We start from the raw sequence: 72089 nt of genomic DNA, 5'->3' as shown, positions 1-72089 counted from the left end.
AAAAATCGACTAAAATATCTAGCCAGTTGCGTCTGAGTTTAGCGAACCGACTATATCTACAGTTTTTTTGATTAAATGCATATTTTTCGTGGTATTCTCAAAAAACCCTCTAAAAAAGTCGATTTTTTCGTCGACAAACTGTTATTTTCAAGCGCGAATAACTCGAAAAATATTAGTTTTACGAAGAAATGTATATAACATTTTTTTCTTAGAATCACTTTTCCGTCGAATTACATGGTTAAAATGTAATTAAAAATTCCCACCCCCGAGATGGGGTGGCAACCACCCCCAAGATTTTAGCGTATGATAGCGGCATGATCCTGGCTTGGACTGTTCCCTACCTTCTGTGAAAATTTCAAGTAAATCCATGCTGGACGAAAAAAATGCGAGCCAAAATGCTTCATTTCCTCAATCGACTATTGGGGTCGACCGACCGGCTCTGTCCCGTCATATAGCTGACCGACTATAATAACTTGTATCTATATTTAATTTAGAATGTGGGTACTGATTTTCAGCCTTAGTAAATGGATTTAATTACCTTCGTAGGAAAGCAACTTTGATACCCTCTCAATAACCCCTGTTCTACGTTTCGCTTGACCGACCGCAGTATGTTTCTCTACACACTCACAGTAATCAACTGTAAAAATCTAGCTTTAGTAAATTCAAAGAGATTTTTCAACGCTGCCTCTCCGTCTATAAGTCTATACGATGCTGTATCTTACAAGTTTGGTTGTATTTTCCTATTCTAATTTCATGCCCTAAATAGATATAGCTAAAAACCTGATGTACATCATGCCCACCTACTCTCGTAACATCACTTGGAACTAAATTGGTCATGTATGTTGTTTTTTGAAAGCTTATATTCAGGCCTATATGTCCTATTGTCTGTTTTAGTTTTTCCATCAATTTCTGAGCTTCATTAAAACTCTCGGCTATAATGACAATGTCATCTACAAAGCGCAAGTGGCTCAGATATTCAACATCAATTTATCCCCATGTAGCCCAATCCAGTTATTTAAATGCATATTCCAGAGCTGCAGTAAATAGTTGGGACGATACGGCGTCGCCCTGTCTAATTCCTCGCTCAATTCTATACTTATTCGTAAAGTCATTGACTTTAACAGGATCTGTTGCGTTATTGTGTATATGTTTTATCAAACTTGTATCTATAGTCTATTCGGCTTTGTTCCAATGCTCTTAATACCGCCGGTAATTACACGGTATCAAATGCTTTTTTGCAGTGACAAACATGGAAGTGTTGCGAAGGATGCAGAAAGAAAAAGAACTTGCGCTTACTATTAAAAAGCGCAAACTGCAATACTTGGGACATATAATGAGGGGACAAAAGTACCAGCTACTACAATTAATTATTCAGGGAAAAATAATAGGTAAAAGATCCATTGGCAGAAGAAAACATTCATGGTTAAAGAATTTAAGAGATTGGTACAAGTGCAGCAGCTGCCAATTATTTAGATCTACGGTATCAAAAATACGCATAGCCTTGATGATAGCCAAACTTCGGAACGAGGACGGCACCTGAAGAAGAAGAAATGCTTTTTTGAAGTCGATGAAAATCAACATGGGTGGTTTATTATATTCAACACATTTTTCAATTGGTATTTTAAGTGCTTGTAGGTGGTAATTTATTCCATAACCTTTCCTATACCATTTGTAGAGGTGTGACAACTGACATCAGACTTATCGGTCTATAATTCTCTAGGTCTGATATATCAGCTTTTTTGTGACCCCCTCTGTGGCTCAGTGGTAAGAGCGCCAACCTTTGTATCGAAAGGTCCGAATGGTCGTGAGTTCGAATCTCACCAGAGTCAGAAATTTTTCGTCGTTCAGACGTTCGGATACAATTAGCGTCTCTTGCAAAGACAATGTTGCAAACATTCACCGTACCTACCATGCCAATGGCCATTCATTGTCGAGGCATTAGCTAAAAAAAAAGAAAAGCTTTTTTGTGTACTAGGATAGTAACTGCATTGTTCCATTTTGTAGGGGCTGGTTTAGGCTGCTGTTAACCGCTGCTAAAGGCCGTATGCATTATTGTATAAAGCATACATTCATACGCAACTTACTGCGTGACAGTGTAGGCTACGTAGGGCGTTTATTGGTGAATCCGTGTACAGTAGTTGGATGCTGCGTTCGGAGTACGATTTAAAGGCTTTGCAGCGCTACTCTGTGGATCCTTAAAGAGGCTGAAACAGGCGATTTTGTAGCCCCAACGATTTTGTAATGAACGCGGCAAGTGGCTGGCCACTGTCGCTCGTGTGGAATGGCACGTTTAATTTACATAAGAATTTACGGCTGATCATCGGAACCTACTTTGTGGCGCCACATAGTAGCGCTGCAGAGTTTTTCGCCTGTTTTTGCGCTAACAGGCCTAACAGGTAACTATTAGTTATATTGTATTAAGCATACAGATGCGACCTACGGCGAGACTCTGTACACAACCTACTGCATTTATTGGAGACCGCAGCCTTAGCTAAAGAAATGAAGAAGAGTAAAAATGCAAAGTAAGTTATCAATCGAGGTAGCACACAAAACGACAACAGGTGGAATACTTTCTTTGGTTACACCTCCATTTCTTTCTTTGCAATTCGGGAATGCCCAAAGTATGATATACCTGGAGAAATCGGAGAGAAGAGAATATGGGACTACTGATGAGAGGGAAAAGACCTCCGAAACCGGTATAGACTCTTCCTGCACTATCTGATTTAACCAGAGTATTATGCAGCTGCTGTATTTTCGTGTTGCAAAGAAATTGAAAATGTTTATACATTTACATTCATTTACTCTTTTGTAGAAGCATTAAGGAATCTTTCTTGTTGGAACTTTTACCACGCTGAGCAGATGAGTTGTGAATTATTTAAAATTCTCTCATCTTAATTTCCTCGGCATCCTGTATGATTTATAAATTTTGAAAATCTCAGGAGGTGTAACCAAAGAAAGTATTCCACCTGTCGTCAATCTGGTGGTATGGGAACGATATTTATTGTCGTTTTCTGTGCTACTTCGATTGATAATTTACTTTGTTTTTCGGCAGATGGCTCTGGTTCATCCGTGACATTTCTTTCTTTGAAATTCGGGAAGGCCCAAAGTATGATAGCTGGAGAAATCGGAGAGAAGAGGATATGGGACTACTGATGAGGGGGAAAAGACCTCCGAAACCGGTATAGACTCTTCCTGCACTCTCCGATTTAACCAGAGTATTATGCAGCTGCTGCATTTTCGTGTTGCAAAGAAATTGAAAATGTTTTAAGAGTAAATGCTTTACAGAACTTAATAGACACAGAAATCAAGATCTACTCAATCAAACGATACCTCAATGATATTTTTAATGTTACTGTAAAAGCTTGCATCGGTCGGATTTTGCACGTAAATTATCCCTTAAAACATCGTATCCGTTAGCTCCCGAACCCTTCCCGACTTGACGTGCATGTTTCTTACTTGTCCCGATCTGTCTGTTTAGAAGGGAACCCGTCGGTTAACAATACGCATTCAAACTGGGGTTTAAAAATAATACGGTGGTCAAAGCGTCACGGTGTCGTCTGCGCCGCATTAGGCACGAACCAACAAAGAAAAGGACAATGGCAACCCCTAATAGGGCTTTTTTGGCGAACGGGGCCAACAAATGAAGGGTGGATGGTTGGAGCGGAGGGCTAAAGCGACTTTAATTGTTAAATGTGTACACATTTTTAGTTGCGACACGTGACGATGTTTGAAAACGACAAAGGTCTGATCCTGAAGTGGGAGTTATCTCGACGTAAAGCCCCGATGTTGGTTTTCTCAGGATTATGTTTTTCAATATCAAAACAAAACACAATCGGCGGCGTCGGTGTAACGTAACGACGCTAACGGGAAATATTTATTTTGATTGCGTTTGCCCCTTGCGTCGAGTCGGTTGCGTCAATACGCGTGATCGACGAATTCTAATATAGAGTGACAGCTCCTGATGTCTGTAAAGGATATGAGCAATTACAATAGGAGTCTGCAAACAACAGGTCACTATATTGTTAACCCTTAAATTAAATGCAAAAAGCATAAAGAACTAATACTGATTAGCTTTAGATATATTATATACATACGTGAAGATTTCTCAAAGCCAGTCATTTTTGAAAGAAAACTACTCATCTAATATATAAAAAAAGCAGGACAAAAAGAATACTTGGCATGTGGATAAAACGAAGAGAATGATATTTGCTTGCCCAACTTGCCGATTTCAATGACATAAAATAACACACTGTAAAAACGTGCCAAATGGAAAAAGAAATTGGAATAACACAGTAGAAAACAAAGATATAACTAAATCCTCAGTCGGAGGTCTCTCCTAGAAAGCTCGAGTAGATACAGAAGAGAAACTAACAAATATAACAAATACTTCAAAAATTTTTTCATAAAATACCCATAAAATTTTTACAACTTTTAGGTGAAAACATAAAAAATGTACCCTGCAACATAAGGATTTTAAAATTTAAATAAAAATCATGAAATCAGAGATCATGATGGCCTGATAGAACTGAAAACATTGTGATGTTAACTAAATCTTTGGGATAATTAAAATAATTATACCGGGTGTTTGGTAAAGAATGGGCCATAGCTTAATCTTAGATTCCTGAGCTTAAAATAGGTCGATTTAGGCTAACTTACCTTAGTACGGAAATTGATAATACTCTGAGTACGGATTTTTACTTAAAAAAGGTATACTACATTCATCTCGCTAAACTCAACTGTTTTTGAGACAAACGCATTTAAATCATATGTATTTAAATAAATCTACGATACAACATAATTTTTTGCATAATATAATTCTGCCCTCCTAAGTCAAAAGGGCGTATCTCAAATTTTTCTTATTTTCTGTTCTTTTCACTTTAGTGTTGCTATGTACTAACCGAAACATAGTAATAAGCAAAAAAGCCGTATCTCAATTTGAAACAGGCTAAAAACGCTAAGAAAAAAAGGCACATCTCAATAAATTGTTCAGATCGTAAGCCAAAAAGTCATATCTCAAGTTTCGTAGCAAAAAAGGCCTTTCTGTGAGTTAAGGCACTTTGTTTTAGAAACAAATAACCTGAAATGACAACTTTCCTTAGCGAATATGACCTATCTCTGAGATATGCCTAATTCACTGTAATCTACATGTAGAGTATCTGTGTACAATCAAACATTTTAGTCCAGAAAGCCACTGCGCATCCGCTAGGAAAAATATTCTAATTCGGATTTTTTGCACAATCTTACTCAAAAAGGACTCCTTTTAACAAATTGGCATGTTGCCAGGACCAACAGTTGGTCAAACATTTTTTAAACGTTGTTTTTGTTTTTTTCCTAAAATTATTTTTTTTGCATGGAACAAATTTTTTTAGGTTTTTTGGATCATTCCAAACAGAAAAGGTCTTTAGTGACTGTTCTCTAAAGTTGATAGTTTTTGACATATAAGCGATTAAAAATTGAAAAATTGCGAAATTGGCCATTTTTAACCCTCAAAAACTATGTGAAAAACTGAAAATTTGAAATATTCTTTAAACATCGATTGATGAAATCCCGAAGAGGTTTTTGCAATACAATATTCAAAACTCCTTTGTTTTTTAATTTATAATCAAGCGTGCGCAACACTATTTTCCACCGTTGCATGTGTATGCAGTATGGTGCAAATGAAAGGAATAAATTCGTTATTTCGTAAACCGACGACTTTAAGGTGAAACAGTAGCGATCAACAGGTAGCGAAAACGCGTTCCAAGATTGCGGCTGTAATTTTGAATATTGTTTCGAGATATCTGTCACACGTATTCGTAATATAATAAAGAATGGCGGTACAGAGCCCAATTTGAAAAATATATTAATATGTGGAAATTACTCTGTGATTAAATACAATATTAAAAAAACGTACCTGTACCGTCATTAAGAAGAACAAAAAAATACACTTTCTTCAAATAAACTTTTTTATCCGATGCCTAGATTTTGTGTCATATTGGAACTACTAAAATTTTTTATTTCATTAGTAGTTCGAAAATGACACAAAATCTAGGCATCGGATAAAAAAGTTTATTTGAAGAAAGTGTATTTTTTTGTTCTTCTTAATGGCGGTACAGGCTCGTTTTTTTAATATTGTATTTAATTACAGAGTAATTTCCATATATTAATATATTTTTCAAATTGGGCTCTGTACCGCCATTCTTTATTATATTACGATTACGTGTGCCAAATATCTCGAAAAAATATTCAAGATTACAGCCGCAATCTTGGAACGCGTTTTTGCTACCTGTTGATCGCTACTGTTTCCCCTTAAAGAAAAATCCCGAAACAGGTCGATTTTTATTTTTAACTTATGATATTGTGACATATATGGTATACTAGTGACGTCATCCATCTGGGCGAGATGACGTAATCGATGATCTTTTTAAATAAAAATAGGGGTCGTGTGCTAGCTCATTTGAAAGGTTCTTCAATTCGCTATTCAGTAAGATAAACATTTACATAATTATTTATACAGGGTGTCCAATAATTTAATTTTTTTGTCAATTTGCCAAATGATTTAATTTAATAAAAAATTTTTGGACACCCTGTATAAATAATTATGTATATGTTTATATTACTGAATAGAGAATTGAAGAACCTTTCAAATGAGCCAGCACACGACCCGTATTCTCATTTAAAAAAATCATCGATTACGTCATCACGCCCAGATGGATGACGTCACTAGTATACAATATATGCCACAATATCATAACTTAAAAATAAAAATCGACCTGTGTCGGGATTTTTCCTTAAAGTCGCCGGTTTACGAAATAACGAATTTATTCCTTTCATTTGCACCATACTGCATACACATGCAACGTTGGAAAATAGTGTCGCGCACGCTTGAATAGCAATTAAAAAACAAAGGAGTTTTGAATATTGTATTGCAAAAAACTCTTCGGGATTTCATCAATCGATGTTAAAAGAATATATACCTACCTTGGCAACATTTAAATTTTCAGTTTTTCACATAGTTTTTGAGGGTTAAAAATGGCCGATTTCGCAATTTTTCAATTTTTAATCGCTTATATGTCAAAAACTATCAACTTTAGAGAAAAGTCACTAAGACCTTTCCTGTTTGGAATGACCCAAAAAACCTAAAAAAAACTTTTTTCCATGCAAAAAAAATAATTTTAGGAAAAAAAAAAAACGTTTAAAAAATTTTTGACCAACTTTTGGTCCTGGCAACATGCAAATTTGTTAAAAGGGTTCCATTTTGAGTAAGATTGTGCAAAAAATCCGAATTAGAATATTTTTCCTAGCGGATGCGCAGTGGCTTTCTGGACTATTTGTGCCAGTAGGAAAAAAAGCAAAAACATTGCAAACCTTTTGCTGCTGTGTGACGCGATGGCCTGTTTGGTCGGACCAAAGACGAGTTAATCAGTACTTTTAACCGATTTATTTTGTTTAAAAGGGATGTGGAAAACATAACAGTATGGTTAGATAACTGTTCATCTCAAAAAAAAAACTGGTCTCTATTTTCTGCTTTGTTGTACAGCTGGTTCCAAAAAAAAAACTGATACGACTCTTAAAGCGTATTTTGTAGAAAATTGAGCAGTGTATTTTCTTCTTCTTCTTCTTTTTGTTTTTGGTCTCGCTGCAAGGCAATTACCACCAGCACGATTTATAGGCGATCTTGATGTAGTCTGGCTCTAAGCCATATCAAAATCTCTGACTATGTTCTTGTAAAAAGCTTTTGATGAGGTGTGATATAATGAATATGAGTTTAATTATATTTAATTTATTATATTTTGAAGGATAAACTTATTATTTACATACTGTCACTGCCAAATCTTAAAATTTGTCAGATAACTTCAACCTCAAAAAATGGCTGTTTGTTTGTTTATTTTATTTTGTCTGTCATAATAAATATAATGTCAGACCAATCATACACTGCTCAAAATGATCAAATCTTACTAAGAGTCGTATCAGTTTTTTTAGGAACCAGCTGTACCTAATAAATAATTCAGATGAAACAAACACTTCACAAGTAACTTTAAGAGATTTTGAACCAGACCATACATTCGTTTACGTACAGGCAGATTCGTTTAATCACAGAGTGGAGCTGTCCATGACACGCATGGGGAACAGATTATATGACTTTACAGCTTTTGTGACTGCAGTCAAAAATGCATCAAAAACTTTCTTGTTTGAGATGACTTCTCATCTCAATACAAACTCAACAAAATTGTACCACGACCGTACTTGCATGAAATGGTAGAATTAGTTTTTTCAAGAGGTAAACAGTTAATTAAATACAAAAATGACTTTGATGAAAAGGAGTACAAGGAAATCAATTTTCTGAACTCAAAAATCACAAAAAATCACATTTCCCTAAACCGAAGTCTCAAGTAACTTATAAGGGAATATCTACTGAAAAGAAGAACAACATAATCAAAAACCTAGGAGGAATCATAGGAAACCCACGGATGAAGTTTTGGTAAAATCTTCCAGTGTCTGATTAGAACTGTTAATTTGTGGAAAAGTTTTTTTTTGCTTTAACTGGGTGTGTAAAACATTAAAAAGGGCTGTTTAATAAATTTTTCAATTTTATAAAAAAAGTTTTGCTATTTAATTAAATCTTTGTTGAATTCAGTCTGTTGTTGGTTTCTGTACTTTATTAAGTTAATTATTTTGGTAAATGTATTTAAGTTTTAAGTGTTCAGAAAACTCCCTTAAAACTAATTAATAGTGTTAGCACTAAAAAGGTATCACACTGACTGATTTGTTTTCGATAGAAATGCCCTTTTCGATTAGTGAAATTTATGACTTATACTAAGCAAAAAAGCCTTATCTCATTGTTTGGTTATATATAGTAACAAATTTTAAGAAATTCAGTAATGTAAAATAGAATTGTATTATAAAACACACTTTAAGGCAGTTAAAATTGAAAAATATTGAAAAAGTGTGAGTGCTGATGAAAATATAACAAAAGTGTGAATTGTGAAAATTTAGGTTTTTTGAGATACCTTTTCGGTTAAGGAGGGCAGAATTGTAGTTAGATCCGAAAAATAAACTTGAAAAATGTCATTGCTTCGCAAATTCCATTTGAAGAAATTTTCGATACATTTTTGTAAATTTTTATGGTTTTTGGTCATTTTTTTTCATTTTCTGAGTCATTTTTTGAGTGTAACTACAATGATATTATGCAAAAAATTATGTTGCCTCGCAGATTTAAAATGCGTTTATCTCAAAAACGGTTGAGTTTAGCGAGATGAATGTAGTATACTTTTTTCAAGTAAAAATGTTAAGAGAATAAAAATTTTGATTCAAAAAGTGTATAGATTGGGTAATAAAAAAATGAACTTATTAAATGAGCGCTGAAAGGCGTATGTGGCGCCCTCTGGGTAATACATAATTTTTGGTGACGAATTTAGATTTTTCGTCCCAAAAAACCCCATCTTACCAAATTTTGTGTTATTATACTATGCCTGTTAGGAAATATTCTTCTTCTTCTTTTTCCTTCTTGTATGTAGGTTTTAAAGCCTGTTTCTTCTTCAATATTAGCCTCCTAAATTATTTAAGTTATCGCACCATCTTTATCTTGGTCTGCCAATACTTCTTCGTCCATTTGGTGACTTATCTCGTGCTATTCGCACGATCCTATCCTTTGCCATTCTACTGTGTTCGTTCCACTCCTGTTTTCGTTTTGTCACCCATCCATTTGTGTCTTCTACATTGCATGATCTTCTTACGTTCTCGCTTCTCTCCCTATCCAACAGACTTTTCTCTGATATTCGTCGGAGTATTGTCATCTCTGTTGTTTCTAGTAGTCGTCTCGTTTTAAATGTGTCAGACCTTGTCTTGCCAGGAAATATTTAAGAATAAATAAAATAAAAGTTTAACTTTGACTACTATCAACTTTCGTACTAAGGTAAGTTAGCTTAAATCGACCTATTTTAACCTCACGAATTTAAGGTTACACTATGACCTATTCTTTACCAAACACCCTGTATACACTAGTTGAAACAAAGGTATTTTACTTTCTCATACTTTACTCGTAACTTTTCAAATGCTACCTATTGAAGAAGTCTTGTGATTCATGTGTTTGGTTAACTCTAAAACTTCTAATTTCATATATTATATGTCTTCACCAGTTCGACTGTCTTCGACTGCTGAACATAGGCCTCCCTCAGTTCTTTCTAGTGTTCTCTACACTGGACCGCTTGTAGTCAGTTTCTTCCTACGCTTCCCCTAACCTATATTTTTCCTTGAATTATGAGTCTCAAGATGTTATATCTTTCCCATCTCATCACATGTCCGAGATATTGCAATTTCCTTTCTTTTATTGTGTTTTCAATTTTCCTGTCTCTGCCTATTCTCCTTAACACTTCTACATTAGTGACTCTATCTACCCATTAAATCCTTAATACTCTTCTAAATGTCCACATTTCAAACACGTTAATTAGATAAGTTAAAATCACTTCTCTCTTTATATTTATTGGGCTAGATTTAAGCAGTATCGCTGGTACCTTAAGTACACAGAGAACCTGAGATTGATAAAAAATTTCATACACGTGAAGTCTAATTACCAGTCTCCCTACACTTTTTGATTTCAGTTTTTCTTCTTTTTTATATTTTTTGTCTTCTTCTTTGTAGTTCTTAGTCTTCTATATCTTCATTAAAAAATTATTTTTTAGATTGGCTTAATTTTTCATTTTTCTCTTGGATAATATTTCTTTTGAGTCTGTTGTAATATCTATTTTTCATTTCCTACCTTATAAATAAACGAAAATAGTTACTATTCTCTAATATCCGTGGCAAAAAATATCTGAAAAAGATGACGATCCTCCATTAAACAGAAGGAACGTAAGAAAAAAAAACATATTAGACAATTAAAAAAAATTTAAAACATTTGATAAATCTTTTAATGAATGTTATAATATAAGTGAAGTACTTTGCTCAGTCATCATCTAATTCCACACCACCAAAGCACAAGTGTTGCTTTATCCAGATCCATGCTTTAGAAATCGGACTTGCTGTCATATTTTCATGGTGCCTCGCAAAATATTCTGACGTTTCTTCATCGTTAGCCACATTTTCTACTGATAATGCACAATATTCAGTATCAAGTAATTCTTGTTCGCAGCTGGTCGCAGATGAGCAGTATAGATCATTTCTGTATAGAACAATGACATCTATGCATGTTGGTGCTGTTGGGGTTTTGCTAGTGGTTGCGGTTGCGGTTGGTATGGCACTTACCTCAAGGGTAACCTAAAATACAAAAAAGAATTGTAAGTTTATGGGACAAAAATAAAATCAAATGTACAAAACTATTTTTATGTAAGTACTTCAATAAAAACGCATGTTGAAACGCATGTTGGGCTGCGACAGGGAGATGCACTGGCGTGTAGTAGCTCTGGAAAAGGCGGTCAGAGATTCCCGAATAGACAACAGTGGAAATATTTTTAATCAATCATCCCAAATTTTGGCGTATGTGGACCTAGTTGCCCACACAACACGCAAGCTAGAAGAAATGTATACCACCTTCTCAAATTACTCAAAAAATATGGGCCTGCAAGTAAATGAGGAGAAAATGAACAAAAGATCTTTATAAGTCGCAGTGCTGAGAGGCTCCATAGCCTTAACGACCTCACATAATCTAAATGAGGAGAAAACTAAGATCATGAAATCAACACCCAACAATAGAGCCAGAAATATCGGTCACCAATTCACGGTTGATCACTCTACCTGTGAAGTGGTGAAAAATTCACATGATTAGGCTTCCTGATCACCAAGGAGAGCGTCATGACGGAAGAAATCAAGCGAAGGATAATCCTAGCAAACAAATGCTATTTTGGACTGAGTAGACAAATAAGAAGCAGAAACTTAAGCCAAAAAACAAAAATAACCATATACAAAACCCTTGTACAACCAGTGTTTTATGGATCGCATACATGGACCATCTCCAAGGCAGATGAAAACCTTCTACTTATATTTGAACAAAGGATCCTGAAAGGAATATTCGGTGGCATATGTGAAAATGGTGTTTGAAGGAGGAGGTACAACTACGAGGTATACCACAGATATAAACAATATTTGGTGGTAAAGGCGTAGTATCTCTTATAAAAAAAAGGAAGACTGTGATGAGTAGGACATCTAGCAAGATCACAGCAGAACAACCCTCCTAAAAGAATCCTTATATCACAACCTGTGGGAACTAAAAACAGGGGTAGGCTAAAACTCTGATCGAAGAATAATAGAACAATAGGCGCAGCAAACTGATAACAGTTGGCAATGGGTAGAACTGACTGGCGCAATAGACTTGGGAAGGTCGAGCTTCTTTTATAGGGCTGGAGCAGCATTGATGATGATTATTTCAATAAAACAAACCAAATATCATTAAAATATAAAACACTCTACATGTCGATATATAGATGGCGATACTAATAAGATTACACGATTTAGAAACCTCTAAAGGTTATCTTCCAACTTAGTTTGTCAAACACGCTCTAAAGAGGGCAAAATGTCTTTCCAGAGCACCAAAAAAAAAAGAAGTTTCCTTGGCAAGAGCCATTTACCAGAGAAAGCAGAAAAATCATAGCATTTGATTACTTTGTTTTTCTCCTCTCTGGAAAACGTCTACTATACACCTGTTATATATCTCTCATTTATAGGGCAGTCAATGAGAGGAAGAACAGGTTATTACCTCCGAATTCTATCCTACTGCATGGATTTTAATGAAATTTTAGGAATAGCCTGAAAATATCTCCTTATTCAAAGTCTACCCTATGCTGATGTGTGCTTTTGTCTTCGGGGCGGTTCCCACCCCTTCTCGGAGGTGGAAAATTTTTTGGTTAAACAACTACGGAGGTTGCTAGAGAACCTAATTCTAAGCAAAAACTGTTCTATAATTTTTTTTCGCAAACTTAATACTTTTTGAGTTATCCGTGGTTGAAAATTGGCCATTTTCATTGAAATATAACACCTTTTCAAACGGTTTTTTGCGAATACCTTAAAAACAATGCATTTAACTAAAAAAATTATATTAAATATTTTTGTAGCTCATAAAAAACAAAAAGATTCGTTCCTTCTTTAATCTTCTAGTTATAACACAAAAAGAGATATGGTAGGTAAACAGAGTTTGTTTTTTTGGTGCATGCTCAAATCATTGTATTCAACTTGAAATAACTGAGAAACGGTAGATTTTAGTTGTATAATGCTACCAATACCTTTTATTGTGCTTGAAAAGTCCTTTCAAACAAGTAATATTAAATGTCGATTACATTCAAAGCGAGATATGCTGCAAAAAATTGATGACTAACGAATTTTAAGAAAAAAATTGAGAAGTATATTTAACCCCTCATCCATAAGAATTAAAATGCATCGTTTTCCTTCTACAATACATTTTACTACAGTGTTTTTTTATGTTCAAAAAGTTGAGCGGGTTTAAAATGAATGGTTTTTCAAAAAAATAAGATCAAATTATAGAGCGCATATTTAAATTTTCTTAAAAATCTTCTTTTTCTCCATGTAACTTGAAAATGATAAGAGATACTGTTATAAAAAATAAAATAAAAATGTTTATCTAGACGAAACCTACATTTTTGTATGGAATCTTTGTTTAGGCATCTCTTATCATTTTCGAGTTACATGGAGAAATAGGAAGATTTTTAAGAAAATTTAAAAATGCGCTAAATAATTTGATTCTATTTTTTTCAAAAACCATTCATTTTAAACCCGCCCAATTTTTTGAACATAAAAAGAACACTATAGTAAAATTTTTTGTAGAAGGAAAACGATGCATTTACATTCTTGTTAAATATACTTCTCATATTTTTCTTAAAATACGTTAGTCATCAAATTTTTTACAGTTTATCTCGCATAGTTTAAATTTAATTGACATTTAATATTGCGTATTTTAAAGGTCTTTTCGAGCACAACAAAAGTTATTGATAGCATTATACACCTAAAATCGACCGTTTCTCTGTTATTTCAAGTTAAATACACTGATTTAAGCATGCACCAAGAAAACAAGTTTTTTTCACTAACCATATCTCTCTTTGTGTTATAACTAGAAGATTCATAAAGAAAAGAATCTCTTTGTTATTTTATAAGCTACAAAAATATTTTATATGGTTTTTTTAGTTTAGTTTAGTTAAAAAACCGTTTGAAAAGGTGTTATGTTTCAATGAAAATGGCCAATTTTCAACCAGAAATAACTCAAAAAGTATTGAGTTTCCGAAAAAAAAAATTATAGAACAGTTTTTGCAGTATTAAGTTCTCTAACAACTTCTGTAGTTATTTAAGCAAACAATTTTCCACCCCCGAGCAGTGGCGGCTTTTGGGAGTAGGCAGGATTGGCCGGGCCTACCCAATAATTTTAAGAGGTTTAAAATAGAAAAAGACATATTCAAAAATTATGTTAAAGCATGTAAGTAAATAAGTTTTAAATGTACTAAATCACTCAATACATTAGCGTCCGTTAAGGCAACTTTGTTATTACCAAATTCACAGAAAGCATCAAATCGTATTCAGGCATTTTAAATATCATTAATAGGCCCGCACGGAGCTGGCCGACTCCGCTCACATAAGATCTCCGTACAAAAAGCGTTCGAAGTGAAGCACTTGCCGGACAACGATTTTTATATTCTCGTGCTATGCCTGGCGTATAGGCCCGATTCAAACTGGCCTTCGCCCTCTTCGCCGTGCCTCGTTGCTACTTGTAACAATTATTATCGAATTGTAACTGACAAATTTGCACAAAGCAAAGAGAGAAGAATAAACTTATTCTATAAATAATAAAATATGTAAACTATTTGTATATTTTAGTTCATAATTTGATTTAGTTTTAAAAATATAATTGAATGTAAATCGGTTACAGTTACCTTCTAAGTATTTTTAGAGTGTGGGAAATAGAGGTTGAACCTCGCAAAATGGACACAAGTCCGGTTTTATTTTTTTTTTCTGGTATATCAAGGGGTGCTTATTATAAGATTAACTATTTCTTAAAAAATATCGCCCCGGAACCCCCTTTTTCATCCCTTTGAACGGGGTAATTTGTGGTTTTTGCGAAACGTAGCCCTTCCTGTACGTTTTGCATAAAAATTACTTAATAGTAAAATGAAGAGGACTATATTTCCTACCATTTATTTCCCGACAGCATATGTCTATCACCCACCGTTTAGCGGGGGTGGAGCCCCAAAGTTGACAAATTTTTAAAAAAGATATTTTAAAAAAAATATTTTTCCCTAACTATAATGAAAATTAAAAAGAAACCCTAGGGAAATTAATCACAAGTAAGTGGCTGATTTTTTGGTATAGGTTTCATTTAAGGGGATTTGCCCATTTTTTAATTACGGGGTGTTACATTTTAAAAAACCCCTTTTTATACCATCTGAACCGCCTATGCTATGTAGAGTAAAAAAACTTTCAGCGATTGTCCATGTACTAGTGTTATTTACAAATTTTTATAATGCACCCCCATTTTTTTTTTCGGAAGCACCTCCAAAAAAAAAGGAGAATTAATAAAGAAAGTGATTTTCCTGGAATCCCTCGCACACCATTAAAATGCTTCATATCATTTTGTGCATCTTTTTATTACCCATGCATGGACAACAAAAGCGATTTCTTAATGCAACCCCTGTAGCCAAAAAAAAATAAATAAAGGGGGATTGAAAATTTTTTTTTTTGCTTTTTGACGCATGTGGACATATGCTCCATCAATATGGTTTTTCATAAATATATATATGATTATTGCAGGGTTTCTTCTTAATTATTTTCATTACAGTTAAGGAAAAATATTTTTTTAAAACATCTTTTTTAAAACTTTGTCAACGTTGGGGCGCCATCCCCGCTAAACGGTGGGTGGTAAGACATATGCTGTCGGGAAATAAATGGCTTGGCCTACCCAAAATTTTATTCCACCAGCCGCCACTGCCCCCGAGAAGGGGTGGGAACCGCCCCCAAGACAAAAGCACACATCGGAATGGGGTAGACTTTGTTTCTTGGGCTATTCCCTACTTACTGTGAAAATATCACGTAAACCGATATAGTAGGATGGAATTCGGAGCCACATACCCTCATTGACTGCCCTATTATTCATGATACCCATTCTAGAATTTGGAAAACATAAAGCAGCTTTTTATTCATGGAAGGATAAGAAGTCATTGCGAAAGAAACCTAGTTTGTATTTAGGAATTCACTAAGTACACGTGAGGCACTTTTTGGCTTAAATGAACTTATTCAAAAATGCCGCGGCCAACTTAAAGACATTTATGTGGCCTTCATAGATTACGAAAAGGCTTCCGATAGGGTAGAGCATGGAAAGCTTTTGAACATAGTAAGAATCAAAGGCGTTGATGGCAGATACCTATCTATTATAAAAAACTTGTATTGGAAACCGAATGCAGTCGTACAAGTCGATGGGAAATTAACCGTCGAATGTTCCATTTAAACAGGCATCAGACAGGAATGTATCCTATCTACGCTGTTATTTAATATCTACTCGGATATGATTTTCAAATTGGTTTTGCAAGATAAAGTCTTTGGAGTAAAAATTAATCGTGAACTGACCAGTAATCTTTGATATGCTGACGACACTGTTATTGTATGCAACAGTCTCCAGGGCCTTCAAGAGTTATTGGATTGCAGAAACACGACATGAAGAGAAATGGGTCTAAACATTAATGCTTTCAAGAAAAAATGTATGATGTTTATTTGCAAACATCTCGACAATGCTTCCCTAAAAATAGATCAACATAACATTGAGATAGTTACTCACTTTAAATATCTAGGATGCTACATTATTGACCAACTAGATTCAGGTAAGGAGTTCAGATGCAGAATTGAAGCAGCTTGCACAACGTTTCTAAAAATGGAATCATTCTTTTGTATCCACAGCTTAAACCAAAAATTATGCCAAAAAATGATCAAATGCTACATTTGGTTGGTGGTTAGTGTTGTTCTGGTTACATAGCAGGATTCTCCTAATACCCTGTGGACAATGATGCAGACTAACGAAGTTGTAATAAATAGAGCAAATGCCGTTCCTGAGATATTGAAAACTATTAAAATTCTATAGATAGGGCATGCTCATTTCGAGATACTATACCTAGGGCGAGTTCGAATTCTGTACCTAGGGCATGTTCAAAATCGAAAGCTGCAGAGGAACTGAAAGGAAAATGTCATGGTTCAAGAACATTTTTGCGATTGGAGAGAAATTCGCAGTAAGTATAGAAACAACTAATTCGATTAGCTGTAGAATGTGGACAACATCCAATCTAATCGCCAAGGTTATAGGGACCTAATATGGCACTAAATAAAACACGAAAAAAACTGTACCTATACAAGATATATAAAGGTACGTATCCATACGTGGGTGCTCCGTGCTCGGTGTAGCAACGCCACATAGTGGATACGTTGGTGCTCGACGCTCGGCGCTCACCCTCTTCGATTCAACCGGTTTGCGGTTAGAGTAGCGCATGCCGTACCCATTGGAGCAGCTACACCGAGCACGGAGCACCTACGTATGGATACGTAACTTTACAATCGTGGTTTAAGTACCATACAAAGAAAGGATTGGAATATAACTCAAAAACATATTAAAATAATAGTTAATTACTAATAGAAAATATTAACTTCGTTTAACCTTCCCTCTCCACAATGAGGGTGATCATTATTGGTGACTTCCATACTTTCTTCTCTTATGTTTGCTCTTGCTGGTTTTGGAGACAAATGTATACTAGTGTCTGAGGAAATGATTTCAATTACCTCTTCAACCATGTTTCTCTAATACAGCCATTATTCTTGATGACTAAGTGAACATGAAGATGGGGATGTATTTTTGATACGATAATTTTGTTCATATTATAAAATTTACATTTTCTGTTTGAAAGATTGAATAATGACTTATCATATTTCCGTCAGTTTTTGACAATTTGTCAATGTAATACATATTTTAAGCTATTACCCAATGAGATCTTGCTTGCTTGGTTATTGGCCTTGCTTTATGCAATTTGGCCAGCTCTATCCAGAGTGCGTCCAGGGAGAGTGTAGCCAAGCCCGGAAACCAGAGCAAAATATGGCCGCCCTCAGTGATCACTGGTTGCCCTAGTCGCACACAAAAATACAAATTTTACATAACTGTCAGTTGTAAAAAGAAGATTGAGGTTATATAGAAACATTGCAAAAACTGAAAAAATCCAAAATTATATTTTGATTAAATTAATGTTATGTTCTTTTATTAGAACTGCTTGTTTTGAGAAAGTCTGAAGTGCCTATAGATAGTGCAATATTGATTCGGAGAAAAAAGACGTTAATTCATAACAGAAACTAAATGAATCTGAACCAAATCATTGTAAACAAAATTCTGGTCTCATTATGGATGGGCTGCAGTGGAGCTTGCAATAATTGGTTTCACACTGATTGTGTAAAAATATCATTTGCTTCTTAAAAAGCTAAAACGGTATTGTGATAATTCTATAGAAAAGGTGAGAGTATGAGTTTGTCATTTAGGTTCGGATGTGTGGAAGATCACTGGGAATAAGATAAGAAGCTGGTCAAAATAGTAAAGCAGAATACATAGCGTGGAAGGAGTTAGTATGGTTATTGTTAATGAAAAGTATAAGCATTTATCGGTTATTCTGCAGGTGGATTCTCCCAGGCATAAACTGTTGCTAGAAAAGGGGGGAAGATCAGATGAGGATGCTGGAGCTAAACTGGTCTGTTACTTACAAGATTAGTTTTTGTGATAATTTGCAAAATGTGTTTAGGTGCCTCTTTTAATACTAGTGACATAACCAGTGTTTAAACATGGATTAAAAAATAGTGTGTGTACTTTTATGTATGTAAGTTATACTTACAATAGACGCCCTCTTAACCGACCGACCCTACACCTTTTTGGATGATACTATTTTTAGATTAGAGGTCATACAAGTTTCATAATTTGTCTTGTGAGTGATATTGTTAATTACATATGTATATACACATCGACATTCGTTTCACTTTATATTTTGACTTAATTTGTTTGAAAATGAATCCTGGCCCATGGGAAAAGTTATAGCGGACGGACTATATGTACATACTACTTTTTTGTTTATAGATCATAAAATATATATATTTTTTATAGAGTTACATATGTAATGTCTTTCTGAGGGTGGTTTTAAAGATTTTCGGTTTAACCAACTTTTTGATTATCCGACCTATGAGCAGCTCCCGTCATGGTCGGTTAAGAGAGTGTCTACTGTATATATGATTTCAACTATTTCAAGGAAATAAATAGATTCAAAACAAACAGTTTATTTGTAATTTATTTAAATATTAAATTAAATTTTAATACCTACTACTTTCCAAAAAATTTCATTAAAAGAATAGCACAAATTAAAAAATTATAAAACATATATTTACTAAAAACACCAATATATTTTGTTCACACTTTATTTCCACCGATACGTAACTTGAAAGATTTAGCAACTAACTTTATATTGTCTGTGTACACAATAGTGCATACTGTTAGTTTTATAAAAAACTCGACAACATTTTTCCCAATCGCACCTAATAATTTCAAAAATAGAATCAAGCTAGAAACATAAAGCATAAACGAACTTATAGGTGTTTAATTCAAAATGACAAAAAACATATAAATGTTTTTTGGACAGAAAAGTAATAAACCACTTGTGCGTTTAGATTTGTCAATTTTAATCAAAAGCTAAGTAATGACTGCTAGGTCTGGATGAATTTTTAAGTCTGTATTACTCATTATTCATCACGAATAGCTGGTAATGTATCCACTGGAAATGTATCAGAAATTTCAACACCTCTTCTTGGTTAATGTGGAAGAGACAGATAAAATTAATGGAACATTGCTGGAATAAAGCTTATGTTAAGCGATAGTCCACATTCTCCACTTACTGCGGTCACTTTATTAAGTAAGCAGTATCTGTAGGTTTTCATGTGATTCGGCTAAAAGAACTGTATCATCAGCGTATCTCAGGTTATTTATGATCATGCCATTAATTCTAATGCCTATGTTTATTTCATCCATTGTCTTACTTAATATGTCTTCCGAGTACCTATATATTAAATAATATTGGTGAAAGTATACACCCTTGTCGAACACCTTTTTTTTTCATTTCTATTTCTTCTGATGTTATGTCTTCTATTCTCACTACCGCTTTTTGGCCATAGTATAAGTATATAGCGAGCCTATAAGGGTCCGTTTTTCCTTTAGAAGTATGGAAACCTAAAAACTGTTAATTGTAATAAAATGAATTATTCTATACCTATACAATATTGTGACAATCAATTGATATCGGCCCTGGACAGATAACGAAGTACAGGCATATTTGTGCTCTTCACAATTTGTTAGTTCTTGAGTGGTGAATCAATATCTATGAAAGATTTTTTAATTTTTGCATACTGGTAAACAAAAGTATGTTACAGCTCCTACTGTAAGTAAAACTGTAAACAATTTAAAATGATTGATTTAACATGTAGTGTTACCATTCTTAACCTGTCCAAATCAACCGGAAACAAAAAGCTGACAAGTTTCTTTGCTAGTAACATGTGAGCGACTTTACTAATTTGATTTTTAGGCATTAATATTTATTTTGAATTGACTTTATTTATTTTTAAATAAGAACACTTATATTAATTTAAATACACAGACTTACTTCATATTATTTATTTACCACACTAACTTACAAGAACAATAAACACTTAATAGTATTTAATTTATTAGGAAATACTACACATTATCCAATCTAATTTATATTGTACTTTACAAAATTTATCTAATCAAAAATACCTCCAAATCGTACGCTCTAATACAGTATCTCGTCGTGGCTTTATTAGACTTCTCACTCATTCACAATCGTTGCCTTAAATACTATTTACAGTTTTTCTAGAACAAAAAGAATGATAGCGTCATTTACCTGTTAAAAGAGTCTCCCTTTGATTCTAGAATGAAAATAATATTTACATAAAATAAAGTAACGTTTACATGTATCCAGAAACTGGTGCCAGTCTCACTGGAATGCCAGTGGCATGAAAAATAGACCACCTTTCTATTCAAGACAGCGCTGGCAGACAGCTCTGGACTGGCGCAAAAAAGTGTTTACACTTGAACAAAACCCTATACAAGATGACTCTGCCACATCCTTGGTAAAGGAAGAAATTGGAATAATCACAAGAAACTTCTTTGATGGACAACGGATCATCCAAGTAACGAATCAAGACTGCTAAATACCCCTCCTGGATTTGAAAGGTGACTGAAGAAACCATGGCCAACAGACTTAATAAATTAACTAGTTATGTGAACTAATATAAAATATATTATACAGGAGAGTTGCCACAGGGCAGCTTCTCCCTCATGTGTTCAACATTCACACCATTTACTTATAGTTTCATGATCAGATGGTAAATTAAATTGTGTATTAAATAAAAAAAAATGTCAAAATATTTTTTATACCTAAAGGTGGAGCAGAATCTATTTCCTGAATTTCAGTTATACAATTTTGATCGCTTATGGAAGATGTTTGTTGTCCTTTATATACTTTCTTATTTTGTACACCAATCCTTTTTCTCGGCGATTCCAAATCCAATTCTTGTTCTGCATTACTTCCAATCATTGCAGGAAGTATTTGTATTGTACGATGACCTGATACTAAAGATATAGGAAAAGTTAAACAATGAGGAATGCACATAACTTTCACCTTGTTGCCATATTCTAAATTTGAAAAAATATATAGAGAATAGTCAGATTTTTTTGATATGCCATTCCTATTACAGCAAGCATTTCATTGGCTAGAATTAGTGACGAGTATAATATATGATGTCATGGTAACTGACGTCTGTCATAATATTGGAGGTTACATTTATAATGTCAAATTATTGTTTTCAATTTATATTTTATTTATTTAGTTTATATTTTAACAACAGTTTATTTTTTAAATAACTTTACTTTCCCTTCCGTATCCTTGATTGGTCGTTTAGGTTCGTAATGGTTTTCTTGTATGGTAGGTTTAGTTAGGCATTAATTTTAAGAAATGTTGCTGGCTAAATGGGCACAGCTTCCAAAGGCCACAAAAGAAGAAGAAAAAATAAACAAACAAAAATCTTACATAACCTTCTATCTAAGCCTTCTATACTATAGGAAAACATGACTGACACTGGGTGCGTTCGGATGACCACAGCGGCTGGACAGCTGAGCCAGCAGTAGCTGTCAGACATCACCGCTGGAAGTCAGCCGCTGAGAGATTTACTAAGCTTTCCCTATCACAGCTGGATACAACCACTCAGCCGATTTCTGCTGACAGTCAGCCGCTATGGTCGTCCAAACGCACCCACTTATACGCTCTGAGCTTCCCTGGTGTCGCTCCTAGCGGATTACTAATTCAACTTTCACCAGTAATTTTTAAATTTATTATTTAATTTTATCCTTAATATTTACAACGCAAAAAAGTAATTAAATTGTAATCGATTTTTAAAAATTTTGCTAACTGTTTTAACGTTCTCTTAATGAAATATTAATTTCTTACTTCAGATACATTCACAATTATCGTGTAGATGGCGCTTAGATGATTTATATCTAATTATAATTAGATATTACACAATATTAAAAAAACTTAATTCAGTATTTAAACCGTAAGTATACTTAAGATAAAAATATATACCACAGCTTTGACCAACTAATATTTTTTCTAATTAATGTTTTTAATTTCAATTTTAAATTATTCACTTTGACATTTATGTCAAATTTCCAGTAAAGGTTTACAGACTTGTCACTACTGGCTCTCGCGATTTTTTAATTATCCCCTCTACCTACGAGCTCAACGTATATTACAGATACAGTTGGAAAAATGAAAGAATACCCATGTACGATCACATCAATCACTTAATTTATGTTTGTTGTCTTTTTCTATAAATAATAAACGTTTGTTATAGAAAAAGATAGGAAACACAAAATAAGTGATTGATGTGATCGTTCATGGGTATTCTTTATTTTTCCCACTGTAGTTATCTTTGTTTCACACTCTTAAAGACAAAGAGAAACAGTGTCACCTGTAGTTGCTGTGGTAAATACATACCGTCGAAAAAATTAAAGAATACCCATGAACGATCACATCAATCACATATTATTCAGATTATTAATAATCTATCTCTCTCATTTATTATTTATGAAAAAAAAACAGCAAATACAAAATATGTGATTGATGTGATCGTTCATGGGTATTCTTTCATTTTTCCGACTGTAGATGTTTTTATTTGGCAACAGCGCTTGTTTCCAAACTTAACGGTAGTGAAAAACTAATAAATGAGGAAAAATTTGTTGAATTTGCTTGACGTCAAGTTTGTACGAGTACCAGTGAGTTATATTTCATTAAATATAATATGAAGTGCATGCCTAATTGTTTAACTTTTAGTTTATCATACTTTAACAATGAATTGGGGGCTCTCTGATCCAATATAAGTACTGTTATTATTTCCACTAAAAATGGTTACAGGAACAATTTTTGAAATTTTTTGATTTGATTGATATGACACATTTTTAAAATTCTGATCAGTCTGACGTAGAGGACATTTTGTTTGAATAATAGGTTTGTTCTAGCAAACAGTCAAACTAGTCAGCAAACAGTTGGTCAGTGAGAGAACATAATACAGTTACGAGTGCCCTCTACTCACGCTGGTCCACTATTCGCTAATGGTTTCAGACCGTTTGAAACTCATGCTAGAACAAACCGATTGTCTGTAAGAAACAAATCACAATAACTGAATAAAACAGATTTTCCCACCTACCTCTATCCAAAGTATACATTTCCTGGCCTCATTGTAGGGAGCATAGTCATATTTTTTTCTCCCTAGGGAAACAAAGTACTTTTAATCCCTAGGGAGTAAAAGTAAAAGTGATGTTGATGTCATACTATGTCATAGCATAGATGAAATAACTTATTGACACCCTATACTATTACTCTATTTTCTATTAGGTAAGTATCCATACATTTTAAATTTTATTTATAGATGTTGCAAAATGGTAAAAACAGTAAATTGTTATTTTGATTTAAAAATTTTTCATTAATAATTTGATAGTTATACTGTACCTACTTGTTAGTTTTAGTTCTCTAATAAATTTTGTTAGTTCTATTGTTGATTGAATACACAAATTCCTGTATTCAATTATTATTCAATCAACAGTTATATAAATATTTTAAAAATGAAAAAATTACTTATTTGAGGGAGGTGGAAAAATGTATAACATGGGAGAAGTGCCTTTTCCTCCCTTGAATGATTACTGTAGTAAACTAGTAAACTTTATTCTTGGGAGGAAAAGGTGCACTTCGCTCTCTTGTTATACAAATATCTATAGGTGTTAAATTGGTGAATAAACAAAAAACCAATATAAATAATTAAATACTTTCGCTTTCTTCTCTAAATATTGTTGGTACAGCATTGCATTTTAATTTTCTGCTGCCATCTTGTCTAACTTTTTTCCACATGTCAGAAGTAGTGTTCCTAAACATTCAAAAATTGAATACAATATTTTTTAATGATATAAATATTATAAAGAGAATGCATCAAATGCAAATACTCAATTAATTTTACTTGAAGAACTTACTTCACAAACAACAGCATATTTGTTTGGATCTTGTTTTAACCCTATATTTTTAATCCACACTTTCCGTCGTTCAGATTCTTTTGGGAAAGAATTCATTTTCACATTATTTTTCCCTAATCGACTTCGCAACCTTTTACCTTAGAGGAAGGCATTTTTCAACCTGAATAATAGTAATAGTAATTTAATATTTCTCGATCTATCTAGTTAAGTGAGGTTAAACCAGAGTAAACGAAAAATAAACAACTGATCATCTGTTTACCCCTTCCAAATTAATCCGGAAATCTGAGCAAAAGATGGCGGAGCCAATCAGCTTTTAGCGTATACGATGGCAACACTCTTCCAAGACGCACACTGGCTCTATCAGGTTTCTATTTCTAAATCATGCTTATTACCAATAGGGCTTTTTATTCACAGTCATTTGTTTCAAGCTTCTGTCATATGTCGTATAATCCGTGTATATTAATATTATACACATATTATACAACATATGACAAAAGCTCAAAACAAATGACAATCGATGAAAAGCCCAGCAACGCCTAAAATGACGATATACCGACCAAGAAAATCAACTTTCTGGTGAATAACCAATTTTGGTTGTTCTTTATGTTTTCGAGGTCGCTGAATTCGAATATAAAGTTTATTTTTATCTGAAATTGCGAAAAATCAATTTAAAATTAATAAAATATTAATTCAAACATTTTGTTCTTTGTACTCTATGTTTTAACATAAATTTGATTAAAAAGCTAAGTTTCAAATTTTGTCACTCAACTTTTAGAAAGATTAAAGCAGGTCGTATGGTCCTCAAAAATGTGAGAGTTATATACTATAAAAATTTCAGAAAAAAAATATTAAAATGGAATAGAGTTGTAGCGAGTTAAAAGAAGAAAAAGGTTATTTAATTTTGATTTATTTGTGTGGTAAAATTATGATTTTGACAATGTTCCTCCACATAAAATCCAAAATAAACCTTATTTTCGTTTTCAGCACCATCAGAAACATAAAGTATGACCAAAATTAGCCATTCAAAACACCGTGGTCAGTATCTCGAGAGTCCAAGACAATGGTACGGAAAATCCACTACATCATTATTCACAGCTGTTAATCAGCTGTCAATAAAGTCACGATAACGAATATGGTAGCAAGTATGTTAGTGTTGCACAAGTTTGACTTGAATGTTTGAACTTGACTTGAGTTTGACTTAATTTCAAGTCAAACTCAAGTCAATCCTTCTGACAAATATTTCAAGTCAAGTCATACTGGTCAATCGTACAGGTTTGAAAATTCAAACTGTTTGTCAAACTAGTTTGAAAGAGTTTGAATAATAATTTATTTAGTAGATATACTTTTTTGTCGAGATAAACATGTTAGTTGCCAATTAAGATAAGAAAATTAATAATACAATGAGTGCCACATAAAAGTCAAAATTTTCAATTTGTTTTAATTTAAAACTTTTAAATGTAGATATTTATTTTTTTCGAATCCTGAGAAAACTAATAAGTATTTTTGAAAAATTTAAACGCAGAATGAAAGATTGCGTTATTACCGAGGGCCGAAAGTCTCTTAGAATAAATAAATAAAAAGTTTGTTTTGAATGAAATATTTGCAATTAATAACAACACTAAATTTTCCTTTCTATGTTCATCCCTGTAACTTATTAAAATAAACATTACAGAACTTTTCAGGGATCTTCGTCCCTCAGACATAATGTAATCTTTCATGCTGCGTTTATTTTTTTTTAATTCCTATTAGTTTTCTCAGGATTTCAAAAAAAATTAACACATTTAAAACACATTGAACATTTTGATAAGCGACATGTTACGCTTATGCCCTTAAGGGTTACAATAAAATAAGACTATTTGGTTTTTCAATGAACAGCTCAAAATAAACTTATTTGGAATTTTTAAGACTTTCTTGTATTAAAAAAGGCATTTATTTATCTTAGGGTCAGTTCGAAAAAACATGTGGTACCAAGCTGCTAGTTCACTCGAAAATATGTAGCACAATACAAACAAAAGTTAGTATTGCTGTATATTCGTTGGTATTTCTTTAAAATTCAAAACTAACCATAGGGTTATTAGACCTGGATCCCGCGTACCAATAAAAGTTGATTAAGAGCAAGCTGAAAATTTGTTAATAGCTTAACGGTGTCTAGTCGGACAAACTTTGATGTACGGGAACACTGGAACAGGGGAAGTTTTAATTGTGGAACAATTTAAAAATTTGGAACGTCAGATTACGAAAACGTCCCATGTATTTTGTCGGCCAGAACATCCAATTGATTTGTTACCCTTTTATTAAACTCTCATGCAAAAATCAGACTGCTATTACTAACCAACATGATTCCTGTCATTTGACATGTTCTTCGTGTTCCACTCATTAAAATGCCCAGTTGCTGATAAACACCAGTCTTATTTTTGCATGAGAGTATAATGAAATGGTAACAAATCAATTGGAAGTTCTGTCCGACAAAATACATGGAACGTTTACGTAGTCTGACGTTCCAAATTTTTAACCTTTTCCATAATTGAAACTTCTTCTGTTCCAGTGTTCCCATACATCAAAGTTTGTCTGACTAGACACCGTTAAGCTATTAACGAATTTTCAGCTTCCTATTAATCAACTTTTTTTTGGTACGCGGGCTATATGGTTTTATATCTACAATTTAAATTTTTTTCGGATACAGGCTACAAATATTGGGTTTAAATAAAAAAAAAATTAATGTATAAATATGCATTAAGCTTTATTAATAATTATCCCAACTGGCGCGTTCATTGGGTTTTATTTGTCTGTCTCCGGTTTAAATATCGTATCAGCCAATACATTTCTATGTTTATTGAAATTTTTCAATTTTTGGACCTTGTTGGGAGGGGGGGGGGGATTTCCTCTACCCTCCCCCCACCCCCCGTTGATCCGCCAGTGAACAAATAAAGGCGTAGGCGGTTTCATTTAAAATTGAAAATAAACACGTTGCGTAATATTCAAACTTTTCAAACTGTTTGAAGATGTTTGAATTCAAGTCAAACCTAAAGATATCGAAATCAAGTCAAGTCAAACTTTTTTATACAAAAAGTTTGATTTTCAAGTCAAGTCAAGTTTGTTGAGTAAAATCAAACTAGACTCATAGATATCAGTCATAGAACTAAAAGAAGAAGGTAATGTTAAAGCAATATTTTGTTTGTAGATAAGAAACAGTTAATGTGATATATGGATAGATTGATAATTCGGACATACATACATCGTAAACCAAATAAAACACATACATGGAAATATCAAACAAAATTATATTGAAACACGCAGCAATGCACAGTATGTATAGCCGTATTTAATCCAATCCCATTTCAATTATAAAAAACGAAATAACAAATGACACACACAGCCATTAAGAGATGAAAATGAGCACCTCTATTCCACTAATAACCAACATTTAACACCATAAAGACCACTTATCCATACAAGTTGGCGTAAACTTGTCATATGGCAAACTATTAGTTATTACCGTCTAATGGAGAGTAACCAAGTAAGTAGGTGAGGGACGGACTCAGCCAAAGATGCTGGGCATATATTACGAAGAACATACAAAAAAGTAATTTATTTTTCAAAACACTGTTTTCTTGTAATATTAATTTCTCTTAAAAAAATCAAGGTAGCTTTTATTATAATATCCAATATATCGATTGCTTAAGTGCAAAACGTCTAGAGTTGCACAAGTTTGACTTGAATGTTTGAACTTGACTTGAGTTTGACTTAATTTCAAGTCAAACTCAAGTCAATCCTTCTGACAAATATTTCAAGTCAAGTCAAACTGGTCAATCGTACAGGTTTGAAAATTCAAACTGTTTGTCAAACTAGTTTGAAAGAGTTTGAAAAATAATTTATTTAGTAGATATACTTTTTCGCTGAGATTGACATGTTAGTTGCCAATTAAGATAAGAAAATTAATAATACAATGAGTGCCACATAAAAGTAACTTAATACGGGAAGCGATTATAATCAAAATAGGGTCGTAAATTTAAATTTCTTGAAAATGATTCCTGAATGCTTAAACTGCTTGCTGGCAAGTTTCGTTTTATCCACATAACTTTTTTATAACTGAGTGTTACTAGATTAAAACAAAGAATTCGTTGGATAGTTTTTTATCATACAAAGTGTAATTTAATCTACTTTGGGAGCGTTCAGGTTCAAGTATTACGTAACGCAAGTTGGGGGGGGGGGAGTCATGTAAAACGTTACGGCGCGTTACACGGGGAGGGGGTAGGATGGTTCGAACAGCGCATTACGTAATAGTGATGTAACAAATGTAGTTTTTTGAACATTCGCGAATACGAATGCGAATGCGAATATCTAATAACGACATTCGCGAATGCGGATGCGAATGCGAATGCTCAGTTTTTTTTAATTTGTTTTTATTTTTGAAATGTTTTCAAAATTTGTAATGAGAGGTTAATTGATATTTAGTGTAAATCAATCTGAATCTTAAGCTTTATTACATTATGCCAAATAATAAAACAACGTGAAGGCTGATAATCTGATTATACGAGGTTAAGTTACCTTTCTTTAATAAAAAAGATGAGAAAGAGAATGGATTTTGATTTTATTAATCTAACTTTATTTTCAAATTATTATTTCTCTTCTCTGATATTCATATTCGCAAAACATTCGCACAAATTTTGCGAATGCGAATGCGAATATGCAAAAAGATGCGGATATTCCCGAATGCGAATACGAATACGAATATTCGTTACATCACTATTACGTAACATTGTTTTTTTAACTTAAATAAAAAAAAACTACCGAATCACAATCTTCCACCCTTTCACCTTTCGTTTATATTTTACATAGAACCCCTGGATTGTATTATATTGCCCCTCACCTCCGCTCATGTGACAATACGACAAAAAGTATTCAAGTGAAAAAATCTTAAAATTTGTATTTAGCAGTCAAGCACAGTAACATGTGTCTCAATGGACAGCTCAAAATAAAATGATTTGGAATTTTTATGACTTTCTTTTATTAAAAAGGCATTTAAGGGCCAGTTAGAAAAACATCTGGTTACATACCAATCTGCTAGTTCACTCGAAAATACAATACAAACGTATTGCTGTATATTTGTTGGTATTTCTTTAAAATTCAAAACTAACCATTGGGTTATTAGACCTGGATCCTGCGTACCAAAAAAAGTTGATTAATAGCAAGCCGAAAATTTGTTAATAGCTTAACGGTGCCTAGTCGGACAAACTTAGATGTACGGGAACACTGGAACGGTAGAAGTTTTAATTGTGGAACAGTTTAATAATTTGGAACGTCAGATTACGAAAACGTCCCATGTATTTTGTCGGACATAACATCCAATTGATTTGTTACCCTTTCATTAAACTCTCATGCAAAAATAAGACTGCTATTACTAACCAACATGATTCCTGTCATGTCATTTGACATGTTCTTCATGTTCCACTCATTAAAATGCCCAGTTGGTGATAAACACCAGTCTGATTTTTGCATGAGAGTTTAATGAAAGGGTAACAAATCAATTGGATGTTAATCAATCGGAAGTTCTATCCGACAAAATACATGGAACGTTTACGTAGTCTGACGTTCCAAATTTTTAACCTGTTCCACAATTAAAACTTCCCCTGTTCCGGTGTTCCCATACATGAAAGTTTCTCTGACTAGACACCGTTAATCTATTAACAAATTTTCAGCTTGCTATTAATCAACTTTTTTTTGGTACGCGGGATCCAGGTCTATATGGTTTTACCTACATTTATCTACAATTTAAATTTCTTTCGGAGACAGGCTACAAATGTTGGGTTTAAATTTTTAAAAAATTAATGTATAAATATGCATTAATAGTATGGTATAACTTATAACTAGACCCAAACCCAGACATCCAAAGTGAAAGTTATCCTCCAACACCAAATTGTTCTATATGGTCCACATAATGGTAAGAAAAAAGTCACACACACCATTTTCAGCGTCGGGTTTGGGGGGTGAGGGGGAAGAAATCGGTAAATTCGGCGATTTTTACGTTATTCGTCAATATTTCTAAAACTATGCGGTTTCTAAAGGATTCTACATAAAATTTAAAACAAAAAGGTCCTATCCATATTTGTTATAAAATCAACGGTTCCGGAGTTACGGAGGGTGAAAAGTGGAAGTTTTCGATACTTTTTATATTTCTTGGGAAATTTATAATATTATTACTGATGAAAAAAATTTTCTTTAACAGGATTGTGTTTTGTAAATAAAATTTGCTATTTCAGTGGCATGTTAGTGATAAGCCCTCGAAGAAACGTCAACCTCACCACCCACAATCATCATCAATTGCCCAAAAAATATAAAAAATATCGAAAACCTCCACTTTTCACTCTCCGTAACTCTGGAAGCGTTGATTATATAACAATTATATATAGGACCTTTTTTGTTTTAAATTTTATGTAGAATTGTATAGAACATTGTTTACGCTAAAGTATAGTTTTAGAAATATTGACGAAAAACGTAAAAAAATACTAATTTACCGATTTCTCCCCAATCTCCCCTCCAACCCGGACGCTCAAAATGGTGTAACTTTTTACTGCACAATATGTGGACCATATAGAACAATTTGGTGTTGGAGGAAGACTCTTTCTTTGGATGTTTGGGTTAGGGCCTTTTTTTTGACCAGTTATATACCACACTATACCACACTATAGAAGGATTATTTATACTATAGAAGTTCATTTTAGAAGGATTATGCAATGGGCCTCTTTTATTTCAAATTGAATGTAGAACATTTTTTTATAAAAGGTTGTTCATGCTAAATCGCATAGTTTTAAAAATATTGACGAAAAACGTAAAAAACTACGAATGTACCGATTTCTCCCCTCTCTTCCCTTCAAACCCGACGCTCAAAATGTTGTGACTTTTTTCTGAACATTATGTGGACCATATAGAACAATTTGGTGTTAGATGATAACTTTCACTTTGGACGTCTGGTTTATGCCATTCTTTGGATCAATTGTATCATACTATAAAACGCTATAAGCTTTCTTAATAATTATTATCCTAACTGGCGCGCTTATTGGGTTTTATTTGCCTGTCTGCGGTTTAAATATCATATCAGCCAATACATTTCTGTTTATTGAAATTTGTCAAAAAATTTTTTTTGGACCTTGTTGGGATTGGGGGATTTCCCCTACCCCTCCCCACCCATTACTCCCCCCCCGTTGATCCGCCACTGAACAAATAAACACGTTGCGTAATATTCAAACTTTTCAAACTGTTTGAAGATGTTTGAATGCAAGTCAAACCTAAAGATATCGAAATCAAGTCAAGTCAAACTTTTTTATACAAAAAGTTTGATTTTCAAGTCAAGTCAAGTTTGTTGAGTAAAATCAAACTAGTTTGACTTGATGCATCTCTAAAAACGTCGTATCCCCAATAAGCACAATTGTTCAGGGCAAACAAAAAACTTTCTGGTTTTATGAGAACTTTATATGAAATTGATTTTGATGATTTTATGTTTCAGTTCAATCATTTTCTAACATTTTTCACAAACATGTATAATTTTGACTTTTTTTTAAACGTAGTGGGTTACGACATTTGGTACTCAAATTGATTGTGGTATACGACCTTATAAATATTACTTTCTAAGTACTTATCAACTTATCATTTATTATAAAATATACGAAAACAGAGATTATAATCCTACCTACTACTAATTAACATTATTTTCATATTAAAAAATATAAATTAATTATCTTCCTTTTTGCTGCAGAAAGGAAGGTGGTCGTAAAACTTTTTTACCTCCAATGGTAAAACTTTTGTCAGTTCTTGAAGATGATCATATTTTTGCTTAGTTATGGGAATCCTACGTTTATATAATTGTTGTTTGATGAAGGGTGCAGTTGAACAATTATTTGGCCTTTACGGAAGTGGTATATAATTTTCTTGTTCGTAGTCTGTTTTATAATAGATAATGCCATCTGGGCCATACCGCAGACATTTAAGATGATTAACAGTAGGATCACCGGTTTTTCGGCCAGGTCTAATCTATTGATATCTGAAAGTATCTCTAATATCAAAGTTGATAAAGAACTTGTAGCAGTTATGCTACGGACCATTTAAAATTAATTACGATTTTCGATTCACTCAATTAAATTTCATTAAAATACCCCTCTGGAAAATTCTTTGGAGACGCCTATTTAATCGCCTAGGTGCCTATTTTCGCAGCGAAGCAAGAGGAAAGCACCGCGCATGTTTCTATCGGATCGATACGAATCGATTTCCGATAACATTGAAGATCAGTTGGTCAGGAAACGGCTCGAAGGGCGGATGGCGCGCCGCTAGTGAGGTGATTCTCACTTTTAAGTGACGGGATTGAGACAAATTTTCGATGGAAATCAAATAATTAGAAGGAAATTAAGCGTCAGCTAATCCCATCTACAAAACTAGATAACCAAAGTTAAACATCTCTTTGGACTTCTTCGCATAACAGAAGTGGATATTCCGGCCTGCCTGCCTTGTTTCAGTAAGTACATAATACATTTATCTCTCATTCCTTCGTTGTGAAATCCAATGCATCATGGTAGTTAGATCTTTCGTTAAAGTAATTTACCACATAAATTCTATATTATAGCTCATATTATCCTTAAATATTTGCCAAGAACATTGAAGATCAAGTTTTTTTCTGGTGTCCAAACCTAAATTTTAATATCTTTTATACCTGATCGTTAGGCTTTTTACTTAAGTTTTTTTTATCTGTGATTTATAAAAAGTTTTAACCAGTATCTATACAGCCTTCTGTCACGCCCATCCAATGCGCACGTCCCTGTCATGTCTGAATTGAAGTAAACTTCAGAAATTTTGACATGACATATGAATACCTAACCTACCTAATATTTGATGTTTTTGTTTGGGCCTGTTCAATATGTACTGCTACTGTTATTGAAATACATCATAACTAATTAAATAAACTTTATTTTAGATCCTGTCACTTAGTTATTTAGTCACACAACGTGACTCTATCACGTTAATTATGTACTAGTTAGATTGCTAGCCACTCTGTGATGGTTTATCCCTAGAGTGGGCTGTTTTTGTTGGATAATACACCATACCTGATTTTACTACAACCAGCATCTTCACCCAGGACCTTGCAGTAGGACTTACTCACCACAGCAGCCAACCAGCGTTAGCGTGCCAAAAGAATTCATCTCTATGGACTTGCAACCCTACTTTTAACCGGCTGTTGTGTAAAAGCTAAGTTTATTTACTTTTTCGTTATTTACTTTTGGGTAAGATATATTTGCTACACTGTAAACTTTTCGTATGCATACGATTAGGAAGAGTACATATATTTGCGTGATAGATAGGGTTTTAGGTCGTTGTTTTTTTTTTCTTTTTGATTCAGTATAAGTAGGAGTTAGTTAAAATAAATAAAATCAGGTCTTGTTTAATAATCATAAATAATTGTATCTTAAAATTTAATAGGGAATCGGGTTGTAAAATTTTGTCGCGGATTTTAAATAGGGAATACGTCTCGTAGGTTTTTTTTTGTAAAATATATAAAGAGTCACTGACCAACTCATTTATATAGACCTTTTTGCTATTCCAACGGACTTTTGATTTGGATTTTGATTTTAATACTTTTGCTTGGCCAGTGATAGTGGATAATTGCTTGTTGAGTGGCCTTTGCGGTCCTATTTTATCTTTTCCCCATCCACTATCACTGTTATTACGTTGCGTTATATGTAAAGTGTTAACATTTAATATTTATTATTAATATATTTGTATGTATTAAGGTTGGTGTTTTATTTCAGTCTGTATTACCAGTATATAACATAGCAAGACAAGATCAGTATTTAGTATTTTTGTATTTCAGGTAGTTGTAACCAGTGTCATAGAGTTCATGTTGTTCGTTACTTCAAAATCTCGAACCTGTCCAACTTCTTGGTTCTGAGAGCCGAGTTGTTCGTTCGAGTTGGCGCCCTTTTTTCTTCTTCTTTCTTTGTTGTAACTCGATATTATTTTATCTCTAGCATTCTTATCTATTTTCCTTCTATTTTTGTATTAACAGTCTCATTTTCTTCCTAGTTACTATCATTTCAGTACCAAACTTTCTTCTCATATCTCCAAAGCCAATATTCGGTGTATTGAAGCTAGCCCGAATACTCACTTGAGATTTAGTGTCTCTCTGCCCTTCTAAATTTTTTCCTGAGCTAAGCCCTTCTTCTTTTTGTCTTAAATCTCTTCTCATTTTTTCCCACTATTTCATCAGTTCTTTTCTCTTTAAAAATCTCTATACCCAGAGTATAGAGGTTTCAAACTCATGGGTTAGATAGTGAACTAAAAAAGGGGAAGGATTTTCTCTAGCTTCTCTTACGAAAATGGGGTATTCGCTTGGAAGATGAATTTCTCGTCCTTTTAACTTATTTTCTATCAAACCGTGAGCGGAATCAACTTCCATTTGGGTGTGACCTTTTTCCAATAATTTTTGGAAAAATGGTCACACCATGTTCCACTGCAAAATTAAGAAGTGCGTTTGCCAGTTCAACATTTTTATTTTGGTAGCCACATCCGTCGGAATAAATTATCACCTGTTTTTTCTCGACAAGGCAAAATCCCTTTAAGTGCTTTATTATGCAGGTAGTGAATGTCGATGATACAAGTTCGCCTTCTGCTTCGTTCCAGCAGTAATTTAGACAATTATGACCGTTTAAATTATAAATAGAAAAATTGTAGACTTGCAATTTGCTTTTGAAATAAAGTTTGCTGGCATACAACATTGGACACAGGCTTAACTGCCTGCACCATCCATCGTGAACACATAACATTCTTTTCGTGATGCAGCTTCCTTATCCTTTCCCTTCTCACTTCTGGCAAGTTCTTTTCTTTTCATGTGATGTCTGTACTCTTCTTCAGATATTTGCTCTACTTTGTAAGAACAACAAATATCGCACTGATCCCAGTGGCGGCTCGTATAACTTTAGGAAGTGTAGCGATTACGCTATTAATTAAATAAATTCAACTAGAATTCCATTCAATTCAAAGCCCCTAAATAAACCCTTGTGTGACGCTAGTGGTCAGCGTAGAAATATATACAGTCGTCTACAGCGCAGGCTTGCCCACTGTCGAAAGGAAATCGAATTTCCGATGAAGATCAATGATTTAGTCAGGTACGCTCGCTCAATAGTAAACATGCAAACGTAAAATCTTCAGAGGGACGAATTTCTGGAATAAATGAAATAAATGAATACCATCGGATAAATTACATACAACCAACTATTTCAAAAAACAAAGTTTCAATAAATGTTCGGAGTAAACAAAGTGACAAAGCAAGTAAATATCCAATAATTTGTATATGAAGAAATGAGCAATGCTGTTATGGCGTAAGCAATGAAGTTTGCATGTTAGTTCCAGGTAAGCCTATAGATCATTTATTTTGGATAAAACGGCTCTCTGATATTGTCTTTATGTTATTTTGTGAAGAAACACAGTCAAAATCTTAGTGATATGTTTTCATATCATTTGACCTTCTTTGACCATGTTTTTTTATCTTTATGTCTTCATTTTGTTTTGTGAAGAAGCACGGTAAAAATCTTAGTGATATGCTTTCATATCATTTGACCTTCGTTGACCATGTTTTTGCAATAGAATAATATAGGAGTTTTTGTCTGTTTTTATAATTAACATAAAAGTAATTAGTACCTTCGAGAATATTCGAACCAACACGCAGCTGCAACAAATTGACAGCGTCTGTCACAAGCTGACAGGATGCCTGGGCGATGTTTATTTGTTTGGTAAAAAAAAAAAAGATACAGGGTTGATCCGATGTTAAAATGTGTACTGTTGCAATTTGATTGAGACTTTGATGTTTTATTGAATGTTATCTTGTTTTGTAGAGTTCGTCCCTATATCCAGAACCAGTTTTTTTTGTAAACACAGAAACATACCAATATCTACTACCATTACCTCTACTTGATACAGGAGCTCTTCCACACAGGGACAGCTTTACATTGGACTTTATAGGAGCCACGAGGACCTCACCCATCCTGTTGGACTTGATTTGGATCAGTGATTGTAAAAGCTAAGCTAATTTTTATCTATATTATTTGCATTTCATAGTACTATTTACCTTTTGTTTACATTTACTTTTGTGAACTTCTTGTGTGCACACAATCAAGCAACTTAAGTATAGAGTTTTGAATAAATGGGGGGGGGGGGGTTGGTTTTTGTTTTTATTAATAATAGTAGGGTATAAAAATACATGTGTTAAAATAAACTAGATAATGGTATAAATAATAAGTAATTCAATCAGTTTTAAAATTAAATAAGGGAAGGGGTAATAATAATAATTAAATATAATATATTATAGAGAGGTTTTAAATACTATTTGAGTGAGCATCATTTGATTTGCGTAGAGTATATTACCTGACTCGTTGTTTTGTTGAAAATGTTAGAATTCTCCCAGTGTCTGTGTTAAGTGTCATACTTACACATAGCCTGGTATTTGAGTGCTCTGGACACTTGTCAGTCCAATTAGTTTCTTTAATATATTACTAACCTTAAGTTAAGACTTTAGCTATTCACACGGACTTTGACTGTTTACTAATATATAACTTTTCCTTGGCCAGTAGTAGTGGTTCTTTTAATTATAGTGGCTGTTAGGTCCTCTCTCACTGTTATACCACCCACTACTACTGTTATTTATATGTTATGTAGATGTATAATATAAGATATTTATACATAATGTTCAATCATTAATTGTTGATAAATATATTGATTGTTACTATTTTGATTTTTATTTCAGTTTCTACTATACAGTATATATGTTATAGCAATACAAGTTAAATATTGATTTGTTTTTGTATTCAGGTCAGTGTATCAAGTGTTATTTCTTCCCTGTCGTTTGTTACTTAAAAAAAAAAAAATCTCAACCGTTTGGTTGAGTTGGCGCCCATTTCCTTCTCTCTTTATCGTCCCTCTTATCTCAATCGATCTCCAGCATTCTTATCTAGTTGCCTTCAATTTTTGTATTACCCTGTCTCATTTTTTTTTCCTCGTCTTCATGATTTCCTTATCTCATCTCTCTATTTGTATATCTCAAAGCCAATATTCAGTGTATTGAAGCTAGCCCGAACACTCACTTGAGATATAGTGTCTCTTTGCCTATTTGATTTGCTCGTCTGAGCTAAGCCATTCTTCATTTGTCTCTTAAATCTCTGCTCTTCCAGATTTTCCCCTATTTTGTCAGTTCTTCCTCTTCCAAACCTCAATACCCAGAGTTTTGGGTTACAGAAGGTAGTGCCAGAATCCGGGCAGCTGCCTAAATTTTTTGTGGCGGTTTTACGATATGGTCAAAAAGGATATAAAATATAAATAGAGTATCACGATAAGCTGAATTTAATTGGGTTTTTATATTTAACTTACCAAGCATTGAAAAGCTAAAAACGTTATTCATGTGCACTTTAGATTTTTCATGGGATTTCAATTTCTCCCATATATGTACAAGATCATCGGTGCCTTTGTTTGACCAAGTCTCGTCACCTCCAAACAAAACGCATACAAAACAGAAAAGTTTATTAGTTTGTTCGCAACCACACAACCAGCTATTTTTATCATAAATAATTTTATTAAACTTACGACAGCGAAGTTTTTGTCCATTTCCACTTTGTTTTTCAATTTTTAAATCGGGTAAAGGCCAACCGAGTTCTTTAATTTGTAGTTTTTTTTTCTAAGGAAAAACCACCAAAAGAGTTTTTTAATATACTAATTTGATTCATTGTCAATAAATAAATTAAACGTAGAAAATAATCAAAATATTATTTTTATACCTACGACACCCACGATCACAACGCACTAACTAATAATTACAAATTAAAAAATATAGTAGAGTATAAACACAAATATACAATACAGTAGTAGACAATAAACACAATAGCGTCAAGCGAACGCGTAAAGAAACTAGAAATATGTAGATCTAAAACATTGTATCTTAAGATCCACTAACTTCCTTTTCGAGATTTCGAGCCTGGCACGGAGACTCCAATTTAAACGTATGTGTAAAGTGCAATACCGCTCTCTCTCTGTCACTTACACAGGATGCTCATACAATCTTTCTCTTTTCTCACGAGCCACTATGCCGTTCGGCACTGGGATTTTTATGATTTTCATCCTTTATCCGGTCAGCTGTGGGTGGCCAGAGTCGGTAGATTTGCATTGCGCTACACAGTTGCCAGATTTGATATAATTTATAAAAATAAAGAGAAATATTCACAAAAAAAATAAACAGGCATTAAAATGTTTTTAAGATAAAAAATATGTTTCTGCATAGTTAGCAAGGTAGTGCCATGGCTCTATGGCACTACCTCACGGGCCGCCACTGACTGATCCTTTTTTGGTTGATGAATAGAAATATTCATATCACTTAATGTTGCCATGAAGGCACAGATAGACAGTGCTGAACTTAGTTGTTCCTCACAGTGTTATTTGTATAAATCGTAAACTTCCGTTTTATTTTTGAAAGATTCCTGCAAGTATAATTTTTTTGTATCTGCTCTACAGTAATGTGATGGTAATTTGGGATTGAGTTTATAAATTCTATCATCAAGTTTTTTCGTTCGTTGTTCTTTTGCTGTTCATTGGTTTGCATTTTTTTATTTCTTTACATTTTGGCATTCCATGGATAGTTTCATTTATCACCCAATCTCTAACTGATCTTTCTTTTATTCCTAGAGTACTTAGAAATATTTTCTTGCAGACTTTCAATTATACATTCCCCACTTGAAGATGATAATAAAATGTTTCTAGTCTTCTAGAGTCAGTCTGAACATAGCATCTTTTTTCCTCTTCATAATTTACAAGCGACCTTACATAACTTTTTTTTCTCCCAGTTCAATTTTTAAAACTTGTCAAATATTTCCCTCCTTACTTCTTCATCTATTTTATTACAAAACCTCGCGAGGGACTTGCACTCACATACAACTTCTAATTTCCTAGCAGTTCTATTCATTTCATTTCCTTGCTCATCTTTCATAGTAGATTTATATTCTTTCCCCTCCATTCTTAGTTTCTCATTCATTTCTCTCTTACATATCGATGTGTTTCTTTCTCTTTTAATACATCTCTTTGTTACAAAATTTTCATCCTCGCTATTATGTGCATCTGTATTGCTATTGTCTGTTTCATCTAGTTCATAATCGATCGGGATTTCATTATCAATTTCCTCTTTATCATCACATTCAAACATCTCTGTTGCATTACTTCCATTCCCATTCATTCCTTCCATTACTTCCATTCCCACTAGTGGGTCGCGGGCGGATTTCAGGTGGGTCGCGGCGTGGCTCTTACAGTAGCTGTGTGGCGTACAGTAAGTTCCTTATTTGTCATCATGGGTGAGGGATGAGTCGCGAATATGAAAAAGCATCAGAAGGTGGGTCACCAGACACAAAAGGTTAGGAACCACTGATATAGACAACTGATATTTAAAGGCAAAATAGAGGGCCGTAGAAGTGTAGAAAGAAAACAAATTTCTTGGTTAAAAAATATTCGTGAATGGACCCAGATATCAAATGCAGGACTATTATTCCGTGTTATAAATAAAATATAAAATAAAACATAAAAGCTACAGTTCTGATAAAATAAATGCCAATATTTAAGAAAAATCTAAAATTTTTAAAGTAGTGTTCAATTTATTCGTCTGCTATTTTTACAACAGACCAGGCCCAGTTGTTGCTGTTATGATATAAAAAAGTAGTGAAGTCCTTCTCTGTAAAAATGTAGAAAAGAAACAGGCTGCGCGTCTCCTCAGTGGCGGACATTTGGGCGAATTTGCGGCAGTTGTGGGGGAGTGGTAACAGTATGATGGATGGGCACTAGTTAGGGGTGACTAGTAGATGCGACCCGAGTTACGAGACCCGAACTTTACCCTATTTATACTTGGGGTCGGTTAAACGCTTCCCCTGGAGGACACTTTGCATTGTGAATGCGCTGTCATCGATACAATTGCCTCAAAAGGAGTCAATTCGGTACGTTAGCTATTGTAAATATAATTTGTACGACTACGGAGGCTAATTAGTTTATTGGGCTTCATGCTGAGGATGCTCGACGCGCATATATTAAAAATTAGTTAAAATGTTACCAGCACCCTTCACCAGAATCCCCATAAATAAAATTAGATGGACCACGATTTTTACACAACTAAACCAATTCAATCAATACAGTGGAACCTCGATAAGTCGGCCCCCGATAACCAGGAAGTCCGGCTAACCCGGACCGATTTTCATCAGACAAACATTTCAACAATAAAAATGTATGTATTATGTTAAAACATTTTATCTGTAGCCGCTTCTGGAATGTCTTAAAAAAATCGAGTTTCATTGATAAAACTTGGCTTTGACCATAATATGTAAAAATGACTCATGGCACACGGCGGCAGAACGTTCATTATCCATTATAGGGCTATCGCAAACAACATCTTTTATTCCTTTATTTATTTTCAACTGTCTTTTAAAAAATTATTTTTAGAACAATGGTCTATACTGTCTATACTACAACTATAATAGGTAAGGTAGATGTGTAATATGCATATATAATTCATGTTGTTTTAATTATAACGGACTTTATCTATAAGTATACCGTATTTTATTAATTTTTACAATGCTCTCCGGCTAACCCGGATTTTCGATAACCCGGATCGGCCGCGGTCCCGATTAATCCGAGTTATCGAGGTTCCACTGTACTATTATAAAACTATATTTAAAAAATAGCTATTTGTATAACATGGGAGGAAAGTGCTACTTTTCCTCCCGAGAATGAAGTTTAATCATTCAAGGGAGGAAAAGGCACTTTACTCCCATGTTATACATATGGTTTTTCCACCTTCCTCAAATAACAAGTCATTTTTTAATTTTTACTTAATTTATTTATGTAACTAACCAACAAAATTTATTAGAACTAAAACTAACAAGTAGGTACAATATAACTGTCAACTGTCAAATATAAGTCAAATTATTAATGTAAACATTGTGAAATCAAAATAACAATTTACTGTTTTTTACCATTCTGCAAAATACAGGGTGTTTTATCAATAAACGTTAAATGTATAGATACTTACGTAATAGAAAATAGATTTGTACAGCCTGTATTGTGCATCAATTCCATTTTTATAAATTAATCTAATACCGAAATACCGGTATTTTTATTATAAATACCGGTATCGAATACCGGAAAATATCGTCCGGGATCCCGGTATTCGGGATCCCGGAATCTCGGTATTGTAAGCCCTATGTACAGGGCGTCAATAAGTTATATTTCATGAATGAAATACAATGACATCACTTTTACTTTTCCTCCCTAGGGAGGAAAAGTACAACTTTGCTCCCTACAATCAGGTCCGGAAAAGTATACTTTCGGTAGAGGTAGGTGGAAAATATATTTACCTATCCTACTTTGCTGGAATCCCTTCAGAATTAAATCTGGATCCCGCGTACCAAAAAAAAAGTTTGTTAATAGCCAGCTGAAAATTTGTTAATAGTTTAATGGTGTCTAGTCGGACAAACTTTCATGTACGGGAACACTGGAAAAAGAGAAGTTTTAATTGTGGAACAGGTTACAGGTTTTGAACGTCAGACTACGAAAACGTCCCGTGTATTTTGTCGGGCAGAACTTTCAATTGATTTGTTACCCTTTTATTAAACTCCCGTGGAAAAATCAGACTGCTATTTACCACCAATATAATTTCTGTTATGTGACATGTCCTACGTGTCGGATTTATTAAAACGCCCAATACAATATATTTGTCGAACAAACATTTTTTCATATATTATAAAATGTTTGCTATTGAATAAACTTAAAAACAACCTGTAGTCCAGGAACCGAAGCACTTCACCTCGCAATTTTTACAGAATGGATCGATTTGCTTGAAAATTTGAGAATAAGTAGTGAATAGTTCAAGGATCAAAATCTATATGATGCCGAAAGGCGCTTTTACCATAGGGTCGGTTGCCACCCCATCTTAGGGGTGGACATTTTTTATTATATTTTGACTGCAAAAGTTGATAAAAACATTCATTCTATGCAAAAAATGTTCTATACATTTTTTTGATAAAATTAATACTTTTTGATTTATTCGCTATCGAAAGTGTTAGTTTTATATAGAAAAAATCAATGTTTTTCGATATATACTCATTTACCATTCACTCAATTTTTGCCGTAGAAAAAATTTTTTCAAACCAAGTTCTTGGGAATTAAATAACCTACAATGTCATATTAAAACATTTTGTCGTATATCTGATGCTAATCTTTCTATTTTGAAGAAAATGCCATTTTTTACCAAATTACAAAAAGTCGTTATTCGCTTTAAACTCTAGTTTTTTAAAAACTAATCATTCTAAGCCAGTCAAACTTTTAAAATCTATTAATAATACATAAATAAAGAAGAATTAATAAGGCCAATGACTAAAAGCAAAACTTATATTATTATGCTTCCAATTGGATTTCTTTTTTTTTTTTTGAAAAAAAATATATTGATATTTTAACCGTAACCTTTTTAATTTTTATCTTAGAAAGTTTGTTAAAAAATAATTTGGTAGGTTTTTACAAGATCTGTAAGACTATTAATACCAAGTCCTTTTAAAATCCTCAGTCGCAAAAAGTGGTGACTTTGAAAGGGTTGGTAAAGGTGATTTTTGCATGTTATTACAAGTTTTAATTGTCAATAGCTCACTCAATTTTTAACGTAGAGAAAATGTTTGCAAACCAAGTTCTTGGGAATTAAATAAGCTACAATTTTATGTTTAAATATTTTTTTGTATTTCTGATGATAATCTTTCTATTCTGAAGAAAATGGAATTATTTACCAAACTTCAAAAATTCGATATTTGTTTTGACTCCATTTTTTTAAAAACTAATCATTCTAAACCAGTTAAACTTCTAGAACCTATTAATAATACATAAGTAAAGAAGAGTAAATAAGGTCAATGACTAATTTTAATCAGGGTGGTGATTAGGGGTTTGCTTTCAATCACTTTTTCGCTGAAAAATATAGGGTCTGATATTCTTTTCATTATAAGCCACCTAATTTTTGAGCTAAAGACTTTTTTTTATTTCTGAAGATAGATATTTTTAAATACTTCAAATTAGTTTAAACAAGTGATTCTCGAAAAATGCATAGTTTTCCCGTCTTTTGACTTTGAAACTACAATATTTAGCATTTGCCGAAGAAGACCTAACATATAATAAAGTATAGCTCGATTACTATTGGTCTTAAAGAAAATTTAAAAACACGGTTTTGTTGATTTTTTTAAAAGGTACATTTTTTTAAGCAAAGTTGTTTTGATAAAACAAAAACTTTTTGAGTTATTTGCAGAAAACTGATTAAAAACATTAATTTTTTAATATAAAACTAACACTTTCGATAGCGAATAAATAGAAAACTATTAATTTTATCAAAAAAATGTATAGAACATTTTTTGCTTAGAATGAATGTTTTTACCAACTTTTGCGGTCAAAATGTAATAAAAAATTTTCACCCCGGACATGGGGTGGCAACCACCCCCATGGTAAAAGAGCCTTTTGGCATCATATAGATTTGATCCTTGGACTATGCACTACTTATTCTCAAATTTTAATGCAAATCGATCCATTCTGTAAAAATTGCGAGGTTTTGCCCTATTTTAAGCTTCATTACTTGGACTACTGCTAGTTTTCACAATCATAAACTTGTTAGGATGGCATGTTCCACAATTAAAATTACGTTCCACAATTAAAACTGTTCCAGTGTTCCCATACATCAAATTTTGTCCGACTAGACACCGTTAAGCTATTAACTTTTTAGCTTGCTATTAATCAGTTTTTTGGGTACGCGGGATCCCTTTCTATATATACGTATATTTTTCTCCCATCACAAAATGGTAGTACCATATGTCTTAAAAACGGTAAAATAATAAGGATAAAATGAAACATTAAGAATCGCAAAATGCTCATAAATCCATAAAAAAACTAGACAAAATCTTTTTAAAAGTGTAAAATATATAAAGCGGATTTCGTTTTCCGCAAAAACCTGTCTTGATTTATTTGAAAGCATGATCGTATTGGGTCGTGACCATAAGTACATATTGTGTGTAAATTCCCTTATCCTTCGAATCAGTCGAACAAAAAAAATCTACTTTTTTGCCGCCTTTTTTATGTTATAATATGTCCGTACACAAGCCGTACTTTTATTTCTTCTTCCATTTCTTGCTATGAACTTATAAGGAATCGTTGACGATGTGTGCTGGAATTTCATCGCGAGATATAGGTATCTACAAATCGAATCATCTATTTATCTTAGTTAGTATCGTAAGAATCATAAGACTCTTCTTGGAGATAGGAGAGTATAGCAGAATGGTTATTGCTACAGAAGGAACTGTAGACTTAACTGTAAAGGTTTTCCATTATAGGCTCCCACATTTGTAGTTTTCAAATGTGGGAGCAAATATAAATATAAGTCAAACAATGAACAAGAAAGAAAAAGTAATTGTATTTATAAAATAGCTTCTAAATTCGAAAAAGTTTATTTAGGTGAAACAGTATACAGTGGAACCCCGATAAGTCGGCCCCCGATAACCCGGAACTCCGGCTAACCCGGACCGATTTTTATCAGACAAACATTTCAACAATAAAAATGTATTGCTGTTACAAAATCTCGTAAACCTAATTCATTCATTTTGTGACGTCAATATACGAACGAAACGATTGATGAATCCGACATTACTGAAAATATCAGGGCAATCAGGGTGCAGATGGGACCCTGTCGCGCAATTCGCAGCAAATAAAATAGTCGTATGTTTTTGGCTTCATTTTATTTCGTTTATACATACGCATTTTCAAGGTTCACGAGGTTTTGTACCAACTCTATGTAATATAATATTTGAGAGATAATGGAACCGGATTGAACTACATATAACATAGTAAAAATGACTCATGGTACACCACATTCATTGTCGAAAACAACATGCACCTGTATTATCCTTTATTTTTTTGAAACTGTCTGTGTTAGCATTGTTTAGAAAAGACTATTAAAATTCTTTTTTTAACAATGGTCTTAGTCATCACTTTTATTAAATAACATAACATCAGAGACGGTATTATGTGTAGTAAAGTCGTATTATTGTTCGCTTCCGTTTTGTAATCGTTCGTAAATTTATTCAGATTTTGTGTTTGTGTGTCTTTTGTCTATAAGGGCAACAAAACGTAAAAATGTTGTAGTGACAATGGAAAAGAAACTAGAAGCATTAAGTAGAATTGATAAAGGTGAATCTTGCAGCATTATATTATGGTGTCGGTACATCTACAGTATCGGATTGGAAGAAAAATAGAACTAAAATCGAAGAATTTTTTTTTTTCAAAATGATAACAAAAGACAGTTTAATCGGTGCAAAGCTAATAAAGCTAAGAATGAGACTTTTGACGACGCTTTGTATGTGTGGTTTTGTGTGGAATGCGAACGTGGTTTACCAGTGTCTGTGTGACAATTATAACGGAGTTTATCTGTAAGTATACCATATTTTATTAATTTTTACCATTTTCTCCGGCTAACCCGGATTTTCGATAACCCGGATCGGCCGCGGTCCCAATTAATCCGAGTTAACGGGGTTCCACTGTATTTCTAACATGATCACTAGACGAGGCAACGAAGCATTAAACCTAGGAATTTTGTGCAGTAAGATGAATCGTCATGCAACTTTTTGCATTCGATTCGTGAGAGTGTCAGGCAATTTTGTGAACTAAATTGATCCCCGGCAAAAAAATTTGTGCATGAGAAAAATCATCTTTAAAGTGCATCTCGAAGAGATATTGACGGAAATGAGTTCAATTTTTATACTTGGGGGTTTTGGAGGTCACTGAACACGAATTTCATAACGGCGATGGTCTCCGAGGTACCTGGTGCTCAGGGTGGAACTCGTCGCCTGGGACGACCGAATAATTCGAGGGACGATCGAATAATTCGCGAAATGAAGATTGGATCGAAAAATTGAAAAATACGTGTTCGATATTTTTCAAAAATCTATCGAATGACACTAAACACGACCACCCCACTCCACCCCCTGGAGATGGGGTGGGGGTAACTTTAAAATCTTAAATAGAAACCCCATTTGTTATTGCAGATTTGGATTGCTTACGTAAAAGTAAGCAACTCTTATTCGAGACTTTTTTAGAATTGTGGATAGATGGCGCTATAATTGGAAAAATCGGTTTTTCGTGATACCGTAGGTAAGTTATTATAGAAACGGTCTAATATCTCGAGAAATACACTTCCAAATAAAAAACCAAAAAATACTTCTTTTATATTTTTAAGAACCTATCAAATAACATAAAACACGACCCTCCACTCCACCCCTTGGAGGTGGGGTGGGGTGTAACTTTAAAATATTAAATAGAAGCCCACATTTTATTACAGATTTGGATTTCTTACGTAAAAATAAGTAACTTTTATTCTAGACATTTTTTCGAATTATGGATAGATGGCGCAATAATCGGAAAAACACTATTTATTAGCGCCATCTATTAACAATTCTGAAAAATGTTTCGAAAAAGATTACTTATTTTTTCATGAGGAATCCAAATCTGCAATAAAACATGGGGATGCCCAGTTATGATTTTAAAGTTAACCCCCACCCCACCTGCAGGGGGTGGGGTGGAGTCAAGAGTCGTGTTTGATGTTATTCGATAGGTTCTTGAAAAATATTAAATAAGTATTTTTCGACCGTTTATTTGGAAGTGTATTTCTTGAGATATTAGAACGATTCTATTGTATAGTTTACCTATGGTATCACGATAAATCGTTTTTTTTTTCGATTATAGCGCCATCTATCCACAATTTGAAAAAATTTCTTGAATAACAGTTGCTTATTTTTATGTAAGCAATCCAAATCTGTAATAAAAAATGGGCGTTTCCGTTTAAGATTTTTAATTTACCTCTACCCCACCTCCAGGTAATGGAGTGGGGGTCGTCTTTTGTGTCATTCGTTAGATTTTTGAAAAATATTAAACGCGTATTTTTCAGTTTTTCGATCAAATCTTCATTTCGCCGAATTATTCGATCGTCCCGCGAAGTATTCGATCGTCTCAGGCGACGAGCTCTACCTTGGGCACCAGGTACCTCAGAGACCATCGCCGTCATGAAATTTGTGTTCACTGACCTCCAAAACCCCCACATATAAAAATTGAACTCATTTCCGTCAATATTTCCTGAGTTCTAAATTTTTCATTTTCCATCTCTTCGAGATGCACTTTGAAAATGCATTTTCTCATGCACAAAATTTTTTGCCGGAGATTAATTTAGTTCACAAAATTGCCTGACACAAATTGTTGCATGAAGTTGCAAATTGCCTGAAGTTGCATGACGATTCATCTTACTGCACAAAATTCCTAGGTTTTTGGCTTTTTAGTGCTTCGTTGCTTCCTCTACACATACATTTTTAGAATGCAGCAGAATATCCATATCTCTAAGATTACCAGGCATCATAACAAGCTAATTGTCCGCGTCCAGGCTTCCGTGCCATATGTATATTAGGCTACTCCGTAAATAGAATTTTATCATGCAGTATCGTAAAGTTAGGTTAAGGTCTTGGTTGGTGATTTCGCTCTATTCTACATTTCACTTTTTATTGTGAGCTCATGAACCTATACAGATATTTAAACTTTCCTACTTCTTTTTTTGTAGACATTACTCTGTTTGTTTTTCATACTCTTTTCATACTCTAGATCGTTTTTCTATTGGGGAACTGTCTCTCACCGTCTTTTCTACTCTATTTGTTGTCATTCGGCTGATGTGGTCATTCCATTCTACTCTTCTGTTTTTTACCCAGTTATTAATGTTCTCCACCTTGCATCTCCGTCGTATACCTGTACTTCTAGCTCTGTCCCGTAGTGTCTTACCATCGATTTTTCTTATGATTTTCATCTCTGTTGGTTTATAGCAATCTTTTTGTCCCCTTTGTGTCAGTTCGCAGTTTTGCTGCTTATGTCATTATTGGTCTGATTGACGATATTTTATTTCTCCATATTGTTTCGTTCATCCAGCGGCTATGTTTGCTCTATTTACTTTATCTTCTATTTCTGTTTCGAGCTCTCCATAGCTATATAGTGTAATGCTTAGATATTTAAACTCTATCCCTTCTTCTATTACCTGACTCTCTAGCTTTAACTTACATCTTAGCAAACTTGGTGTTATAACAGTTTTATAATGGCTGTCTTTTGTGGGGAGATCAACATGTTCAGTTATCTGGCGGTTATATTAAATTGGTGCGGTATACGTTATAAATCTTCACTTTGAGATATTAGTATTGTGTTGTCTGCATATCAGATTATTTTTTAAGCTGTGTTCCTCTTATTTGGTATCCTTTTTTGGTTCTTACTTTTTTATTATGTCATCCATGATCAGGTAAAACAATAAAAAACTCAGGGAATCCACCTGTCTTACCCCACTGCCAGCTTCAGTTGGATAAGTTACTTCTTCCTCTACTAGTAGGTACTTTTAATGTGTTGGTCTGGTAGATATTTTCCATTGTTTTGATTATTTTTAGAGGTATCTCTCTTGTTTACAATATGCGGATAACTCGTTGGAATAAAAAAAATTGTTAATCAAACAAAATCTCAAAAGAACCTGTTTACAACTCTATGCTCACTATTCTCTACTCTTTATGTGCCCCCATCAGGGCAATTAGTAATCAAACAAACTCTAAAAAGAATTGGATTATAACAATGCTCATTCTGCTTTACTATTCTGTGTCCTCATCAGAGCTATATCACATGTGATCACCAGTGATAAAATAACTCATACGCCCTGAAGAAACAAAAGATAAATGCCTAAACGAGGCACCATTTACTCGTTAACTTGGCCTTGTCAAATGCCTTCTTAAGGTACACGAAACATAAACATGCCGGTTTGGTGTATTCTAATGATTTCTCTTGCTCTTATCTCATTACAAGTATTGGGACCGTGTAAGTTCGGCAAAGCGACACATGGTTTCTACTCTCAGCAATATTTTTCGCACTTTTAATTATATTGGCCAATATATTAGTCCTGGTTACCGGATAATTGTCAAGGCCATAGTCCAAAAAAATAATAAGAAGATAAAATAAGATTTAGGTTATGTTATTAAAACGTAAACAATTGTATGTAGTAAATAAAGTTAGTTATTAAAATGCAGTATTGCAAGCAAAATACAATTAATGTTTACCTTTATATAATAATTGCATATCATATCAATATTGTGGAGCAATTATTACGGTTGAAAATTTAGTAGTAACGTTTGAGTTTTGGTTGTTTATAACCGATTATTTTGTCCTTGGAGGATGTATAATTTGTATGTTTGGATGTATATGCTTTTTGTGTGAGTCAGTGAGAGAAGATTTTTGTTGTAGAGTTTTTTGTTTTGAACGCCTTGTTAGCAAATCAACAACGTTCATTCTTTTCAATAAACATTTTTGAGAAAGCACTTGAAGCCTGGTCGGCGATTTGGATTCCCAGTTTTTTTTTAATTGAAATGGTACTTTTTCAATCCTTTGGTGGGATGTACTGGGAATTCTCTTATTGAGGTATCCGTTGGTGTGCTGGAAATTTGGGGCACGTAAAGATTTGTCTTGGAAAATCCTCTAGAGATTAATTCGATGTTTATTAATGGCCAGGCTGAGAGTCGTGTAATAGACCCTTTTGTATGTTAAAGGTAAGCTGAAGTCATTTTTGTTCAGTTTATTGGTTCTCAGTTTTAAGAAGTTAGTTCAGTTATTTTTATTTTCTTTTTCTTTTGCTAGGGTGTTCCGGTATTCAGTAATTGTATGTATTTATCGATCCTGAGGCTTTAAAGAAGTAATAGAAGTACGTTTATTTACCAGATTTACATTTATTCAGTATATTGGAAATAATAAATTTGGCAGATTTATTTAGAAGTTCGATATTTGACGTGACATTTTGACAAAATTTAAGGAAGATTGCAGTGTGTTTATCCAGGCAAATGATTTTTTTTTATTGAAGGAAATAAGGACGGTAATAGATTTTATTTTATTTTATGGGAGAAAACAAGAAAGAACAAGGTACAATTTAGATTGGGTTAAGGGGTCTAAAAAGGGGACTAAAATACAATGATTTTTATATTTATGTGAAGGAAACAGCTGGTTCTGGTTTATTTTTTTTTAATTAATTACTTACTTTTGTTCTTATAAACTATTGAAATCAAAATTAATATTTGTATGTAAAAAGGGACTTAAAATTTTGTTGACATTATATTCTCTATAGTTATCTAGTGTTTTATTTGAACTGTCATGTCTCATGCTCATCTAAATCAAACCAACTAATTAAAAATAATAATTCCGACTGAGAAATAGCTGTGGTACATTTTTGGCGGCCAACTTAAGGGGCTTTTCAACCACCCGAGATTTTTATTTTTTTTTAGATAGTTCAAGTAAGACATAGGTTACGTAGAGTTACAGGAGTTGAAAATTAATAATCAAAAGTTAAATGTACTTTTATTTAAAGTGAGGTAGAGGTTTTCTTGTCTTATTTTTTTTGTGTATTTTAATTTCTCTAAAAGAAAATGTCGTTTAAACTTGATGTTGACCGTTTGGTCAAAGACGAACTTGAAGTTGAGTTGCAAATGAGAGGTATTGTTTTGACTAATTGTAAGGTAGAAGAGTTAAAGAGTACTTTGCGTAGTTGCCTAGTTTTAGAAAAATCTGGCAAAATCCCTAACTTTGATTTACCTCCTGATATTCCTGCTGAGTTGACAAGTTGTGAAAATAAATTAAAAGAGATTCTGAATATTATTAATGCTTTTACAGGTACTGCAAACCAAATAAGAAGGATTGAGACTAAGTTTGCACATCTTTCAGGTAGATTGAACCGTATTCACAGTACAGACACTGATGAAATGTCAAAGCGTTCTGCATTGTTAAAGAAATTGATGGATTTGATAGGTGAATATACTACTAAGTCTAATGTTTTGAAAACTAGTAATGTTGTTTCTGTAGAGATGCCTACTGATCCTAATTTTTATCATCATATTGATTTATCAGGTCTTAATTTAAATGACCCTAATGGTAATTCTACCCCTACTCGAAATATTTCTGCACCGAATGTGAGTAACCAAACAAATCAAACTTCGAATTCAACAGTTAATCCCATTGTTTTCTTGCCATCTAATAGTGACTTTCCTTCAGAACCTGTATATAAGTGGGGAATTAAGTATTCTGGCAAACCGCAAAATTTTTCTGTATTTCTTGAAGAAGTTGAGGAGTATTGTAGGTCACGTAATGTAAATAAAGTTCAGTTATTTTCTTGTGCTAGAGATTTATTTACTGGTAACGCTTTAGGTTTTTATAAATTGTATAGGAACTATGCTAGCAACTGGGATAGTTTAGTTAGCCTAATGAAGGAAGAATTTACCCTTTCTGCAGATGAGATCTGGCAGGATATTCTTCATACTACTCAGGAATCTAACGAATCTATTGGTATGTTTGTTGCCAAGATGACCAGTAAGTTCGAACAAATGCCAACACCAGTTCCGGACAGTTTAAAAATGCAGGTGTTACTTAAAAACATTTTACCTTTTTATCAGGAAAGATTAACTTTAGTCGAAGTAAAGAGTCCTTTTGATTTAATTGACTTGTGTCGAAAAATTGAGCAAACTCGAATTAATATTGAGTCGTTTAAGCCTTCTTCTAGTAGTAGAGCTAATTCTTCTCGTCATCACGTTGTACAAGAAGTAGAGGCGTTTGTACCTAAATGCTGGCGCTGTAATGAGTATGGTCACGTGGTTAAGGACTGTAAGAGGCCAAAACGTGTGTTTAGATGCTTTGGTTGTAACAAGGAAGGTTTTACTAAAAATACTTGTCCTCAATGTAATTCACAGAATCGTAACAATAATAATTCTAGAACTGGAAACAATTCTGGAAATAATTCGGGAAACGGCAACCGGAGATAGTGGACGACCGGGCTATCTCGAATCGGAACGGACAGTTAACGGTCGATAAGGAAGAAGGTAGTGATAATTTTTATTCATTTAAGTTAGTTTTAGATTATATTTTAGCACAGAGTAATGACAGTGAATGTCCTTATGTAGAAGTTGATATCTTAGGTAAGACAGTATTCGGTTTATTGGATTGTGGAGCCAATAAAGTTTTTGTAAATATGCCTACATGGGAGATTTTACGTAGTTTAGGTGTACATTTAAAAACTGTTCCAGATGGGTCTTGCAGAGTTGCGGATGGTAGTCAGAGTCCTTTATTAGGTGTAGCTTCGGTGCCTATAAAACTTCGTGAAGTTGTTAAGGTAATTGATGTTTTCGTTTGGCCACAGTGTAGACACTCTTTAGTACTAGGTGTAGATTTCTGGGTGCGAATGGGTATTGTACCAGATTTACGAAAAGGAGAGTGGTTTTTCTCTTCGGAAGTTATGAGTGTTCCAGTGGTTAATTCGATACAATCGGAATCTGAACTTCTACCAGAGCAACGTAAACAGCTTAACGAACTCGTTGATTCTTATTTTTCTAGTATCGACCCAGACAAATTAACTTGTACTAATGTAGTTCAACACAAAATTGTAGTTAGTCAACAAGAACCAATCAAGCAGAGGTTTTATCCGGTATCACCAATTAAGCAGGATATGATCAACAAGGAGCTGGACAAAATGCTGAAGCTTGGTGTTGTCGAACAGTCACATAGCGGATGGTCTTCACCAGTATTGCTGGTACCTAAAAAGAATGGGGAATGGCGTTTTTGCGTTGATTTTAGGAAAGTAAATCGTGTTACTGAGCGTGATGCTTATCCTTTACCCTATATAAATAGCATTTTAAGTAAGTTAGGTGGAGCTAGATATTTGTCAACAATGGACATTAAGAGTGCCTATTGGCAGGTGGGTCTTACTGAAGAGAGCAAGCAGTACACGGCGTTTACTGTGCCAGGGCGTGGACTTTTCCAGTATTGTCGTATGCCTTTCGGATTGCACAACGCTCCAGCTACGTTTCAAAGATAAGTAGATAATCTATTAGGTCCTGAACTCTCTGAGTATGTTTTTGTGTACTTAGATGATATATGTCTGGCTACGTCAACTTACGATAAACATGTCGAAGTCTTGACAGAAATCTTTGCCAGATTGAAAAAAGCCAATTTGACCCTTAATAAAGAAAAATGTTCTTTCTGTGTGTCAGAACTTAAATACTTGGGTTATGTTGTTAACTCTAGTGGTCTGTCTGTAGATCCGGCAAAAGTAGAGGCCATTGTGAATCTTCCACGACCCACCAATGTCACTGAAGTCAGAAGAGTCCTTGGAGTTATAGGATGGTATCGTAAGTTTGTAAATAGTTATTCAGATCTTATTTCACCTTTGTGTAGATTATTACAAAAGAACAAGAAGTTCGTTTGGGACAAAGCTTGTGAGGAAGCTTTTCAGAGTATTAAAGACGCTCTTGTCTCAGCACCTATTTTGTCTAGTCCTAATTTTGACAAACCTTTTTACGTACAAACTGATGCGTCAGCGTATGGTCTTGGAGCTGTCCTTACTCAAAAGTATGATGAAACTGAACATGTAATTTGTTATTTGTCTAGAACTCTAAATAGAGCCGAGAGAAACTATAGCAGTGTTGAGCGTGAATGCCTCTGTGTTTTGTGGGCGTGTGAAACTTTACGAGCTTATCTAGATGGTTATAAGTTCTACGTAATCACTGATTGCTACTCGTTGTTATGGTTGGACAATTTGAAGGACCCTCAAGGACGACTTGGTAGATGGGCCTTACGTCTGCAACAGTTTGACTATGAAGTACTGCATCGCAAAGGTAAGGATCACATAGTTCCTGACACCCTTTCGCGAGCTTTAGAACTACCTGTTGATAGTGTACATATGATAAATTCTGTAGAAATAAGTAATGTTCAAGCAATAAACCCCGAATGTGACGAATATGATTTTTCTTCTACCAGTGATAAATGGTATAAGAAAATGTGTAATAATGTAAATAAAAATCCTTTAAAATTTGTCAGATGGAGACTAGCAAATAATAAGTTGTATAAATATATTGATCAAGATTTTCCGAGTTTAAGAGATGATTGTGAATATTGGAAACTTGTAGTTCCAAAAGATTTTCGAGATAAGATACTTCAGAGGTGTCATGATTCTTGTGTTTCAGGTCATTTAGGTATCTACAAAACATTTCATCGTGTATCTCGCCTTTTCTATTGGCCTTTTATGAAAATGGACATTACGAAATATATAAGGAAATGTGAGGTTTGTTTAAGGACGAAGCCTGAACAGAAAAGTCCTGCAGGACATATGGGACAGGCTGTCGAACCCACAAAACCTTGGGAGATCATCAGTATGGACTTATTTGGACCATTGCCCAGAAGTTCAGCTGGTAATACTTGGATTTTGGTAGTTACTGATAAGTTCAGTAAATTTCCTCTTTTATTCCCTCTGAGAAAGGCAACTGCCACTTCTATAAGTAAAATTTTAAAAGAAAATGTATTTCTTTTGTTTGGTGTTCCCAGAGTCTTAAAATGTGATAATGGAAGTCAGTTCAAAGGTAATATTTTAAGATCTTTTTGTCAAGAGTTTGGAATCAGATTTCTTTTTACTCCAAATTTTACCCCTCATCCAAACCCTACTGAACGAATTAATCGTATCATGAAAACCATGTTGATGGCTTATGTTAAAGATAATCATAGGTTGTGGGATGTTAATTTACCTGAACTAGGTTGTGCTATTAGAACTGCCAAACATGAGGTGACAGGTCAAACACCATACTTCATTAATTTTGGTTGTGAGATGATGACTCATGGAAGTGAATATCATCTAAAAATAGGGAATGAAGAAAATAAACAACGTGTGTATGATCGTTCTAAAAATATGAATAGGTTGAGAGACTGGGTTAAGAAGCGGATTGATAAAGCTTCAGATAACACCAGAGAAAGATATAATTTAAGAAGAAGGGATGTTCATTTTAAGGAAAATGATTTAGTTTGGAAAAAGAACTATGTTCTTTCTGATAAAGCTAATTATTTTACATCTAAGTTTGCTGATAGATTTGTTGGACCTTTTAGAGTAAAGCGTAAGGTTGGTTATTGTACATATGAATTAATAAATGATAATGGTAAGTCTATTGGTCACTGGCATGTGAAAGACTTGAAACCTCACCCACAGAACTCTGATAGCCACGTTGAATCGGATTCTGATGTAGATAGTGTAACATAGTATGTATTTTTAACAAGTTTCTTTGGGATTCAATTCAAAGAAACTTAATTTTCTTTCCGGAAGGAAAGGTGGAGTTATTACGGTTGAAAATTTAGTGGTAACGTTTGTTGAGTTTTGGTTGTTTATAACCGATTATTTTGTCCTTGGAGGATGTATAATTTGTATGTTTGGATGTATATGCTTTTTGTGTGAGTCAGTGAGAGAAGATTTTTGTTGTAGAGTTTTTTGTTTTGAACGCCTTGTTAGCAAATCAACAACGTTCATTCTTTTCATTAAACATTTTTGAGAAAGCACTTGAAGCCTGGTCGGCGATTTGGATTCCCAGTTTTTTTTTAATTGAAATGGTACTTTTTCAATCCTTTGGTGGGATGTACTGGGAATTCTCTTATTGAGGTATCCGTTGGTGTGCTGGAAATTTGGGGCACGTAAAGATTTGTCTTGGAAAATCCTCTAGAGATTAATTCGATGTTTATTAATGGCCAGGCTGAGAGTCGTGTAATAGACCCTTTTGTATGTTAAAGGTAAGCTGAAGTCATTTTTGTTCAGTTTATTGGTTCTCAGTTTTAAGAAGTTAGTTCAGTTATTTTTATTTTCTTTTTCTTTTGCTAGGGTGTTCCGGTATTCAGTAATTGTATGTATTTATCGATCCTGAGGCTTTAAAGAAGTAATAGAAGTACATTTATTTACCAGATTTACATTTATTCAGTATATTGGAAATAATAAATTTGGCAGATTTATTTAGAAGTTCGATATTTGACGTGACATTTTGACAAAATTTAAGGAAGATTGCAGTGTGTTTATCCAGGCAAATGATTTTTTTTTATTGAAGGAAATAAGGACGGTAATAGATTTTATTTTATTTTATGGGAGAAAACAAGAAAGAACAAGGTACAATTTAGATTGGGTTAAGGGGTCTAAAAAGGGGACTAAAATACAATGATTTTTATATTTATGTGAAGGAAACAGCTGGTTCTGGTTTATTTTTTTTTAATTAATTACTTACTTTTGTTCTTATAAACTATTGAAATCAAAATTAATATTTGTATGTAAAAAGGGACTTAAAATTTTGTTGACATTATATTCTCTATAGTTATCTAGTGTTTTATTTGAACTGTCATGTCTCATGCTCATCTAAATCAAACCAACTAATTAAAAATAATAATTCCGACTGAGAAATAGCTGTGGTACAATATATAATTATTTCTTCTTCAGTGACAGTAGGTATGAAATATACGTCAATTTGACAATTTAAATTGTCAATATGAATTATTTAAGAAAGTTGCAATATTTCTCCGCTATTCGCGCACGATCGTTTCTCGTATCCCCTCCAAGTACTTGCACACCGCGAATAGATATAGCGTCGGTGTATGATCTTCCCGACCTAAACCTTGTGGTTCTTCTGCTAGTGTTATAATTTCATTCAGTGTGTTATCACTTTGATTCTTAAGTTTAGTGTTGTGTTTAGTAAATGGATTCTTCTGTAACTCTCCGATTCCCACTTGTCTCCCTTTGTTATATCTTCCGATTACATATACGGCTGACATTCTGTCGCTTGCTGACATTTTGTCACTTGTCTATATAACATGCATATTATATAATTTGTGTACATTACATTACATTACTGGAATAAAGTATAAATTACGAATCAGTAATTTATTTCCAAAAGCATCGACCACTATATTTACAATGTAGAAAGTACATACGAATACGACACCCTTTCTGAAGACGGATTTTAAGATTGCTTGACCTCCATTCTTGTGGTATTCTCTTTTATTACGTTATCTTTTGGACTAGTTTTAGTAGTTGTTTGGTCACGTCTATTCGTTCATACGTTGGGATTTCAATCGATATTGTGTTCTCTACTGGTTATTTTTGATTATTGTAATTTCTTTTATGCTGCCTTTACCACTTGCTTCTCAATATTTATTTCTTCGTTTGTTGTCACTTCTTGTGTTGGTAGTTCATTATTGTCACCTTTAGCAAATAATAGGGCTCGAAAGTAGTATGCCCATGTTTTCTTCTAAATGTGTTTCGTTTTTGTTAGTTCGTTCATCTCCCTTATTTGTCTTCTGATCATTCTCCATATTTCTCTTTGTGTATCATAGAAGTTGTGATTCACCTGTTTTGAGAAGCTCTGCCTTTTTCTAGGTCTTTTTTTTCATCCAGTCTTCTTTAGCTTCTCGGCTCTTCTTCCTAATGATTTAATTGATTTGTTTGTATTGTACTGGGTTTGTTTTATGTTTTCGTCTTATAGTCCTGTCGCCAGGGGGGGTACAACGGCCTCGTTAATTCAGATGGACTTACTCAAGTTTTTTTTATGTATTTTGACCCGTAGAACACGAATTTTTTGGGTAACAGTTGATCCGGATGTCGATAAGATTGTTATAGACCAAGAACTTGAGGAATCAAATAACAGCGATTTTTGGCAAAACAAAACACTATTTTGTATTTTTTGGGCCATTTTAAGTAAAAAATATTTCTACAAGTTTTTTCGTAGGATGCACAGTTTTCGAGATAAACGCGGTTGAACTTTAAAAAAATCGAAAAATTGCAATTTTTGAACCCGAATAACTTTTGATTAAAAAATAAAATAGCAAGTCTGCTTACCGCATTTAAAAGTTTAAGTCAAATTATATCGGTTTTGATTATTTCCATTGGTAAAAATTTATTTTTTTATTGTTTAACAAAGCTATAAACACGTAGGGTTTCCCGTGCTTTTACATGTGTTTTAACGCATGTAACGTAGAAATAGTCTTGATTGCACTAGTACCTATTCTACCTACTCGTTCGATTTTAAATGAGAAATCATAGAAACATCACTCACGCACTAGTTGTTTGTAGCTTTGTTTAACAATAACACAATAAATTTTTAGCAATGCAAATAATCAAAACCGACATAATTTGACTTGAACTTTCAAAGGCGCTAAGCAGAATTGCTATTTTATTTTTTAATCAAAAGTTATTCGGGTTTAAAAATTGCAGTTTTTCGATTTTTTGAAAGTTCAACCGCGTTTATCTCGAAAACTGTGCATCCTACTAAAAAACTTGTAGAAATATTTTTTGCTTAAAATGACCCAAAAAATACAAAATATTGTTTTGTTTTGCCAAAAATCGCTGTTATTTGATTCCTCAAGTTCTTGGTCTATAACAATCTTATCGACATCCGGATCAACTGTTACCCAAAAAATTCGTGTTCTACGGGTCAAAATACATAAAAAAAACTTGGGTAAGTCCATCTGAATTAACGAGGCCGTTGTACCCCCCCTGGCGACAGGACTATTACGTCCATGAGGTCCATGATCTCTTTTATACATTCTTGTTTTCTGTTACTTTTCATTAACACGATATCTTGACTCCAGTCTTAGTCTTAGTCTTAACCTAATTTAAAAATTAAATCAACATACCACCTCTAATTTTTTATACAATATGTTATATTATCTTGTATTTGAATGTCCTGGTAGAAAAGTGTCGATTTCATAACTCTATCGGAGCGTAAATATAAGTAGGCTTAAGCACCTCCGAGCACTATTGTGTATATAAAACAATGAAAAATGGAAACAAATAAAATCCAAGTGTCGAATACAAAGATGGTAATGGCGATATAAGGAAGCGAAGAAATGTAACCAACACCACGAGTCACGAAGCGTTAGTTTACGAAGCATCGGGAACAAATTTTAACATTATTCCAAAAGCGTCCAAGAAAACGGTCAGAACTACGTTAAGAAAAATAAAGAAGATAAATCCTTTATCTATATAAAAATATATCAGGGGTATCCGAAAGCGATCTTTAGTTTTGGATGAGGTTTCAAGTGAAAATATCAATGGAACTATTTTTGGCTTGAAGCCTGTGTGTTTTAGCTAATTACAAAATTAAATATATTATAATATGATCATGGTCTGGATCCCGCGTAGGTACCAAAAAAAGTTTATTAATAACAAGCTGAAGATTTGTTAATAGCTTAACGGTGTCTAGTTGGACAAACTTTGATGCACGGGAACACTGGAACAGGGGAAGTTTTAATTGTGGAACAGGTTACAAGTTTTGAATGTCATACTACGAAAACGTCCCATGTATTTTGTCTGTCGGACAGAGCTTGACCAGTTGATTTGTTACCCTTTAATTAAACTCTTATGCAAAAATCAGACTGCTATTTATCACCAACATAATTCCTGTCATTTGACATGCTCTACGTATCGGGCTTATTAAAATCTCTCTCTCTCTCTCTCTCTCTCTCACTCTCTCTCACTCTCTATCTCTCTCTCTCTTGTCGTTTCCCCATTACTGAGGATCGTGATTTCTTGAAATATTCCTAACAATGTTTCTCCGTTGGTCTCTATCTTCAGCCACTCTAAGAGCTTCGCATAGTGAGTTTCCAGCTGAATTCTTTATTTGGTCGGACCATCTTTTTCAACATACATACTTGTCGGACAAACATTTTTTCAAATATTATAAAAAGTTTGCTATTGAATAAATTTAAAAATAACCTGCCAATTTTCACAATCATAAACTTATCAGAATGACACAAGTAAGATTACGTTTCAAAATTAATATCACGTTCCACAATTAAAACTTCCCCTGTTCCAGTGTTCCCATAAATCAAAGTTTGCCCAACTAGACACCGTTAAACTATTAATAAATTTTCAGCTTGTTATTAATAACCTTTTTTTGATAGGCGGGATCCAGGCCGCAACGAAAAAAAAAGAGAAATATTAAATAGAAGAAAAACTGAAGGAAAAAATACTGGATTACTCGCTCTTCGACTATTTTAAACATAAAAAGTAGAATACCGTAGAGGTAATAGGATAAAATATAAGATAAAATAGAGGTCAATAAATTATATTAATATATGGGCAAAAGGGCATGCCGGTATACTGGGTAATGAGAAAGTGGATGAGTTGGCCAAAGATGCAATAAAAAAAGGTGAGATACTAACTCACATCTTATCGACAGATGCAATAAATGACGTCAAAGTTAGAATAAATAAAATATGGAAAAAAGAATGGAAAAATATTACAAGCATGTCAAAAAATTTATATTTTTCTTTACATCAAGACCTTCCTCCGCCACCTGAATGCATATTTAAATATAACCTGCCAAAGCAAGATATTTCTACTATAGTCAGATTAAAAACTCGACACGGGAAATATGAGGCACATCTGCACAAATTAGGAATAATTAATTCATCAGTATGTTTTTGTGATAATGTTTCGATTAGAGATTTAAACCATATTTTCTTGGAATGCAAAATTAACGAGAGATATATAAATCAATTATATTACAATTTACGACAAACACAAGTTCATTTTCCAATTAGTATAGAATATCTACTAAGTTGTCATAAAATGGAAATATTTAAATTACTCATAAACTACTTGAAAGAAACAAATATAATCATTTAAGTGAAATACGTATAAATATAACAAAACTAATAAATTGAGGTAAAAATAAAATAAAAATCTGTGGCTAACGGACTCGCATCCAAGCCATTTTTTCGCACACACACACACACACACACACACACACACACACACACACACACACACACACACAAATTATATTAATGTTATTAATATTATACCTTATTAATTTATACTTGTTCTGTTTTCCTACATAGGTACCCATGAGACTTTCGCATTTAGTAATTGGCATGCTTCTTATCAAAATCGAGAATTATCTTGTCTTAAAATTGAGATTTACATCTTTAGACCATCATAGAACTTTAAACTTAATTTCACTTCTTTTAACTCAATGGCGAATACACGGGGATGGAGAATGGAATGGTGGGAATGAGGGAAATTCCTCGCCTCCCCAACAAGGTACAAAAGTAAAGAAATTAATCATAATTGATAAAAGATAAAAATATATTAGCTGACATTAAACTTAAACCACATGAAACTGTTGTGGAGAATTTTGAATTCCAAAACAAATTTCAAAATACTACTTTATTTATTTACTTATTTATTTACTTATTTATTTATTAAGCCTTCTGGGCCTATGGCTAAAACGTTTATATTTCTGATTACATTTTATTTTAACCTTATAAATTTTACTTAATTTTACTTCAGTCTTTTTATACACTCCTTCACCATCCCCGTTCATCTCCATCTGTCAAATGCTAGTTATTTCCATCTCTCAATGTTACTTTTCTTCAGGTCTTCGTACACGCTATCCTTCCATCTTTTTCTTGTCCTGCCTTTCCTTCTCTTTTGCATTGGTCTTCGTGATAGTCCCATTTTTGGCGTTCTTTCACTTCACATTCTTTCGATGTGCCCCAAATATCACATTTTCAGTGCTTTGATTGTCGTCGTTATCGTTGGCTCATTATACAGTTCTACCAATTCTTTATGGGGTTTTCTTCTCCACTGACTTTCTATTTACTACTTTACCTTTTATATACAGTGTGTCAATTTGAAAAGGTGCCACCCTCTATAATTTGGTCCCTATAGAAAATCTGAAGATATGGTTGAGGGGAAGAAAGAGGGGTTGAGTGATACCTCATTTGAAAGGTCGTTCAATCACCTTTTCAAAAATACCACATACATCATATTTCTTTTTAGTACTTTTGGAAAAATTAAGTGAAATTGAATTGAAATCAAATTGAATTTTTCCTAATATTTTGAGTATTTTTTTAGGTATTTTTGGAAAAATCCAGTAAAACCGTAAAAATATTAAGTATTGAGTTCAGAACTCAAAAGATAGAGGGTACCACCCTCTACACTTTGGTCCCTATAGAAAATCTAAAGATATGCAAAAACACGTCAAATTCATTTGTGAGGGAGACATTTTGTAGGCCAGTTTTCAACTAAATTATATCAAACTCTAGTTGTTCCACCAACTTTTCAAAAATTCCACATACAATATATTTTTTTTAGTATTTTTGGAAAAATTAAGTGGAACCGTAATCTAGGTATCTATCGAGATCAAAACTCCAAATTTTGTTTGGAGTATTGAACATCATATCGATTTTTTTCTTTGGAGTATCTTTAGTATTTTTTGAAGTGTTTTTGGAAAAATTAAGTATATATTGTTATGATCTGCTTCTTATTAATTTTATATTAATTATTATTTATTTGATTAATTATTTAATTGTTGCAAATCATACATAAAAAATGAATAAAAAATCTCAGGGTGCCTTTTTATAATATCAAGAAAATGTCTAAATTATCTTACGTTATACTTATCTTCTCTCGTGGGTTCAGTATCTCTTAGTTGATCCTAATCGGGATAAAATAGGGAAAAGAAATAAAGCAAAACATAAAATAAACATACAGAATTGTCTTTTATTTATCAAAATCGATACTCTAAAAATCTATCAAATTTAAAACCTGTGGACACAGATGTCCGAATGAAATTTCTACCATTTAAATTTATTCTAGTTAAAAAAAAAAACAATTTATCGGTTTGTTCCCGATGACTTTGGTACAACAAATTAAACAAAACCAAATTATGTATTCGCAAGATTAGCTATACTCCCTATTTACTTTCTGAAATATTAGAATTTTAATTCCTACGCTTTTTACTCAAAATTTTAGTTTCCGAACATAAAAATATCTTTCACATAAGTTGACTGACCTTTTGCTTCACTCACTCTGATGTCTTCTCGTGACCCAAAACAGCTCTCCCTCGTTGACTATGTTAAAGGCTACTCATCAAAGCCCTCTCCGTTCTCCAGCTTCAAAACTATCAGCATACCAGCACCAATTCTCCAAAACGAGCCAAAGCCTCTTTTGACCAGTACTCGATTCAAACAGAACTCCAAAAATTCTCTGCTCTCCTTCTCACAATAATACAGAATCAAAGAGGTATTTCGTCTCAATTTGATCTGTCTCTCGTTCCACTTTTCAGCACTATTCTCCACTATCAAACAACCACCGGTACTTGCTAACTATCTATCCACGAAAACGTCGAACTGCTCCTCAGCGATGCCAATAACATAATATCTTCTTTTTCAAATTCACTCAACATTCAAACCATTTTTATCCTTCCAAATTGCCAAGAATCAGAAACATTTCTCTTTTCCATTCGACAAACAAACAGTCATTTTCAAAATTATTCCGACCATCCTAATTACTTTCGGGGAACCCTACAACATTTACTCGGGGTGAAACAAAGATATTAAAATTCCAAACTTTCTTTTAAACCATTTTTCTAGAAAATGATAATTACTTCTACCTGTGGATTCTATAGTTCCCGTAATAAACAATCTTTTTCCATTTTAAACCTAAATACATCGTTCTTTTCACTTTAATTATTCACAAAAGTCTTTAATGGTTCATCGGAAAGCTCATTAAAAAAGAAATCCACTTACATCCAAACTAAATTCTAATAAATATTTACAGATCAATATACAGGGTGTATCAAATTTATGTGCTCGCGTTATTTTAAAAAAATTTAATTTAATTTTCATTTTGCCTTTGATTGAGAAATTGAAAACACAATAATATATTAAGTATCGGGTTCAGAATTCCAAAATTTTTTTGGAGTATTGAGTCCAAGATTTTTCCAAAAGTACTGAAAATAAATATAACATATGTGGCAATTTTGAAAAGGTAGTTGAATGACCTTTAAAATGAGGTCTCACCGAAGCCCCCTTTCCAAGACTTTAAGGGTTGTGTTTGCCCCTGATAGAGGTTTGATGTAATTTAATTGAAAACTGGTCTACAAAATGTCCCCCATCACAAATAAATTTGACGTGTTTTTGCATATTTTTAGATTCTATATTTAGGGACAAATTATAGAGGATGGCACCTTTTCAAATTGACGCACTGTATAATTATTTAGTTTCTTGTAGAGGTTGAAACCGTCGTATTTTTTTGGAGGTTTCCTATTTCTTTACATGAGTTTTGGCTTGCTTAAAGTTTTTTTTACGAGTTTGTTGATTTCACGGTATTTATTAATATTTTTATTTTTATGTTTCCGTCGATCAGGACTAGAATTCCTGTGTCATCCACTCATCATTTATTGCCAATATTTTAGGTGTTTCAAAAGAATCCCTTACCACCTCTAAAATCGAATTTTGTAAGTCCAGCATTCGTTGATGGGTCTGTTTTCGTTTAGTATATTCGTTTTTTATTTTTAGTTTAGTATTTTTTATATTTTTTATTTATCTGCTGTGTATATTTTCAAATATCGAGGGGTTCGAGCGAAAACCTGATAACTAACAAAACCATTGTTTAGAGATAATCGCGATTAAAGATTTTAGGAAGTTTGAAGAAGATTTAAAATCGTCGTAAGACGTTTTATCAAATATTTGTTATAGCCAAATGGTAGAAAATTTAATGTTTAGTTATAATCATTTATTTTAAGTTTAATTTATAAAAACGTCTTTACAAAAAAATAAAACCTGATATTTATCGGGTTTTACCTCGTTGAATGAGTATAACATTTGACTTTATTGGTTTTTATTTTGAACTTTTTCAGTTATAAAATAAAAGTTAATTGTATATTATTCCAATAAAAATAAATTAATCCGCATTATTTTTAGAAAATTAAAAGGTAAAATGTGTCTTCTTCAGATTCTTCTCACATCATTACGTCTGGAATTCGATCTACGATATAATTACCGGTTTTTAAATTTGTTATTCAAGCATGCACCTCTTCTGGAAAATATTTTTTTGGCATATCTTTATCAAATCGGTTTTCTTTGCCTCACTTATTGGAAAGGTACTTTTATACAACTTTGGCAAATTGCCCGGAGTTGGTAAGATTATGGTGGCTTTTTGGGCTGAAATTTGTTTTAGCCTTTTAGGGCGTAGACTAGGAGTTTTGTTTTTATTCAAACCAATATCTTCTGATATTTTTATTAACTGGCTACCGTTTTCCGCTATTGTCCTCTTTAGAATATCATCCAGTAGGACCACTATTAGCTACAGCATTTATTATATCATTTGAGAATATACACACCGTTTTTTAAAAAAACTTTTGACACACTGGAATTCATTCATGGTAAGCTAGTGGAATGAAATATTTCTTACTAAATGTTCGTTCCTTTCTTTGGGAAGTTTTAGGGACAAGTCTAGTCCTAATTAGTTTAAAAGTTATATTGTACAAAATAAAAACATTTCTAGACTAACTACTACTACTAGTCTCCAGTAATTTCTACAGAGTTTCAATAGTCTTCAGACAACTTTTCAGTACACTTAAATTTAAATTTACTACAATTGATTTGCTGTGGTACCTTGGAAGCTCTGAGTTTGTTTTTCATTATAAATATAGCCCCATTCTAACCACTTTTACTGGGTTTTCGCAGGAAAAAAGTGTGCTGAAAATTAATAAACTATCGTAGTCTAAAATTCGTTATCGGATTTTCGCATGAATATATTTTGTCAAAATGAACAATTTTGTAATCTTCATCTCCGATAAAATTAATTATCAGTTTTTAACTTAGAAATATTTCTAATAAAATTAGTAACTTTATACAGGAAAAAGAAGATAAATGATTCTACGGGATTCTCACATTATAAATAAATTTACAACAAAGTATTTTTATCAGTAAAGTTATAATATGGGGTCGGTGTTCAAGGGCGGATCCAGGACCGATTTTCGGTAGGGGCCATGAACTTTTTTGGGGGAGGGGTACTGGGGGGTTTTGAGGTAATTTTTAAAAATTAGGGTTACAATGGTGAATTTAAGGCACTTTTCACACAATTTTGAGTGCCATAAAGACATTCAAAACTTAATGTTATTAAAGTATTATTAAAGTCAGTACCGATTCCTACACATTTCTTTGGATCCAAGTGCAGTTCTTTCAACAAGTTTAATACTATATTTCCCAATGCTTCTTCTGTGGGGACTTTTTCTTCCCATCTATCTTGATTATCACTAATAATTTTTATATTCTCATACGCGTCAATGAACTTGACAAAGTATTTACGAATGTTGTTATTGTGTATGTATCTCAAATTCAGAGAAAGCTGTTCCACGTGATATACATCGGTCGTTTCGTCAAATGTCACAAAATAATAATTTGCAGTTTGAACTTGATTCATTATTTCTTTAATTATGTCTTCACCACAACATGTTATCAATTGATTTTGACTGGTGCTCTTAATGTATGTTGCGCGGGAAGATGCTGTGGTTAGTTGTTGTTTAAGAGTCTTATCTCCTGATGCGATTTTAAACCTTAACAATTCCCCTCATTTCTACGTCCAGCATCTTCATCCAGAAGCAGAAGGCCTCTTAGAGGAATATTTTGTCGACCTAAAACCACTATACGCTCTACTATTTTGGTCGTAGTCTTTCTCTATTTTCTTGTATCTGTTTAGATCTCTGAGAGTCTATCTGATCAATGACTGACTTTTGCGGGTTGCGATAACGTTGTAAAAAATCCAGCCCAACCTGAACGCACTCCTTGTAGTATGATGTTTTTATGGGTTTGTATGGCTCCGTCTTTGGCCTTGAGTTTGGCGAAAGATGTTAAAGATTTCATGACAAGGCTTTCGACTTGTGACCCTTTTATTATGACCATACTTTTTACTAGAAAAATAAAACGCAATACTTGCAAAACAATCCGTTTTTAATGTGCGAAAGTATGTACCAAACAACTGCTTTGTTCTAAGTGCTGGTGACCCAAGTAACGCTTTATTTCTTTTTTATTCTTCGTGTGTACAGAATATGGAAATTGATACGATTTTTATGGCTGTCAAAGCTCGTTCTAACAGTTGGCGCTTTGTAAAATTATCAACATTTTGATTTACAAAACATCCTATGTCAGTGTTAAAGCTCCCGTTACTGCTTTTATTCAATTTTAGCCCAGAAGACATGTTTATCCTCTGTTTTGTATATATTATATGTGTGTTTGAAACTAAAAACATATGAACTGCAAATATTTAATTTTTAAATTTTTTAAATTTTTTAAATTTTAATTTTAATTTTTAAATTCTCGGAGGGGGCCATGGCCCCCATGGCCCCCTCCCTGTATCCGCCCTTGTCGGTGTTAATTGAAAATATGAGTTAACGGTTTTTACCATGTTTGGTTTTTTTCAGTTACTGTGCTTAAAAATGTTAATATCAAATAAAAACATTTACCAGTGGTAGGAGACGTGTTTTTACTACAGCAGAAATAAAAATACCGGATTTAATCATTTTGGTATTTATCGGGTTTTCGCTCGAACCCCTCGATATATTGTATATTTTCATATAAATAACCTTAAGTGACTGAAGCAAAATATGTTTAAAAAGTTTTTTGAAAAATTCTGAGTATACGTTTCAGAGATCACACGATTTCTGTATATAACAATTGTCACATGATCTTCATGTCAGCGTGAGGTAACGTCGAAATTGCATTGTTTTATGTAGGGAGGTGACGACAAAAAGTTGTCAACTGTATAAAAGCATCAGATGGGAGTGTTTGTTGTGTTGGAATTCGCCAATGGTAGAGAGAACGCTATCAAAAGTAATAAAACAAATGTTGGAGATCGCTACCGTGGAGTGTTTGCCATTGGCCGGCTCGTTGTTTCGCTGCCACAACGACTCTTCGGCGTTCTCTTTCAGACTTCCCTATTTCTATGCCGATTCAATTCGAGAGATTCGAGCGCGACTGCAAACACCGTGACATGTTCCGTGACTTACCGGTCCGTGGACTTTTCAATTATTGCCAGAGACGGATCTGCTCCTTATGTAGATCCATTAAAAACATGCAAAGAAGGTGTATTTCTCTTGCAATAATATTACACTCGATTTGGAGATGCATGATAGCATAAACATGAAACTATGTTAAAACAAGCCTCAGAGAGAGGCCTCAGGGTTATGAGACATGAAACTATGTTAAAACAAGCCTCAGAGAGAGGCCTCAGGGTTATGAGAGAGACCTCAGGGCATCTATCAGAACCTCTATATTGGTTCCAAAATTGTTTTGTATTTATACTTCAAAATTTCCTCCTAATTTTCTCTCTTGTAATCAACACTATTTTGGTGATGACACTAAGATCTACTTATCTTCTAAGCTTGATGAGTTTAAACAGGCAGTGGCAGCAATTAATTATGATTTAGAAAGAGTATCTCAATTTTCTTCTAGCCATTGTCTTCGTCTAAATAACAACAAACCTTTGGTCCAGTGACACAAAGAGAAATATTTCTCCTTGTGTCACTGGCAAAATGAGCAAAATCTCTTCTCTTCGCAAAGAGATTTTGCTCAGATAATCACCATTGATAATTCTTCAGTAGAATTTAACAACTGTAAAAATCATACGTTTACCTTTAGATCAAAACTTAAGATTTGGTGAACATAGACAAAAGTGTTTGCAGAAAAGATATTAAAACCTGAAATTTTTTATCCAATCTCCTCATATTTTGACTAAAGCCTTAAACAATTGCTGTGTGAAGGCAACTGTAAAAAACATAGACTTACATATAAATCAAACTTGTTTCAGAAAAGTGCTGACAGTTTGTCTTGTGCAAAACATGTTATTCAAAATTTTTCCATTGATAGATATATACCCTGTATTGTCAACTCTTACATTGGCAATTTGATAACAATATAAATTAGATATTTTTTTCATATAACGATTATAAATATTATTGTTTTTTTACTATATCTACAATCTTTTTATGTTGAACCTTTTCAAATGCCTTTTCAAAGTCTTCAAAACATAAGTTCATACTCTGATTCATGTCCATACATGTCTAGCTATAATTTTTTTTCAGATCTTCTATTTTCTTACATCTGTCAGAGAGGCACCTCTCTTTTCCCTCTAGAATTTTCTTTCTCATGTTTTCTTGAATTTCTTTATTTTTATTCAGGTGTTTTGCTTTATTTTTTCTTTATTCTTCCATGAGTTGAAGAATTTTTACTGTTATTCAAGGTTTTCTTTTTTATCTTTAAGTGGTTTAAGGGTTTCTTTTCCAACTTACATAAGATTATGATTGGTCAATAGGTACAGTTTCTGCATTATCTTCATTAACTTTTTTTCGTTTATTTTAAAGTTTGTTTCCGCATATGTGTTGTCTTAAGCCGTTTTGTATTCGCGATTTTCTTGGAGCTAGAGATCTTCAACCTTTAGTTTCAATCTCATCGACAAAACAACCTGGTTGTGATCGGAAGATATGTCCGCTCATTGATAACTTTTGGATTTTTTTGGATATTCTATATCTTCTATTGATGATACTACAATGATGATACTATAATAAATTTAAATTCTGACTATTTTGTGTTTATTGCTAGCTGGTGACCTCTATGTGTATAATAGATACGTTTGGGAAGTTTGGACAAGGTATTTGCAATTATGAGTTCCTTGATTCCACAGAAATTAACCAGTCTTTCTCCACGTTTATTCCTCCCTCTCGTCCATATCTTCTTCTTCTTCCACAAGGAATTCTGTTTGTTCATTGGCAGATTGATACTTCTATGGAAGGTCATTACATCACCTACCACTCGATATAAGATCCTCAAGCAATATTTTTGTATTCCGAAAATCAATTAAAAAGTTTTTATTATCTAAGTGTTACTATAGTGTCTAGGAATTTTTTGAGGACAGTTGGTAGTTTTTTTATTACGGAAATTTTATAATTAGTATTATAATGTATCTTGTACTTTGTTTGTGCTATGTCATGTTGCGTTTTATAAATGTAACTCATTTTAAAAAGGATAAATTTCTCTCTCTCTCTCTCTCTCTCTCTCTCTCTCTCTTTCTCTCATCTTTTGTGCGGCATACTTCTTCTGCCGATTGAGGATAAGATTGAGGATCTTACTATTGACACTAATGATTGATTTTGAGATTCCTGATTTCAGTCTGTATTTCTTTTGATGTAAATAAATAAATTGTTAAATTGGTATTTGTTGGAACATTGAATCAGTTTTCCACTTCCACTTCGTCATCTGGTTCGCTGTTCGTTAGTATGAAAACCTTAGCGAACGAATACAAACAGAACAAAATGAACGAACAAAATTTAAATCATCATAAATATTAGAAAAGTTAATTATTACACAATCATTTATTATAAGCAACATCTATATATGTAACTTAATTCCTCTTTGGAATTTTGGAACCTCTCTTAAGGCCTGAATCAGATCCTGTTGACTTTTTTAATTACATAACATAAATAATGGCTACCTTCGGCTTAGTTAGAGCAACGCCGATGCTACTACCTACCTTCTGTTTCGTGATTCGTGGTGTTTGTTTCTCTTGCTCGTTGCCATCTTTGTCTGCGACTTATGGGATTTTTCTTTTCATTTTTCATTGTTTTCAAATACAATACAATAGTGCCTATACGCCTGGCGATTGAGTTATGAAATCTGCGTGTCTGTAATGTTGCATTTAGAGGTCGTAATGTAAAGGGTAAAAACATTTCCCAAGAAAGAAAAAGCGTTTAGTATAAAACTAGTGTAGCGAGTGATTCGCTGTAACAGCTTGAATAATTTGATTTTATGTATTAGCTTGTTTAAATCACAAGCTTGCATCTTCCTTGATTGGCTTGAAGATATAATTAGTCCATTCTTTCGCGGCTTTTGCTCAAGATTTTAAAGAACCTTTGCGACTGACTTTAAAATATGCATAGGAAACATGTCAAAGAAAAAAGTTATATAGTTTCGATGTGTGATTTTACCCCAGGGGTAAGTGTCACCCCTTCTAGGGGGTGAAAATTTGTGACCTTTAAATACCTTTCGAAATCGGTAGAGAATTCAAATTTAAAAATAACTCGAAAAATACATTTTAAACAAAAAGTCAAAAGGAAAAAAAGAAACCTTTAAAAATAACAAATAAGTTTTTTTTATATACAGAGTGGGCCAAATAAAAGGAGCCACCCCGATATTTGGCAGTATTTATTAGATTTTAAGAAAATAAAAAAACAGGTCAATTTTTGATCTAAGGGGGACACATTTTTACGGTACAAACATCTGTCATTTGTCAACTCCCTCCCTTCCACTTCCCCCACCTCTTATTTTTAAATAGGGAATAGGGGTCGTGTGCTAGCTCATTTAAAAGGTTATTCAATTCTCTATTCAGTAATATTAACATTGACATAAAAATTTATACAGGGTGTCCAAGAAAAATTATTTTAAATTAAATTAATTGACACAAAAAGAAGAATGCATGTAATTTATTTAACTCAGAATACATTCTACTGCTGATAAAAAAACAGAAAACAATGTTTATTTAATAAATAAACACTGTTTGTTGCTTAAATTCAATATTCAACCTACCAAGAGGCAGATGGGTGGAAGCTTGAACATTAAAATTAAGCAAAAAGCAGTGTCTATTTATCAAAAAACATTTTTTTCTATTTTATGTCAGCAGTAGAATGTGTTCTGAGTAAAATAAATTACATACATTCTTCTTTTTGTGTCAATTAATTTAATTCAAAATAATTTTTCTTGGACA

At 33.3% G+C, this 72089-nt stretch overlaps 2 protein-coding genes and 2 long non-coding RNA genes across 6 annotated transcripts; 3 read left to right on the top strand and 1 right to left on the bottom strand.

Moving 5' to 3' along the window:
- Window positions 1-10866: 10866 nt before the first annotated feature.
- On the bottom strand, window positions 10867-17879 carry LOC114338121 (uncharacterized). 2 transcript variants are annotated; one of them, XM_028289038.2, is made up of 2 exons: window positions 17602-17879; window positions 10867-11235 (listed from the first exon to the last, which is right to left on the bottom strand). In XM_028289038.2, the coding sequence occupies exons 1-2, from the start codon at window positions 17743-17745 to the stop codon at window positions 10924-10926; spliced, it is 456 nt and encodes a 151-aa protein (XP_028144839.1). In that variant the 5' UTR covers window positions 17746-17879; the 3' UTR covers window positions 10867-10923. The 2 variants fall into 2 exon arrangements, with proteins under 2 accessions (XP_028144839.1, XP_028145505.1); XM_028289704.2 differs by having other exon boundaries at window positions 17734-17879.
- Window positions 17880-32867: 14988 nt separating this feature from the next.
- On the top strand, window positions 32868-34349 carry LOC126880105 (uncharacterized). The gene is made up of 2 exons (XR_007696424.1): window positions 32868-33080; window positions 33537-34349. It is a non-coding gene; the product is annotated as an uncharacterized LOC126880105 (long non-coding RNA).
- Window positions 34350-35527: 1178 nt separating this feature from the next.
- LOC126880089 (uncharacterized) lies at window positions 35528-37340 on the top strand. The gene is made up of 2 exons (XR_007696408.1): window positions 35528-35968; window positions 36451-37340. It is a non-coding gene; the product is annotated as an uncharacterized LOC126880089 (long non-coding RNA).
- Window positions 37341-49852: 12512 nt separating this feature from the next.
- Window positions 49853-56862, top strand: LOC126879933 (uncharacterized). 2 transcript variants are annotated; one of them, XR_007696352.1, is made up of 2 exons: window positions 49853-50259; window positions 56379-56862. XR_007696352.1 is itself a non-coding variant. In XM_050643324.1 (2 exons), the coding sequence occupies exon 2, from the start codon at window positions 51127-51129 to the stop codon at window positions 52510-52512; it is 1386 nt and encodes a 461-aa protein (XP_050499281.1). In that variant the 5' UTR covers window positions 49853-50259; window positions 50348-51126; the 3' UTR covers window positions 52513-52540. The 2 variants fall into 2 exon arrangements, 1 of the variants encoding a protein (XP_050499281.1); XM_050643324.1 differs by lacking the exon at window positions 56379-56862 and adding an exon at window positions 50348-52540.
- Window positions 56863-72089: the final 15227 nt, after the last annotated feature.

The sequence above is a fragment of the Diabrotica virgifera genome, chromosome 1 (genome assembly GCF_917563875.1).
Source record: "Diabrotica virgifera virgifera chromosome 1, PGI_DIABVI_V3a".
Taxonomy (NCBI): Eukaryota; Metazoa; Arthropoda; class Insecta; order Coleoptera; family Chrysomelidae; genus Diabrotica; species Diabrotica virgifera.
The sequence above is the reverse complement of the archived record's forward strand: the minus strand, read 5'-3'. Positions and strand labels throughout refer to the sequence as shown.

Bases quoted from the DNA above. Each gene is read 5' to 3' on its own strand.
- LOC126879933 (XM_050643324.1), top strand. From the start codon at position 51,127: ATGTCGTTTAAACTTGATGTTGACCGTTTGGTCAAAGACGAACTTGAA.
- LOC114338121 (XM_028289038.2), bottom strand. From the start codon at position 17,745: ATGGTTGAAGAGGTAATTGAAATCATTTCCTCAGACACTAGTATACAT. The intron at 11,236-17,601 runs GTTAATATTTTC...TTTGTATTTTAG, and splicing joins GAGAGGGAAGGTTAAACGAA to GTTACCCTTGAGGTAAGTGC.